Source organism: Ovis canadensis, chromosome 1 (assembly GCF_042477335.2).
Source record: "Ovis canadensis isolate MfBH-ARS-UI-01 breed Bighorn chromosome 1, ARS-UI_OviCan_v2, whole genome shotgun sequence".
Classification (NCBI taxonomy): domain Eukaryota; kingdom Metazoa; phylum Chordata; class Mammalia; order Artiodactyla; family Bovidae; genus Ovis; species Ovis canadensis.
This window is the reverse complement of record NC_091245.1, coordinates 17227303-17299391: the sequence shown is the minus strand read 5'-3', so window position 1 is coordinate 17299391 and position 72089 is coordinate 17227303. Positions and strand designations below refer to the sequence as shown.

The following is a 72089-nucleotide window of genomic DNA, read 5'->3' as shown; positions in this document are numbered from 1 at the left end:
TAATGGACATGATGCCTTGGCTTATGGTTTTGAACATTCTAGGCATACTTACTTTAAAGTCTTTGTAAGACAATTTCATTAAATTAATTTCCTCTCTAGGCATTTCGGGCTTCATTGAGCGATTCTGATGGTTTTGTAGGCTATCTTCTGTAGTATTCTGCTCTTTCATTTGTTTTGGCAGCCACATTTTGAATGTGAGTGTGTTTGTGTGTGTGTTTCTCTCATCTCATTTGTCTAGCAGTTTGGGGGACTTGCAGTTGCTTCCATCTAACCCTCCTCCATGTCCCCAGTACAGCATGAGGCAGCAGGTGGCTGGCTCATTTCCTGCCCAGGAAGTTATATCTACAGTCTGCTTTCCTCAGCCAAGAATTCCCTGTGAAACTGTAGGCTCAAGAAGTGAGTTGATAATTGCTTTTTCTCAGTAGACTTCTTTCTGTAGAGGGAAGAGCCCCATCCCAGCCTCTGGCTTCGAGTGGTGAGCCTGCTTTTGATTCACTATTGTGCATGAAGCACTTTTAGTTCCCATTACATGGTAGCAGCCAAAATTTGAGCTGTCACCATTTGTCTGCAGACTCGGAACAAAACAGACCTGTGCCTTCAAACCCACTCAACACTTGGTAATTCATTGCCAGGTTTGGTCAATGGAGATGTTTATCTTCCCCCACCTCTCTTGCTTTGTATTTGGAGGAAAGGGGGTGGATCAAAGCATTCATCTTGGATGCTTCATCTCAGCTGGAAGGCCAGCCTACACTGCAAACTTCTTTGTTTTGTTTGAAAATCCATTTTAGTTTCTGAAAGATACATTATAGCTGTATAGTGACATGCTTGAAGTAACATTTTATTAAATAATTTTACTTATAAATATTGTAAAAGTTTTCACAAATTTGTGAGCACTTCCATTGCTTTCGTGAGAATAAAGCAACTTAAAATCTGTTGTTTTGATGGGGATTTCTGTGCTCTTCAGATTAACATGGCACCTCCCCCAGCTAAACCGTCTAGAAAATCTATGACTCCTGCAGAACTACATGGAAAAAGTGCATGATCTGCTTGTTGATGGAAGTCAGCCTACTGTAGTGGCTAAGAACCTTGGGAATCTCTGGGAATCCCTTAGTCCTGGCCAGTGATTACTAGATGTATGATTTGGGCAGATTACAGAACATTTTAAGTTTCATTTTCCCCATCCTCAACGTGTTGGTAATAATAGAAACTCATAGAACTGTTTCCTGAGGATCAAATGACATAACACACGTGATGTATTTCCACACAGCACTTGGCACATAGTCAGTGCCCCATAGATGCTAACCATTGCTATCATTATGATAAAATCATATGTGTCGGTTAGTTTTGTGAAATAAAACAACCAAATCGTGAGGTTAAGGCATAACTGGAAAGTTCACCTGAAAAATATAACAGCAAAAGAAGCTCACTCTTTTACAATGGCTTCTGTATAGTCCAAACAGTGAAAAACCTCATCAGTCTCCCCATGAAAAATAAAATTACATCAAACCATAGTAACGAGTTTTAGAAAGAAAATTTGACTAAATTGAGTTTTCCAGACTAGTAATTTTAATCAAATATTTATGTCCTAGCCTCTAATGACCAAAATATCACCTTCAAATTTCCCATGGCTATGAATCAAACCCTTGCCAGGGGAAAATCTAAAAAGCATCTCAACACTTTTGTACTTTTCTGTTTTTATTAGTAGTTTCTATTAATGAAGAGACCTTCTTTATTACATCCTTCCTGAGTTAAAAAAAAAGATCCCAACAAACTGAAGGATGATCTCAGTCTGAGAAGAGCAGTTCAACTATGCAATGACGCAATGTCTATAAATATTGTCCTATTAGACAAAGGCTCAGTGGCTTAAGTGGCCTAGTTAAACAATTAAAGCTAACCTGCTTGGTCTCTCGGGATCACAATACTAAGAACCAAGGGACTCAATACAATCCCAGGAGACTCAACTTTACAGGCACCTTATTTAACTTGCTTTTAAGAATAGCACACCATATTTTCATGTGTTTTACTTGGCAGACGCACTGACTGGGGGTGGGGTTGGTCTGTCTGCCTGGTTTAGCATCAGTGCAACACCTTTCGTTAATGGATGTAAGCGGGAAGTATGCTAAAACGAGGCATTGGTGCATGTGTGAAAGCTTGTCACTTGTTCGCAGAGGAGTGAGACAACTGTAGGGGAAAGGAGAGGTCAAGAGCATGGTTTCTGATGAGGAGAAAAAGAGTTGTGTCTCTAGGGCTGAATTCGTACAATACTTGGAGTGAGTGTCAGTGTTTGAACCCAAAACACCTCTTTCTTTGGGACCTGGATAGGAGTCTTGACATACTGGGATTTTAAGGGCATGTTCAGAGGCTTGTGTAGGTTCACCTTTAAAACTGGCAGCATGGTTACCAGTTAACCGTTTCTTGTGTCTCCAACGTGAACTCCACTGAAGAGTAGGCATACTCTCTTCTCCTTGTGCTTAAAGTCAGAAGGAATGTACAAGCACCACAGTACATGGGAGATTGGGGCTACTGACCCTCTGGTTTTGTTATTGACAAGGAAGAATATCAGGGAAAAAATAGAGATGTTGAATTTTTTTTTTTTTTGTATACTTGTTGACCATTTAGATATCTGCTTTGGTGAAATGCCTGTAAAGTCCTGAGCCCATTTAAAAAATTGGGCTATTAGTTTTTTTGCTGTTTAGTTGTAGGAGTTACTTACATATTTTGGAGATTAAACCCTTATCAAATGTATGGTTTTCAAATATTTTCTCTCATTCCACAAGTAGTGTTTTCACTCTGTCAATTATTTCCTTTATGGAAAAAATGCTTAACATCACTAATCATCAGGGAAATGCAAATCTAAAGCACAATGAGATAGCACCTCACACATGTCAGGATAGCTATTATCACAAACCAAAATACAAGTGTTGGTGAGGGTGTGGATAAATTGGAATACTTATGCACCGTTGGTGGGAAGGCAAAATGGTACAGCTGTTATGGAAAACAGTATGGAGGCTCCTCAAAAGATTAAAAATGAAACCATTAAATGGTCCAGTAATCCCACTTCTGGGTATTTATCCCAAAGAAGTAAAATCAGGATCTTGAAGACCTATTAGGACTCCTGTGCTCATTGTAACTGTACAATAACCAAGGACATTCAGGAAACAACCTAAATGGCCGTTGCCAGATGAATGGATGAGGAAAATGTGGTGCATATGTACACAATGGAGCACCGCCAGCCTTAAAAGAGATGGGCTTCTGCAACACACAACCACATGGGTGAGCCTTGAAGACAGTATTCCAAATCAAACACAGTAGTCACAAAAGGACGGATGCTGCAGGCTTCCCCTCGTAGGGGGTCTCTAAAACAGTCCTATCCATGGAGTCAAGGAGAGGAATGGTGGCTGCCCAGGGTTGGGGAAGGGGAGGGTAGAGAGTTATTAATCAAGGGACACAAAGTTTCAGTTAAGCAAGATGAAAATTTCTAGAGATTTCTACACAGCATTGTACCTAGAGTCAACAATACTGGATTGTAACTGGAAAACGTGTCAAGAGGATTAACAATTTAATTTGTTAAGGTCTCATGTTAAATGTTCTTACCAAAATAAAAATAAAATAAAATAAGAGAAAATAAAGGATCCAAAGAGAGAAACTTGGTGAACTAGAGAACAATCTAAGTTTGTAAATGTGCAAAACAAATCTTCTTATGGTCTGGCATTCCTAACCTTGATGTCTTTGCTTAGACTCTTTCCTCATCTTTGGATTCCTTACCACCATGTTTAAATGTTGGCCTTCCAGTGTCTCAGATAGAAGTAATCCTTCTCAACATGATATCTGCTCCTCTTTATTGGTACTGATTACTGTCTCCTTCATGTTAAGTTATTTGTACTGTTACATATATGTGTCAGGAGAGTGAAAAAGCTGGCTTAAAACTCAGCATTCAAAAAAACCAAGATCATGGCAACGTGTCCCATCACTGTTTGCAAATAGAAGGGGATAAGTGGAGACAGTGACAGATTTTATTTTCTTGGGCTCCAAAATCACTGGAAAAAAATGCTTGCTCCTTAGAAGGAAAGCTATGACAAATCTAGACAGTGTATTAAAAAGAAAAAACATAATTTTGCTGACAAAAGTCTGTATAGTCAAAGCTATGGTTTTTCCAGTAGTCATGTATGAATGTGAGAGGTGGACCATAAAGAAGGCTGAGTGCCAAAGAATTGATGTTTTCAAATTATGGTGTTGGAGAAAGCTCTTGAGAGTCCCTGGGACAGCAAGGAGATCAAACCAGTCAACCCTAAAGGAAATCAACAATTAATATTCATTGGAAGGACTGATACTGCAGCTGAAGCTCCAACACTTTGGCCACCTGATGTGAAGAACTGACTCATTGGAAAAGACCGTGATGCTGGGAAAGATTGAAGGCCAAAGGAGAAGGGGGCGACAGAGGATGAGATGGTTGGATGGCATCACCGCCTCAATGGACATGAATTTAAGCAAGCTCTGGGAGACAGTGAATGACAGGGAAGCCTGGTGTGTTGCAATCCATGGGGTCACAGGAGTCAGACAGGACTTAGCAACTGAACAACAACAACAATAACAACATATGTGTCCGGGTCTGTGATTTCTAGTGGCCAGGAGACTCAAATTCCTGTTCTGTAGTCCAGATCCTGGCAGCTTGCTTCCTCAAGAGGATGGTGCTAGTGAGGAGGAAGATAAAGATCATGCTGATGACGGCGTCACATGAGTAGATGTGCAACTTTGCGAGTAGACCATCCTCGGTTTGAACTTAACCCTGCCATATGCTAATTGTGCAGCACTTGGTAAGTTCCTCAACGTAGCTGAACAGTTATTTTGAGAATTAAACAGATTAACCTACACTTCTATGTGCTCTATTCTAGGGCACACGATAGTCAATTCTGTTTTCTTCTCTATACCTAGTCCACAATGGTCCCTAGTTTATAAAGAAGGTCTATCTGTGATGTGCTTGTTAGGATCCTTTCAGTTGCAAGTGACAGAAACTCAGCCTCAGTAAATTTAAAAAACAGAACATTTTGCTAGCTTGATCCAGGGCTCAAATGATGTGCTCGGAGCCCAGTTCGTCTCTCTTCACTTTCTAGCTGTGCTCCCTCTGTGATTGTTCACTTCTCAGGCAGGCTCTGTGCCTCATGGCAGATGGCCACCAAAGCTTCGGTTTATGTCCCTAGCAACCTCAGAGGCAGAAAAGCATCCTTTTCCCTAGCTGCCCCCGGCAAATTCCCAGAATTTCATCCTAGTGGTTTTCATTGGCCTGGCTTAGATCCCATGCCCATCCTTGAACCAACACTAGGGCCTGAGGGAGGTGATGTTCTGAGTGGCCAAGCTAAAATCTCTATTTCTTCTGAGCTGAGGGTGAGAACAGCCCCACCCAATCACACATATCGAGAGAAGGGATGAGATGGCTCCTCAAGGAAAATCAGGGGACTGTGACCCTAAAAAGGGGGTCAGTGACAGGCAGGCAAAACAACAGATATTGCCTGTTTCTACATGACTTCAGTGAATCTGGACACATCAAGGGAAGAGGCCTCTTCTGCCTGATGGGATTCCTAAAAACTCTGTGAAGTCATATAGATGCCTTCATACCTACCTCAGTGGTTTGGGGCTTCCCTGTGCTATGCGTGTGTGTGTGTATCTGTGTGTGAGTGTGTGTGTGAGTGTGTTCATAGTGAGCTAAGTGACATCTTAAGAATGCGGTGATTTTCTCAGTGTCCTGGAAGCAAGGAGATGGCTCACTCTAAGGGGTTGAGAATAAACGATCATTTAGATGTGGGCAGGGTTAGCCAGCGTAAGGTAGTGAGGTTCCCAGGGCTAGGCTGGAGCAGTGAGAAGAAGGAAGGGGCTTACCAAAGTCCAGTGAGAGTTGGACTGTGGTCTTAAGGGGAGCACAGCCACTGCCCGAGCTCCAGCAAGCAAGGAAAGAAGATGAGGAGTAATTGCCCCAGCCTCTCTCTATTTCCACCCTCCCTTTTCATACTGCTGCCTCCCATTGGCTAAACCCAAACAGAAGCCAGCTTGCAGGAAAACCCAGGTGAGCAGGGCAAAGGGTGGAGAACTACTTGCTGGCTGGAAGGTTTATTATCTGGGAAGAAAGTGTAGTGTGTCAGACATTTAGTGGATGAAAAGTGCAGCTGAGGGGAGGGGGTGTGTAGTCAGCGTCTGGCTAAATTCTGATTTATTCTCTTTGCTTTTGGAAATGTAATAATCTCTCCATCAAAGCTCCATCTATCTGCCAAAATAATGCATGTCCTTTTGTACAAATGAAAGAATTACTGCTATTATGCAAACACTGAAAGGGTACCACATTTGCATGCAAAGGGGAAAAAAAGAAAAATCCTATTTGCAATAAAATTAATTATACCAATGTGGCAAAGAGACACATGAGTATCCATTTAACATTTGGACAGGAGCAGAACTAACTTTCCTTGCCAACTCTGATGAAATAATGGAAGCCAAAAAACAAAAAAAAACAAAAACCCTCTGGAGATAGAGGCCCAGGGAGGATATAGAGGAATTGGGAATTTCTGGCTACTTTAAGACTTCCCCCTCAACAGAAAAAATTCCCCCTCAACAGAAAAAAAAAGATTGAAACAAAGGCTTTTTACAAATACTAACCATGAATATTAATGTTCTATAGTGATGCCTGAACTGAGCTCCTCATTAAAATGGCCTTTGGGTAGAGGAGTGTTAGCATGCAGGGTTTGTGACTGGTGCGAGATGCTTGGTCCTTGTATCTGAAACCAGAAGGAAAGTAGATGCATTAGGGTTAGGGCTCGTCAGATGTTTCTTACCTGATTGTGTTTGATCATCAGCAAATAGGAACTCTGAAAAGAAGACAAAGGAATCACTTATTCTGGAGAATGAAATTTGAGGGGCATTCAATTCATAAAATTTAGTTCCCCTGTGTTCCAGGAGCCTCATGTTATATACATGCTGTTGGTTTGCTTGTCTGTCTGCACCAACCAGACGGAGAGCTTCCTGGGGTTAAGGACGGTATCTACCTAGGTCTTATCTACCCTGTATCTCCAGTGCTTGGCACACAGAAAGCACTCAGTAAATGTTGACTTGAGAAGTATATTAATGAATGAACCACAGAATCTTACTCTGAGCTCAAAGCAGTTTCAGAGATCACGAATTCCAATGGTTCTGAAAGAATAAATGTATTTGGGGTGAGATGTTGGGCAGTAGTGGATGGCAAGGGGGCAGGATAAGGAAGATGAAATAAGTCTGGGAGAGACTTTTTAAAATTTGAATTGTTTTTTTCTTCCAGTTTTGTTGAGATAATATTGACATGTAGCACTGTATAAGTTTAAGATGTATAGTATAATGATTTGACCTGCATATATTATGAAATGATTATCATAATAAGTTTAGTGAACATCCATCCTCTTATAGAGATACAAGATTAAAGAAATAGAGAAAAATTTTTCCTTGGGATGAGAACTCCTACAGTTGACTCTCAATAACTTTCATGAATAACATGCAGCAGTGATAGTTATGTTTATCAAGGTGTACATTACATCCCTGGTACTTATTAGTCTTATAACTGGAAGTTGGTACCTTTCATGCAACAGAGGTTTTGAAGCATGTGTCCCTCAAGTTCACTTACCACCTCAGCCTCTACTCAGATATCAGAATCCAGTGAGAGTGAACACTGTATTTTGAGAAGCTCCATTAGGTGGCTCTTGGCCCAACAAGGCTGAGAACCACTGGCTGCCCACCCACTACCTCCCTGCTCCCGGTGACCCCTCCAACCCTCTCTGCTTCCAGGGTTCATCTTAGCACTGCCACGAACAGGTGCCATCAATAGCTGTTGAGTGAATGAGCGTCACAGCTTCTCAGTGACTACCGAGAAGCCTCGATCATTTGCCCAAAGCTGCACATAGTCAGATTTGGTGATTCAGATATTCTATCAACATGCAGGATCACTGCAGAGAGAGATCATCTTTTTTCAACACCTTCCCCTCTGTCCCCAAGGTCAGGATTAAAGTTGGAAGTTTCCAAATGTGAAAGAGGATGTAGGTCAGGACTTTCTGAAGAAGGGATGTTGTTAAAAGGTGGGACCAGCCCTCAGAGGAAGTGTTCTCTTGCTAGATCCTCCACTGAAACGTTAAAGTGTGAAGGAAGTTCATCTTTTGCGATTTATTAAGATTAGATGCAGCCGGGGTTTCCCTGGTGGCTCAGTGGTAAAGAATCTGTCTGCTAATGCAGGAGACAGGGGTTTGATCCCTGGGAATATCTCACATGCTGCGAAGCAACTGAGCATGTGAGCCACAACTATTGAGCTGGTGCTCTACAGCCTGGAAATCACGACGACTGCACCAGCTACTGAAGCCTGCCTGCCCTAGACTTTGTGCTCAGCAACAAGAGAGGCCACTGCTATTAGACGTCCTCACATAACTGGAGAGTAGCCCCCACTCACTGCAACTAGAAAGAAGGCCACACAGCAACGAGGACCCGGCACAGCCAAAAGATAAATACAATTATCCAAAAAGACTAGATGCTGCCTTTACGGAGGCTAAGAGTGGATTAGAAGTAGAAGCTACCTGATACCACGAACCACACCACAGCTCTGCAACTGTCACTGGGAAATCACACTGCTGCCGTCCAACTTAGGGGAGTGGGTCAAAGAACGGAGTGCGGCATCTCCTAGTCTCTCCGTCTGTAAAACTGAGGAGAAATTGGGTTTATGTATTTGACGACATATATCATTGTTAAAAATTAAAATACAGCTAATTTACAATGTTGTGTTAGTTTCAAATGTATGGCAAAGTGATTCAGTTATATGCACACATATATATCTACCCCTCCTTTTCTACTGTAGGTTATTACTAGACATTGAGTTTGGTTCCCTGAGCTACACAGTAAATCCTTGTTGTTTACCTATTTTGTATATATTAATGTGTACCTGTTAATCCCAAGCTCCTAATGTATGCCTCCCCACTTACCGCTTTGGTAACCATAAGTTTGTTTTCTATGAATGTGAGTCTATTTCTGTTTTATAAATAAGTTCATTTGTATCATTGTTTTAGATTCCATACATAAGTGATATCATACAGTTGTTTTTCTCTGGCTTACTTCACTTAATACGATAATCTTTAGGTCCATCCAAGTTGCTGCAAGTGGCATTATTTTATTCCTTTTTTATGGCTCAGTAATATGACATACATAGTTTTGGCAGCATAGTGTCACACTAAAAGCACGGATTCTATTAGTGTACTAAATGCCACTGAACTGTACACCTTGAAATGGCTAAAATGGTGAATTTTGTGTTATGTGTATTTTAACACACACACACACACACACACACACACACACACGGCAGGTGGATTCTGGAGCCAGAACCTTTGAGTTTGAATCCTGGTTCTGTCACCGACTAGCTGTGTGGACCCTGGGCAAATTCCCTAACCTCTCTGAGCCTCTGTTACTTCATCTGTAAAACAGCACTTCCTCCACGGGGTTATCACAGGGATTAAATGAGAGCTCCACGCAAGAACTCTCACTAGTATGATTACTGCAGATGGTCTGCCCCACAGGGAGATGAGACTTTTGTTAACTTCTATTGCTTGTCTGCAAGACTGTGCCTCATTTAACAGATGAAGTCAAGATTGACAACTGAGGTTGTCTTCACCGTATGACACTGACTCAGACGGAACCTCTTTGTGAGAAAGAATGCTTTGTTTTCCCAGGCACATTGCTAATATAAATGATTTCCTTTGCATTTCCTGAATTACAGAATCTCAAGTACTGAAGAAGGGCTCACAAATCACGTCAGCCCGCATAAAGAAGACGCTGACTTGCCCGAGGATGCGTTACTGGTGTGGCCTGGTCTTCTAATTGCTAGAGCAATGCTCTTTCTGCCCATCACCATAGTTACAGTGCCTGGAAATGCATTTTGTTTTCACATCTGTAATGTTTAAAGTGAAATACACACACTCTTACACACACACACAACAATCAAGGTGCAGAGAGCACTTCGGCTTTGCAAGAAGCCGTCTGCATTTAATTGGGACACACCAAGTTTTCTGTTTGGAAGGGAGGCAGTAAGGCTACATCCATGTTCCACGGTTCTTAGTTACAAGTAACGGAAACAAGTGCTGGCTAACTGCAGCAGTCAAGGATTTACTGGAAGGGTGTCAGGTAGCTTGAGAACTGAAGGGAGGCTGGCAAACAAGTCTGGGAAGATAACCATGGCAAGAGGGCGGGCCGTGGCTACCACAGTCAAGGTCACCCTCAAGGTCAGTGTGGTGGAGATGCTGCTTGGTGCAGACGCCCCTGGACTTCAATGCCAAAGCCCCACACTCAGTCCAGTGCTGCTTCCAGTGAATTCTCATCCTTGAGCTTGGTGTTGTGAGTCTCCTACTTTTGTGTCTTTGCATCATTCTCCATGATTTGAAGTTCCAGAAGGAAGAGCTCATCAGCTGAGCTGGATGAGATGTCAGGTTCAGCATGGTTAGCAGGGGTATGAGGCTTAGAAGAAAAGTCTTGGACCTTCTCAGACTGAGGACTAGGAGGAAGGTCCCTGCCTCTGGCCAAGATTTACAAAGGAGGAGTCCACCCACCCACTTCCTGCTTGCTTGCTTTGAATTCTTCCCAGATAAGGAGGTGACAGAATGCTGAGGAATCAGAAACAAACAAATGAACAAAAACAACAGAAATTCATGACATTAGGAGAGTCCAGGAAAGGTGCCTGGCCCAGATGTCTGCTCTTCTCCCCTTTCTGGAGTCAGCATCCTTTACTCATCCCGCTCTCTCCCTAACTCTCATTCATCCTGATTGGTCCCTATGTTCGAGGGAACAGATGCTCCAAGAAGGACTCCGAGGTCAAATAATTCTCTTACAGCTCTGTTTACTCTGGTCTCCATCAGAGTCACCCTGGAACTCTTGAGTGTGTCTTCTCTGTCCAATTAAAGTCCAACAGCCTATTATTTTTATTGTGATAAAATTCACATAACACGAAATGCACCATTTTAGCCATTTTTAAGTATACAATTCAGTGGCATTTAGTACACTCACAGTGTTGTGCAACTATCACCGCTGTCTAGTTCTGGAACATTTTCACCACCCTCCCACCCATGAAGCAGTCACTCCCCATCCCTGCCTCCCTGGAGCCCCTGGAAACCGTTCGTCGGCATGCATTCTTTCTCTTTCCAAAATTGATCTATTTTGGAAATTGCATATAAATGAAATCATATGCTATGCAAACACCTTCCTATTTATCTTCACCTCCTTCTGCTACCTCCTTCTCCTCCCACCACCTCCTTCTTCATGACCTGTCTCCCCACTACCTCTGAAACCTCATCTCAGCACAGGACAGGGAACCAGCACTGGTTACTCAGCTTTTCCCCGACAAAGCCACAGAAGGAAGGAGGATGATGTATCTGAGAAACCATCAGAAAGATGGTGAGGCTCCCCTAGGGAGACAGAACGTAGTTGGGTGTCTCTGTAAGGATTAACAACCACACAGAACTGGGGAGGGCTAGGTAGGAGGCTGGGATAGGTGAGGAGAAAGCCTTTTAGCTGAGTTGAATTCTTTCTCTCTCTCGGGACAGATCACTGCCACCCCTTCATCTGTTCAAGACAGAGAAAAAGCAGGACCCCAGTAGTGCTGGCTGAAAGTGGAGAGTCAGTGGACTGGATGGGACAGGAGTGAGTCAGAGCAGGTTCAAGCAGTCGTACCACCATCTGAGTATCCCAGTCTTCCCTCTGACACTGAGGGAAAACACTTGAGCAACAGCAGTGCCTGAAACTGAAGCCCACGGGAGGTTTGCTGAGGCATAGCATTGCCCTGTGGGGAATGTACAGCAAACAGGTGATTTGAACATGGGTTACAGTGTCAGAGGCTCTCCTCTTTCTACACTCCCTGCCCCGTACCCACCCCCCATCACCCCAAGCCCTGCAATGCAGTCAGAGAGAGCACAAGCTGGGGCTGTGCTAACAGCCATGATCGCTATCTTAAGTTAGAGCCAAAGTGATGCTCCCTCCCCACTACCCGCCGCAAAGAGAATGGCTTAAAGAACACAGGCCTGCATTTCTTTCATAAATGATAATTCTGAAATCTGCAGGCAACTCTGCTCCATATTGTCATCAGGAAAAAAGACTGACAGCATCTCTGTCATCTTCAATATTAGGCTTCTGAGGTGTCCGTAGCGAGGGACCAGTAAGCCATCTGGGATGTGATCCCATGCAAGGCTTGAGCTTACCTGTAGGATGCAGTATAGGCTTTAAATCAGCTATCAATAGCTGGTGCTGTCACCATGGCAACAAAAAGCACATGGGCTAGGAACCAAAAGGAAAGGGTTAGGAGTGGTCCTTATAACAATTACAATGAACACTCTCCTTAATAGAGCTTCTTTCTCTGTGATCTTGGACTTCACAGGTTTGGGGTGTTGGTTCTAAGAGAAGAGCATTCCCACCACACAATGTAGCATTGGTTCTGATGAATTGGAAGCTGAGCTTGTCCCTGACCATTTGGGGACTCCCCATGCCACTGAATCAACAGGAAAAGAAGTGGATCACTGTCCTGACTGTCAAGAGGAAATCAGGTTTCTGCTATGTGCTAGGGCTGAAAAAACTGCTTGGAACCCAAAGGGTTCATGGGGTCACATTATAGAATGTATTCCAGTAATTAAAGTTCAGTGGAAAACTGGCAACCCATCTCAGAGAGGATTAGTAAGGGTTCAGTTACTTTGAGATGAAGATTGGGTCTCCTTACCAGCTGAGCTGCTGGTAGAGGGTAAGATGAACACAGAACGGATAATTGAAGAAGGAAGTCATGATTTATTATGAGCTCTGGCTTCAAGACAAGTTATAGAAGTGGTGACTCTAATTGTTATATTTATGTTAATTTATTCCTTTTTTCTCTTCCTCCTTCCAAACTACCTTATATGAAGAATACTGGTGGTACCTAACCACAAACTTTAGATCCCAGGTGGGAGTAAACTAGACATCACCAGTGATAATACAGTGGCTGATGACACTTGTGTTTCCTTGTGTTTGGGATGAGATTTTTATCATTCAAATGAAAAGCAAAAAAGGAAGCTGGATGGTAAGTGGGGTAGAGTGAACTGATTATTCTATATTTATGCTGCTATATCCATTCTCCTGTCTTCCCTCGTGGCTCACTGGTAAAGAATCTGCCTGCCAATGCAGGAGACACAGGTTTGATCCTAGGTTAGGAAGATTCCCCTGGAGAAGGAAATGGCAACCCACTCCAGTATCTCCAGTATTCTTGCCTGGGAAATCCCATGGATAGAGGAGCCTGGCGGGCTATAATCCATGGGGTTGCAGAAGAGCAGACAAGACTTAGTGACTAAATAACATCACTATCCACCTTCTCTGTTTATTCTTTTCCCGGGAGGCTGATCCCTATAAACTGTATCCTCTGGACTCCCTTGCTGATGGGTTTTCTGTTCAAATGAGCCCGTGCTGTAACCTGTCTGATCCAGTGGCCATTTCCTGCCCCAGTTCCTGAGCTGCTGGAAGATAGGAACATTGTCTTAGTTGTCTCAGTATACAAAGGTGATCTGGTCATAAAATGTTACAGGAATCAATCAAAATTGTGCTGAAGACCTTTCCCCATGAATCTTGAAAAGCCAGAACAAAGGACAAACTTCATTAGCAGCATGCTTTTAATTTCCATTTCCAGAAAAGCAACCTGGATTCTTTCCACATCGCCTCTTCCTGGGGTTCCCAGTGCCTTTAGCCCCAGTGCCATACCTAACAAGGACCCAGACAATGCTTTTTCAAATTAGGATGTTGACTACAATTGCATGTCCAAATGCATTATTGTAAATGAGCTACATATCCTGTACGTGAAACCTTTCACACATAATTGCTGGTGCAGTGTATCAAACAATTTGCTCAACCCTTTGGGCTTCCAAGGTGCTTAATCTCTTTTATTAAGTGACTCTCCTCCATTAAATAAGCATCCCAGTCTCCTTCCTCTAGGTCCTGTTTCTACAAATAAATGAATCTGTGCTCTGGAATTGTTGGTTAATGTATCACCACTTCCGGCTGACTGAAGGTGGTCAGGGATGGGAATGCAGATGTGAGGGAAGGCTGGCAAGTGAAAAATATGACTCAGAGGTCAGATCTGGGAAGAGAGAGAAGGCACATGGAAGGGCTCAGGTCCAAGAGTTCAAATAGAAAAGGTTAGAATCTGAACAAGGGGTCCAAGGCCGTGGGCATCACCAACAAGAATCCGAGGTATTCTAAAGCAGGGCCACCTAGGCGCTTGCTTTCCAGATCACCCCTTCTTCGACAGGTATTCTCAGAGTATAGGAATACGTGGCTGAAGTATAGTGGGAGAGGGTGGAGATCAGGGTAACCCTCGGCATAGGTTAAAGATTAAGGATTTTTGTTTGTATTTTTAGCCTCAGCTGTCTTTTGTTGGGTTAAATTATAGTCTTAATTTCCTTAGTGCTTACTAGTAAATTATAACGTACTTACATCTTTATAAATATATTAACCCTTTGGAGACTCAGGATGTAAGAGCTGGCAAATTTCTAGAGATTATTCATATTACTTTTATTTTATTTATGAGAATATGGAGACCCACAGAGGTTGTTAAGTGTTATTGTTAGGACAATTTATGTTATAGACAGAAAACCAAACTCCAACAATGTAGGGAATTTATTCATGTAACTGGAAAGTTTGGGCTAACAGTTTTAGGTGTGGCTTGATCTAGTTGCTCTCTACTCAACAATGTAGCTGAGGTTGTGTTTATTTTCCGTTTTCCCATTATGCATTTCTCAATACTCATTCACTGTCTGGCAATCTAGTCTCTATCCTTGTTGTCACGTGTGGTTTCATTAATTCTGCTGCTGCTGCTGCTAAGTCACTTCAGTCGTGTCCGACTCTGTGCGACCCCATAGACGGCAGCCCACCAGGCTCCCCCATCCCTGGGATTCTCTAGGCAAGAACACTGGAGTGGGTTGCCATTTCCTTCTCCAGTGCATGAAATCTAGACCTTATATAATTGATAGTAGCTATAGAGGAGAGGAATCTTCTTTTTTTCAGAAGTCCTTGAAACTATCTTCTCAAATCTCATTGCTTTGACTGAACTTCACGTCTGCCTTTGAACTTATTTCTGTAGCTAAATGATGTATAACGACAGATTTAAGCTCCTGGGGTTTGGGATCAGGTTGTGTGTGCTTAGTCCCTCAGTCATGTTCAACTCTTTGTGACCACATGGACTGTAGCCCACTAGGCTTCTCTGTCCATGGGGATTTTCCAGGCAAGAATACTGGAGTAGGTTGCCATGCTCTCCTCCAGGGAATCTTCCCAACCCAGGGATCAAACCCAGGTCTCCCACATTGCAGGTGGATTCTTTACCGTCTGAGCCACCAGGGAAGCCCGGGGTCAGGTTAGGGGAGACCCTATGGATTTGAATGGAGAAAAAGTGGTTTCCCAAAGAGATTTTGTGGTTCTGGTGGTGGGACAATGGAGGAATAGATATTGGAGAGTCTGACTGCAAGCATCCAAGAGCAATGACTTACCCAAGGTCAAGTAGATGGTCATGGCTAAGTTGAAACTAGAACCCAACTCTTCTCAGTCAACATCGGCATATGGCTGGTTCTATAATTCCTCTTAAGGTAGTACATGTTTCACTGTAGACATCAAGATGGAACTATGGATTTGCATTTCATGTTGTTTATTCTTCAGCTATGATTACAAGAAAAACCACCTTGCTATTTAGCCACAATAATGAATACAATTGTCTAAGTTACTTAATTTTGCATCTCATTAAGCCATGAAGGCTTTCAGGAGAAACCAAGTAGATTTTAGAGATGAGAGCTGTGTTATTTAAATAAATACACTTCAATCATATTGAGATTTTAGCCACCTTCTGGAACATTTTTTGGAGTTGGAATACAGTTTGGGGGCAACTGTATGAAGTGCTTTAGGCCCGAATTTCTGCTTTTCATGTCTCTGGGGAAAATGCTTGTTAATGTCCCTCAGTGAGATCCATTTCACTTATTCAGGAATTACAGCGGTAAAGAAGGAGAAAGGAAAGGTCTGAGCACCTGCCATGCCAGGCATTTAGTGCCAGGCACTAAGGATATGACAGAGAAGGGTATAGCCCTTAGGAATGCCAAGTTTAGTGGTAGAGGAAGGTAATTAAATGGGTAAGTAAAATACTACAGCATTAAGTGTAGTAACAGCTGGAAGAACAGGATGTTTGAGGACATGAAGGAAGCAGAATCTTGAGAGTAGGGAAGGCTTTCTGAAGAACTCCTTAAAGAATGGTTGAAGTTAGCTGGGGGAAAATAGGAAAGGCTATTCTACAGAGGGCACTCAAAAATGTTGAGGCCTGAAGCCTTACAGCAAATTTTCATGAAACCCCAAGTAATTTGGAAGGGTCAGACAGGGAGCAGAGAAAGAAGACGAGGGGCAGGCAGGGACTGGGTCAAGAAGCTTGGAGTCTATCCCATGGGGGTAGGATGCCTCTAGACTGTTTTAGGTAGGGAAAGGCATGGTTTGTGTCTTAAACATATTACTGTATGCCCTGGGTTCTATGGCTGGTTAACCTCCAAAAATGGAATTCATTGGAGAGCTATGGGATTCATTCAGAAAACTGAAGGAAAAGCTACAGCACCCAGGCACTGAAAGGACTTCCCAGGACAGAATTGTCAGGAATTGACTGGCAGTCTCCTTGGTCAGGGAAAATCAGGTGCAAACACTTTCATTTTTTTTTTTTTTTACTATTATTTTATTCAAATTTTAGAAGAAGGATGCTGTATTGCTCGAGGGCACATCCAGCCAGAACCAGATAAAGTAGGCATCTTGATTAGCAGTCTCACCAAGGGAGGGGAAGGGTGAGTTCTTAAAGCAAAGTCAGAGTATTAGTATCATAAGAGGGCTTTCCTGGTGGCTCAGATGGTAAAGAATCTGCCTGTAATGCAGGAGGCCCAGGTTCAATCCCTCGGTCTGGAAGATACTCTGGAGAAGGGAATGGCAGCCCACTCCTGTATTCTTGCCTGGAGAATTCCATGGACAGAGGTGCCTGGCAGGCTACAGTGCATGGGGTTGCAAAGAGCTGGACATGACTGAGTGACTAATCACCATCATAAGAAAGAGGAATGCTCACTATGTCAGCTACAGCAGTGGGCAACTACCTTAACAGCTGTTTGGGAGCTGAATTTGAAGGAGACAAAAGACGAAGAGAATTAAATTATGAGGGAATGTGGGCCGGTGCTATGGTAGTAGCAACAGAGAAGAACGGTGGCATTTAAGGACATCTACTGGATAAAGCAGACCTATATGCAGGTCAGGAAGCAATAGTTAGAACTGGACATGGAACAACAGACTGGTTCCAAATAGGAAAAGGAGTACGTCAAGGCTGTATATTGTCACCCTGCTTAATTAACTTATATGCAGAGTACGTTGTGAGAAACACTGGGCTGGAAAAAACACAAGCTGGAATCAAGATTGCTGGGAGAAATATCAATAACCTCAGATATGCAGATGACACCACCCTTATGACAGAAAGTGAAGAGGAGCTAAAAAGCCTCTTTCACTAAAAGTGAAAGTGGAGAGTGGAGAGTGAAAGTGGAGAGTGAAAAAAGTTGGCTTAAAGCTCAACATTCAGAAAATGAAGATCATGGCATCTGGTCCCATCACTTCATGGGAAACAGATGGGGAAACAGTGGAAACAGTGTCAGACCTTATTTTGGGGGTCTCCAAAATCACTGCAGATGGTGATTGCAGCCATGAAATTAAAAGACACTCCTTGGAGGGAAAGTTATAACCAACTTAGACAGCATATTCAAAAGCAGAGACATTACTTTGCAAACAAAGGTCTGTCTAGTCAAGGCTATGGTTTTTCCAGTAGTCATGTATGGATGTGAGAATTGGACTGTGAAGAAGGCTGAGCACCGAAGAATTGATGCTTTTAAACTGTGGTGTTGGAGAAGGCTCTTGAGAGTCCCTTGGACTGCAAGGAGGTCCAACCAGTCCATTCTGAAGGAGATCAACCCTGGGATTTCTTTGGAAGGAATGATGCTAAAGCTGAAGCTCCAGTACTTTGGCCACCTCATGCGAAGAGTTGACTCATTGGAAAAGACTCTAATGCTGGGAGAGATTAGGGACAGGAGGAGAAGGGGACGACAGAGGATGAGATGGCTGAATGGCATCACCGACTCGATGGACATGAGTTTGGGTGAACTCCAGGAATTGGTGTTGGACAGGAAAGCCTGCTGCAATTCATGGGGTTGCAGAGATTCGGACACGACTGAGCGACTGAACTGAACTGAACTGAACTGGATAAAGACTGGTGGTTGACTCTAGAAGAATGAGGGAAGAATCCAGGATGATTTCCAGGTCCCAGCACGCAGCGATAGGTATCATTATTAGAAAGACAGTAGTGTGGGGGATTGGGGGTTGGGGGTTGTCCTAAATTACTTAGGACACATTGAGTTTGAGAAACCTGTGGGACATCAGACGGACGTACAAATTTGAAGCACAGCAACTGAACTCATGGATGTGGATGGTAGAACCTAGGAAGGATTTTGTGACTAGCCATGGAAAACATCAATACTTAAAATAGGTTTGCCAAGGAAAGAAAAGGTCAGGAGAGAAGGGGGAGAACTGGGAATGTTCAGAGTCATTGAAAGCTGCAGAATTTAGGGAGAGAACAGCTTTGAGCTCTAGTGCAGGCAGAAGGCACATTCTATGGAATTAACATAAATGGGAGATAAGGAAGTAGGAATAAAAACATGCAGACCACGCTTGCAAGAATCTTGGATGAGAAAGGCTGGGAAAGTGCATGGTAACTGGAAGGCGTACAGCCTCAAGGTAGTTAGGTGTGGGTTTTTTAAAGTTGTAGTTCAGTTTTTTTAAAAAATTGAGATAATTCACATATCATAACATTCACTCTTTTAAAATGTATTATTCAGTGGTTTTTAAAAATATATCCACAAAATTGTGCCATCATCACTCTTATCTCCAGAACATTTTCATTACCCCAGAAGAAACCCCATGCCCATTGGGGTTTCTCCATTTTCCCTTCCCCCAGCCTTTGGCAGCCACCAACCTATTTCTTGTCTCTATAGATTTGCCTATTCTGGATACTTCATACAAGTGGATTTATATGCAATCTGATCTTTTGTGCCTGGCTTCTCTCACTTAGTTTTCAGGTTCGTCCAAATTATAGCAGGAATCAGTACTTCAGTTCTTTTCATAGCCCAGAGAAATTTCACTGTATGGATAAATTATAATTTGTTTATCCAGTCATCAAACAATGGGTGTTCGAGTGTTTGACTTTTGGGTTGTTATGAATATGATTTTGGGTCATTATGACATTTGTGTACAAGTTATCAGGTAGACATATTCCCTTGAGTAGCACTTGGGGTGGAATGGCTGGGTCAAAATTGACTCTTGTTGGGAGAGACCTGGTCTTGTTTACAGGCTGAGGGTGACGCAGATGGAGAGGTGACAGATATAGGGAGGGGATGGGGAGAAGGAAATTGGCGCTGGAGAAGGGCTACTTTCTTCAGCATCCCTCACTTTCTCTGTTGGTACAACCTTAATGCCCTAACCTCGCTTCACAACTGCTGGATCCTCCGCACACACATCATACTTGTTGACCAGGGACAGAATCCAGCGCGTGAATAAAGCACCCCCAGACCTGGCGCAGATGCATCCGAGCCAGCGGTACCTTTTTTTTTTTTTTTTTGCAGTAGTTTCTAGTTTGGGGGTCTCCTTTGGTTAGAGCCTGGCCCATTTTGTGTTTTTTTCTCGTAGATTCCTTCACAGGTGAATAAAGACAATTCACCGTGGAGTCTAGAGTTTGACTTCTGGTTCTTCAGGTTACCCACCGCTCCCAGTCGTGCCGGATAAAGTAAGATGCCCAGCACAAGAGGTGGGGGACCAACTACGCCAGCACTCGGCGCTTTGCGTTGCACATCGTAGCCACTGCGCACGCGCCGCTTCGAGGCCAAGGATGGAGCGGGGGAGTGGGCGGGGCGGTTACCTCCCGGACCAATCGGAAGCGAAGGTCCCCGTCCCCCCCCCGGGCCGGTGGACCGAGCTTGACCCCGGCGGTGGGCGGAGAAGGCGGGGCCAGCTTCGCGGCCGCGGAGGGGGCGGGGCCCGGGGACTGGAGGCGGGGCCTGGGGCTGTCAGTCCCGCGCCCGCCGCTGCCGCCGCGGTTACTTACATGCCGTGGCCGGGTGGCTGCCGGCGCTGCCGACCGCCGTCCGCCGCCTCGGCATCCCGAACCGCCTTCCGCCGTGCCGGGCCGGCGCGCAGGTAAGGCCGGCCGGACTGCCGAGCCATCGCGTCCCCAAGCTCGGCAGCGGTCCGCAGCGCGGGCGCCCCCTCCGGGCTGTGTCAGCTCCGCGGCTCCCTTTGCCTCCCGGGGGCGGTCCCGGGGGGCGGGACGACCGTTCTCCCCATCCCCCTCACACTTCCCGGCGCCGCGCCAGCAGACGGGTCCCCGGGCCGCGCCTCCGCATCCCGGCGTGGGGCTGGTCCCGAGAACCCCCTTCTCAGGTCGATTACACAATCGCTGGGGCTGGGAGCGGGGGTCCCTTCCTGAGCCTCGGCCCCACACCTGTCCCCGCGCCGCTCTCGCAGGCAGAGGGCAGACACCCAGCACGACAGTGGGGACCCGGAAAGTTTCACTTTGTGGTCCGGGTTTGTTGACATCTGAGCGATGCGGGGAGATGGAGGCTGAACGGTGAGGATGCGCCTCTCCAGCAGCTTTGGCTTTGCCCCGGGTGGCCCTGGCCCAGGTTTCCTTTCCAGAAGTCCTGCCGAGAGCCCTACTCTGGGCTGGAGGCTGCTGCAGGGCACACGGGTCTCTCCGCCTTCACGTTAGCTGGCCCTTGGCTTGCAGCATTCTGGGGACAGCTGAGCCTCTAGCTCTTCCGCCTTTCCTAATTGAGCGTTGATAGAACATGTAGGTGAATTTACTTAGCATTTTCCTGACACTTTATATTTGTGAGGCGCTTTGCCATCCCTGATTAGTTAATTAACAAGGTGGGAAAGCAAAATAGATCCTGAAACACATGGCTAATGCCTTTAATTGAGCAACTCTTTTAAGAACCACTGAGAGCTTTAGGCTGTTTGCGGTGAGAGATGCTTTTGGCCGAGGTGCTGCCGTGAGAGCTGTTCAGTGTTTTCTGGTTGCCTGAGAAGGCTTTGGTGATCACGGCAAGGCTTTCTCTGCCTCTCCCTGCTTATACTGTTTATTAAGGGTCGCCAATCTATGGTGGATTATTTGGATCTCTTCACTTAAGCAAAGGAGCAATTAGAAGTGTTGCTGACAAAGCAGTTAAAAAAACAAACAAAAATCCTGAGATTCAAAAAAGTTGGATGGTTGTGTGCTTTACCAGGTTACCTCTTCTGTGCAGAAAACCTTGGCTCTTCCTGATCTCTCCCCATCTTCCTGGTAGGACTGTATCCAACTGGGCTGGTGTTACTGGTTCCTCATTTAGTCCTTAGACCTCTTGCTGCCTGTGGTTTGTAGACCTGCCTAGGGACATCCTCTAAGAGTGGGCTTAATTAGCACTTTTATCTGCCCATTAAGCAATATAGCTTGAAATCTCTTGTAATCAGGCACTGTTGTAGTGTTGAATCTTTAATAATACCTAATTCATTTTAATAGTGTTTCTTTAATAATCTTTCTATTAGTATGCCAGTTCTGCAACACCAGTACTTTTAGTATAGAAGCACCAATTTACTCGAAATATTATCATGGCAAAAACAATTCTCCAACAGATTTGCAGCCTACTTTACTTAGATAATTACTGCTAGAGGCTGTTACGGTTTTTTTCCTTTGGCACGGTAGGTATTACAATGCGTTTGATCTATGAGGTCATTATGAGGTCATTTCTCTTTGTAGAAATGATTTCAGTCTCTGTGTCACTTAAATTTTTGTGGACTAATAGCATGTGAGTTTTCCCCCCATGTTGATTTCTTTTTGAACAAGGAACAAAGTTAACAAGATTTAATTTTGACTTTCCAGACTTAATTTTAAGAAGGATAATATTTACTGTGTTTTGGGGGCTATATTAGAACTATGATGCTGATTTTATTAGCATGGGTAGCAGGCATTGTTTTGGGTGCTTTATAGGTATTAACTTATCTAATTCTCGCAACAACCCTGTAAGGGAGGTACTATCATTACCCCAGTTTCAGACAATGAAATTGAGGCCCAGTTGATTGACTCAGGTCACATACTTAAGTAAATTTTGCAACCTCATGGACTGTAGCCCACCAGGCTCCTCTGTCCATGGAACTCTCCAGGTAAGAATACTAGACTGGGTTGCCATTTCCTTCTCCAGAGGATCTTCCTGACCCAGAAATCGAACTCCCATTCTCCTGCATTGCAGGGGGAGTCTTTACTGTCTGAGCCACCAGGGAAGCCCCACATAAATGACAGCTACATCCTAATGACAGAAGCCTGAGTTCAGGGTCCAGGTACTTAACCACTGCGCTATCCTGCCTCTGTAGGTTATTTTTTTCCCAAGCAATATTTCTACTTGCTTCCTGAACGTGCTCTGCACTGTGTGGAGAAGAGCACTTACAGTGTAATAATGAACACTGGGAAAGGAGTTCTTATTCTGGTCTTAACTCTGTTGCCAACTAATCTGTGATTTTGAAGCGGGTACCTGAGCTCCCTGCCTCCCATTTCCTCATTGGTGGGATAATTGCAACGGAAGCAGATGAACTAACCAGGCTTAACCTCTTGGGGAGCTAGAGAGATGAGTCAATGCATGTAAGAATTAAATCTTTTCCTCCCTAAGGCACAGTATAAGATCAAGTATCAAATGAGTGAGGTGTGTACCTGTGTGTGTATGTGTTATGGAGAAGGAGTGGAGGGCACATGTCATATGCTTGGAAGCAGTCACCATGGGAGTGCAGTCGTTGAGACACTTCATCTTAAAATATTTCAGGACTGTTTTAATTCTGTTACCGCCCAAACCATTCCTTTGTAATTGAAAAAAAAAAAAAAAGACAAGCAGAAAAGAAGTTATCTTATGGAAGTGGGGTACCATGTGCTGGACTACTTCAGGAGCATTCATGGATGATCATTTAGTATCACATTGCAGGAGGCTTGGGGTCAGATGGCAGGACCTGAATGGCAGATCTAGGAGTTCCCAGCATCATGGCAAGTCAGGATTAAAAGGAAACTTTACGGTCCTTGCATCTAACACCCTTTTCCCTTCCTCCCTTCACCACCTATCCAGTGGATGAATCCCCCACGGGTGCACACCTGTTTCACTCAATGCTCATCCTGCTCCTGCTTGGACACCTCCTCGGCCATCCATTTGGTGTGCTTGGAAAATGTGCACCAAAGAAGCTGGGATTGTATCCAGTGATAGGGAGCGAGAAACAGCAGAAGGATTCTGGTCTCTTCTGGCTTGTGCCCTTGAAAGATCATCGTCCATGTGAAACCTGGGTTAGAAGGGAAACTCTCAACCAGGGAGATCAGTTAGGAGGCCTTGGCCAGAATCTAGGATTGAGGGGATCCAGGTTGAGACAGGCAGTGAAGTGGGATTGCAGGAGGAATGGAGCCCAAAAGACAGCATCCCCTGCGCCCAGCACCTGCCTGTCCATAGCATCAGAGAGGAGGAACATGTTAACATCTCCCTGGGGTCAGGGGGCCATTGGGAGTGGAGCTGGGAGAGACAGCTTTGTCCGTAAATCCTCCGAAGCTGAATAATAGACTGATGAGTGTAAGGCCTGTGCGGAACAGAGAGCACAGAGCAGATTTTCTTTCTTCTGAGGAGGGGAGTGTACCACGGGAAACTCCCTCTGTGTAATGAAGAAATAGAATAGTATTTCCTCTTGGGTGTTGTCACCTCGCATGCTGCTTGCTTAGCCTTTGCTTCTTGGCCATGATGGCAATCTATTGATATTTGAAGCTCTACCGGGAGGATGTGTTCCGGGTGCTTTCTTCTGATTTCTTGGGGAAGTCTTCTCTTGGGGCTTCTGTTCTCCAGTGACACCTGTCGACTATGTGCTGGAAGGCCAGCACACCTCACCTCATTAGGAGTTTCCCCTCCCAACACGGATGGTGTGGCACTTCAGAGAGGACTTACTGTGAGATGATGTCTGCATTGGCTTGGAAACAGAATAATCTGGAGGAAACAAATAAGATTTACACAGGAAGCCACAAAGACAGAAGAAATAGTTGCAAGCATTATGAGTTCATTTTTCTCTTGTTCCTTTATGTGTTTCTGACTTGGGATGTGATATTTCTTCTATTTATAAATATATACATTGAAATATGTTATCTAATAGTGTATGTAGAAATAAACTGTATATCTCATTTTTTTTTTTTTTTTTTTGCCTGGACGACGATCTTGGTTTTTCACTATCTTTTAGACCAGTGGTTTTCAACCAGGGGCGATTTTGCCCCCTAAGGAACTCTTTCAATGTCTCGAGACATTTTTGGTTGTGGCAACTGGGGACAGTGTATATGCTACGGGCATCCAGTGGGCAGAGACCGGCGAAGCTGCCGAACAGCCCGCAATGCACAGGCTGGCCCGCCAAACAGGAAACGCTGAGATGCTCATAGGGTTGGGTTGAAAAACTCTACTTTAGATGATGAAAACAATTTCTTATTAGGAGCAAATTGAGGTTAGAAGGAAGAGGAAGAAGAAAGTATAAAGTGTTCCTTGGCTCCTTGAAAGTGATAACAGCACCCTTGCTTCTGACTTGCAGGAGGGAGAAGCAGCTTAACAGACGCTCGTCTGCCACCCAGGAGCTATTTCAATAACTGGATTGCTCAACACGGTAGTTTGGAACAGGAAGTAGAGGCCCTTGGAGTGGGTTGAGGTTGTCAGGGTAATTTGTGGAGGCACAAGGGTTTATAGGCCAAGAAGGGAAGCTGGGTCTTGCCAGAATAATTCTGAAAAGTTCTAGGAGTTTTTCAAAGGTGGTTTGTTGAGGACTGAGTGTATGCCTCGAAGATACTATCTCTGTCCTGGGAGTGCAGGAACCCTGGAGGCTGTTGATCTGAGCACTTTCCAGATTCCTCTGTGTCCAGACACAGAATGGAGAGGGTTGAGCACCTGATTTTGTTTTCAGCTGTAGCTGTGTTCTCCTGAAACCTTTGTTTCAAAACTTTTATAGTATGGAAAAATTGAAACATACCCAAAAATGGAAAAAAAGAGTATAATAAGCTTCTATTTGCCCAATGCCCAGCTTCAACGATTGCCAATTCCTGTCTATCTTGATCTATACTCCACCCATGTTAGACTACCCCGCACCCCCATCTTTTAAATCTAGAAAATAGCTTAAATAATTACTGATGGCCTGCCTATCAGGGGAGGCTTGACAGTGAAGGAGATAAGTGATTTTCCGGTGCTTGGTAGCCTCTGGAGGAAAGCTGATAATGGACGTGGATGATTATAGCAGCCTTGAGGGCCTGAGGAATAGGAATAGGCCCAGGAAGATCTGGGATGGGGGAGGTCAGGTTTCCTTGGTGGGGAAGCACAGCCAATCAGAGACAAAACTCTTTTTAAACCTCATGGAGGGCGAAACCTATTTAGAGTTCCCTGCCAGGAGAAAGGTGTTTCTGATTTCTGTAGTCCAGGGTGCTCTCAGTTCCTGCATTGAACTTCATTTACATGTTTCATTTTAGGATGACCCCTTTCCTGTTTCATGACCCTTTAGGTGTGCGTTGTGTGGCCCTCCAGCTTGCACCTGGCTCCTTTCTGGAAAGTGCACGGCAGGGTGGGCGAGAGAGGCATTCCTCCTGATGGCTTTGGGTCCTCTCCCATAGCAGTCGCTCCCCTGAATTTGATGGTGGATGTTGGACAGTCCTGCTCCAGCCCCCTGGCAGCCCACACCAGATGGAGTCAGCACTGCCCTTTACACCTGGCCTGCAGGGATTTTTTTCTCCTGGTTATGTCTCCTTGAGCTACAGGATTAAATTTTTAGGCCATTGGAGAATTGGCATGCATCTACTTGACTCAGTGTTGTGTTGTAATATGCATACAAAACCTGGCTTCAAAAGTTGAGAGAGTTCTTGAATAATCAGATAATTGATGTCTATGGATTTTAATTAGTGCTGGTTTCTACAAATGTATTCATTCTGGACCAAGTTCACCAGTATTTCCATTAGTGTGAAGACCTGGGCCCTTGCATGACTGTATTTCTTATCTGCATTTTATTTATTAAATGCATCTTTTCCCTCTACTTATCCCACAAAAGATTTAGGTGGTATGAGCTTGTGAACATCCTGTATCACAACTGTAGATTTTCAGCTATCATGCCTTTCTATGGGAAGACTGGCTCCTACTCTATTAATAAAAGTTACCTATTCTGTGCCTCTATTATGTACCAGGTACTGTGCTTATAGTAATATCATTCCTTAGAATGCTTCTAGGTGGGAATTAGTATTCTCAGGTTGCAGATGAGGAACCTGAATTTTAGAGAAGTTAAGGAAAGCTAGAAGGTAGCACTGGGTTTTAACCCAATTTATTTGATTCCAAGGCTGTAATTCTTTCCACTAAGCCATGTCTCTCGTGGGTAAAAGTTGGTGGGCATTTGTATCAGGACTGGCAGAGAAGATAGGGCAGGTGCTGTAAAAGGGGAGCGAGAGTTCTGGTTACTTCAGCTAATGAAATCTTCACACTGAACCCCTTGGGAAACATTGCTCTTGAGTGTGATAAATTACCTGTGTCCTATTTTTGAGCTGACTGTATAAAACAGAATTGCTCACGAGTAGCCCTGGGCCAGATTTGATCAGCAGATGTGTTTTATTTGGTCTGCATGATGTTTTGTTTTTCAAAAATTGGATTAGTTGTCATTTTTAAAGTGGGATATTTCACACTACAGTTTCCAAATTTCCAAATTTCTTGGCTTCTCTTGAACCATCAGAAGATCTGGCAACTCTAGACCCACATTCCTCCTTGGCAGGAGTTAGTTCTAGTAGCTGCACTTCTTTGGATGTAGCAGAGACTCCTGAGTTTGCCATCTTTACCACTGTGCCCTCTTCACTCACTTATATTACTTGCAGGACTCTGAGGACACTTGTTGGAGGCACCCTTGTATCAGTGGAATTCACATACATTCTCTCTGCCATTGTCAGGGATGTGTTAGTGGACGCTTGATCTGCATCTGAGTTAAAGATTGCCAGCATGTTCCCCATTTTTAGAGAGTTTGGAGAAGGTGACTCTACTTGGCATGTGAATAGACATGTCTACCCGCCCCCCACCCCTGCCGCGACCCCTCATCTGTTCCTCAACAGTCGTTAATTGGATTCTGGGTGGGTTCTTGGACTAAGGCAGACCAGTCAGATATTTGGGATTTAGACACTGAGCTGAGGAACCTCAGGTGGGAAAGACTTGTAGACTCAGCGACAAGGATGTTGGAGGTGGCTGATGAGCAGAGAAGCTGGACGGCAAGTAGTGAGAGCCAGCGTGACAGCAAAGACGCGCAGTTTCAGCGCGGCGTGACAGCTGCGCGACAGCTGCGCAGTTTCTGCTCGCACTGCACTTCTTGCAGCTGGGTTCCTTTGTAGCCATAGCGTTCATTCAGTGGCATTTATTGGGTGCTTATTATGGCTCCAGGCACCGTTTACATGCTTGTGATACATCAGTGAACAAAAACAGACAGAGGCCCTGTTCTCATAGAGCTTATATTTTGGTTATAGAAAACAACTCCGAACAAAAAAGCAAGTATAAGAAAAATAAGGTGGCGATAAGTGCCAAGAAGAGAAATAAACTGGGTAAGGAGACGTGGAGTGGATCTGTGGGTAGTGATGTGTGAGAGCAGTTGTTCAAGGAAGACCTCCTGACAAAGTTATATTTGAGCAGAGATGTGAAAGAAGTGAGAAGGAGTGATCCATGAGGGAACTAAGGTTGTAGCAATTTAGCAAGTGCAAAGGTCCTGAGGTGGGTATATGCTTGACCTGTTTGGAGAGCAGCAAGGAGGATATTGTGGCTGGAATGCAACAATAATGGGAGAGGAGAGAAGGGAGAGAGGGGATTAGGGCCTCACAGCTATGTTAAATACTTTGAATTTTAGTCTCGTGAGATAGGAAGCCATTGGAAGATTTTGAGGATAGGTGGCATGATTTGGCTTATGTCTTAAAAAATGTAAATGTTGCTATTTATAGTGACCAAGACATGGAAGCAATCTAAATGTCTGGCGGATGAAACGATAAAGAAGATTTGGTATATAGATATACAATGGAATATTAGTCATAAAAAAGAATGAAATAATGCCATTTGCAGCAACATGGATGGACCTAGAGATTATCATCCTACATGAATGAAGTCAGACAGAGAAAGATGAATACCATATGATATCTCTTGTATGTGGAGTTTAAAAATAATATGCATGAATTTATTTATAAAACATAAACAGACTCATAAACATAGAAAATAAACAGGATTACCAAAGGGAAACAGAGTGAGGGGAGGGATGAATTAGGAGCTTGGGATTAGCAGATGCAAACTGCTGTATAGAAAATAGGTAAGCAAGGGCTGCATACACAGGCAACTCAATTCAATATTGTATAATAAGCTACAATGAAAAAGAATCTGAAATAGGGCATGTATGTATTCTCAGTATAACCGAATCACTCTGATGGATACCTGAAACTAACGCAACATTGTGATCAACTCTACTTCAATTAAAAACTTTAGAAATGTAAATACCTTATGGAAAATAGACTACAAAGCACCTAAGGTATCTTTAGGACAGCTAGTTAGGAGGCTATGCAATAAACCAGATAAAATACAAGGGTGACTTGGACTAGGGTAGAGATGGAGGAGGTCAAAGTGAACAAGTTATGAGTATATCTCAAAGACTGAGTTGACAGGACTCAATGATGTATTTTTTTGTACTGCATATGAGATACAGGAATCAAGATGATTCCGACCTTTGAGGATAAACATTATTTCAGTAGTTAGCATTTTCCCCTCTCTCCCTTGAAAACATTCAAAAATAACAAGAAAGGTGAAAAAGTGATAGTGAAAATCTTGCAATCTCCATTTCCAGCTCAACTAGGAGAGAAATTTAATCTATAGACTTCAAAATGTGTGTAAGGACTGTCCCAAATAGATGAGATCGGGGGAAGCCAGGTGGGAAGAAGTGAAGGGAGGCAGTACAGAGAGAGAGAGAGAGAGGAGCAACAAAGATCAGATCTTAATAAGTACCATAAACATCACATTCTTTAAGGTGAAAAGTGTACCATGATGTGTAAAAGCTATATCCCTTGCTTGCAGTAATTTTTGTGGAAACTGGATGTATAGCTGGTAGAAGCAGTCTCCTGACAGTTTGATTCAAAGAGGAAAAAGAATGATTGTTAAATAATCACATAGGAAAGTAGCCATATCTATTCTGTCTCTATGGTAGCAAGGAGGAAGAGAGCCTTTGGGTTGTGAAAACAGGTAATTTGAAAGGGTATCCTAGTTGTCCTCCTCTCTCCTGCCAAGAGGCTGCTGCTGCTGCTAAGTCGTTTCAGTCGTGTCCGACTCTGTGCGACCCCATAGACAGCAGCCCACCAGGCTCCCCGTCCCTGGGATTCTCCAGGCAAGAACACTGGAGTGGGTTGCCATTTCCTTCTCCAATGCATGAAAGTGAAAAGTGAAAGTGAAGTCACTCAGTCGTGTCTGACCCTCAGCGACCCCATGGACTGCAGCCTACCAGGCTCCTCCATCCATGGGATTTTCCAGGCAAGAGTACTGGAGTGGGGTGCCATTGCCTTCTCCGCCTGCCAAGAGGAACCTCATGCAAATACTGTAGCTGTTAAGGAAAATGAATTCAGTGATCATGAAAAAAGGAAATGGTAGACATTTGTTTCTGATAATGATAGGTAAGTTTATTTGGACTGCGGTTCCCTTTGAAAAAATCTTAAAGTGTTGGAGATATTTTTTAAAATTTAAAATTGAGACAAAAACTCTAAAGAGCTGAGAAGAGAAAAAAGAACTGTCAGGCCAAAATCTGTGATCAGGTGAAATCATAGAGAGAGATGTACAAATCACTAGAGCACTTAAGTAGCTTTTAGCCTGAGAAGATTTGTTGATCTTAATAAGTATGGGCTTTGGTTTTGGCAGCCTTGCTCAAAGTTCAGGGGTTGCTCAAGGTGGATAGTCTCATAGAAGACTGTCTCCAAACAAAGCTGGGACTCTTCAGGGTAGAGGTGAACCAGAAGTAAAACCATGTCTCCCTATCCTAAGTGGCAACAGGAAAGGTACTCAGGTACTGAGAAGAGTGAGAAAAAAAAGAAAGGGTAGGTTGCAGCCACTGGCTGGCCTTTGTACAGACTTTGAGGATGGTTTTATATCACCTTGATTCAGAGAACTTCAAACCATGAATTAGCTTTAAGATACTTCCAGGTTGCTAGTGCTCCCTTCCCCTACCCTCCCCTAACCTGGCAGAAGATGAATCTTCTCTAAAGGAAGTAATCTTTCTAGTTTTCCAGGGCCAGTGAGCAGTAACAGTCAGAAACAAAACATGATGAGTGAACAAAAAGACTCCTACATTTTTTATGTATTGAATTATCAGGGACAAATAAATAACTATGCTTATTATTTCCATAATAATTAAAGCAAACTTATGAATGTCTTCAGAGAATGACTAGCAGTTAAAAGTTACTTAATAGGTTAGAAAAAGACCAAATTGAACTTCTTGAAATAGAAATACAAAACTGAAATCTAAAAACCAAATGGATTACCATTAGACAACGTGTTAGATCAAAGCAAAGAGAGATAGTGAATTGGATGCTATATTATAAGAAGTTACCCAAAATGCTGCATAGTGAGACAAAAAGACAGAAAATATGGAAGAGACGTTAAAAGACATCTAGAGGATAGATCAACTATAATGCAATGCAATTAAAAAAGAGACATGGAGGATAAAGCGAGGAGTTCTAATGTACTCTTAATTGAGGTTCCAAAAGGCAATGGTGAATGGATCAGAAGCAACTATTTGAGGAGATAATGACTGCTGTTTTTCCAGAATTAATAAAACATATCAAGCCAAACGTTCACAAGAAGAGCACTAAAGACAAAGAGAAAATTCTAAAAATATCCAGAGAAAAAGACAACTTGCCTTGAAGACAGTGATTTGCACACTTCCCAACAATGACAGAAAGAAAGCAGTGGAATGTTTTCTGTAATGAAGAAGCTGATAACCTAGGATTCTATGCACAGAGAAACTATCTTTCAAGAAGATGACAATATGAAGACATTTCTATGTAAAGAAAATGTAGTTTACTACCACTTTATGAGTTTGCCTGCCACAAATTTCACTGATTGTTTTTCCTTTAGGCAGAATGAAAGTGATTCCAGTGGTAAAAGATGAGAGATAGTAAAGAGGTAAATATGTAGGTAAACATAAGAAAAATGAAATATAAAATAGAATTTAACATCTTATGCATTAAAACATGGAAAATTGAATATAAGACAACAGTGGCATATAAGTTAAGAAAGCATTCTAAGGCCTTGGTATTTCCTTTAAGGAAAGTAAAGATTAATAATTATTCTTAGACTGACAAGTGAACAATGTATGTTGCATTTTATAGAATAACCAGGGAAAGAATAGAAACAGAGTGTATGATATCCCAGCTAGTTGAGAAAGACTTACCTATAGCTTAAAACTACACGAAGAATGAAAGGGAAAGAATGGTAAAATGCATACTGTCAAACAATAAGCTCAATATCAGGTGAACCAGATATTACGGTTAAAACATCACTAGGGATAAAAAGTTTTTTTTACCAGGAAAAATATCAGTTTGAAATATTAAATATATGCTAATAGCAAAGCACAATATAAGAAGAAAAGGATGACAGAACTATAAGAAGCAATAGAAATATCTGCAATCATAACTAAAACATTTTGAAGAAGAACTAGGTCAGAGGACTTGCTCTGTGGATATCAAGTCTTATTATAAAGCTGTAGTAATATCGAAAGAGTGGAACTGATTCAAAGATAGCTTATCAATTAGCACAAAATAGGGTGCCCAGAAACAAAACTGTGCATTTATGGAATTTTTTGTATTGCAAAGTACACATTACAGGTTAGCGTTGAATTTTCTGATAAATGGTATTTGACCCATGGATGTGCACATGGAAAAACACAATCTGACTATCACATGTTTTTACAATATGTAAAAATAAATTTCAAGGAGATTTTTAAAAATTAAACATGAAAGGCAAAACTATAAACATTTTGATAAACAAGAGAATGCTTCCATAATCTCTGCATGGGAAGGACTTCTTAAATAAGATGCAAAGAGTATTAAATTTAAGAAAGGATTAAGAAAATTGATTAGGTTAAAAGGAATAATTTATTTTAATTAAAACTGTTATGAAAAGAATATAATAATTAATTACAGTACTGGAAAAGAAAGTTTTGAGCTTTATGAGGACAGGCACCATGTGTATATTATTCATCACTATACTCCAGCACCTTGCACGGTATCTAAAACCAAGACCTCAGCACCCAGGGTGCTGTGTACTAAGTTCAGTTCAGTTCAGTCGCTCAGCTGTGTCCGACTCTTTGTGACCCCATGAATCGCAGCACACCAGGCCTCCCTGTCCATCACCAACTCCCGGAGTTCACTCAGACTCACGTCCATCGAGTCAGTGATGCCATCCAGCCATCTCATCCTCTGTCGTCCCCTTCTCCTCCTGCCCCCAATCCCTTCCAGCATCAGAGTCTTTTCCAATGAGTCAACTCTTCTCATGAGGTGGCCAAAGTACTGGAGTTTCAGCTTTAGCATCATTCCTTCCAAAGAACACCCAGGGCTGATCTCCTTCAGAATGGACTGGTTGGATCTCCTTGCAGTCCAAGGGACTCTCAAGAGTCTTCTCCAACACCACAGTTCACTAAGTACCTACAACCATTCCCAAATGAAGAGGTTCACCTGCAGAGCAGAATCCACTTCATAAACCACATGCATTGTTTATTACTTTTCTTCTACTGCTCTTCATTCTTTTGAAAGGGAAGAGGAGAAAAAATTGGGGTGATAGCTTAACCAGCCCATGGTTTAAAAATATTCAGTATAGAAACTGTGTTTAGGGTTGGGCAGATTGCTGAGAAGCTTATATAGAAATATGAAAATGAGGATTTCCTCCTGGATGAATTCATAGTCTAGTTGGGAGACTGACAAATAGGAAAAGGTACTTGACAAATCTGGATCATTAAAAAAATGTTTTTTATGCTATTAAGTGCATAGGAAGATAAAGATAACAATTCCAGATGTGGTAATTGAGAAAGATATCATGGAGAGGGGAGATTTGATCTGTGTATTGACAGAGGGTCAACTTAGGGTTAGGAAGAGAGAAAAGGAGAAGGTATTCTAAGGGAGGGATGAGGATGAAGCATGCTTGTAGGCAAGAAAAACTTAAGGTGCTTTGGGGAAGCAGACCCCTATGACAAGATTGGAAGGAGACAGATTAGCAGTATAGATTCTTCCAGAATAAATATGAGGGAATAGCTGGAAAAAATTTTTTTTGAAGAACCATAGTGATGTTAACTTAAAAGCTTTGCTAGTTATTAAAAGTGTATCCATAGGTAAAGTAAGTAAACCCCTTTGGTGTTAGCAGAGGAATTGTAATTGTGGTGGACATCTGTGGACTCTGCGCCCAGCAGAATTCACTCTTTTCCTGCTCATGGGACTCCAGCTCTGTCATTATGACATGAAACTGAGGATGAGGCCCCATGGGGAAGAGCATAGCAGACATTATTGGCGCCACACTTGGTTTTTCTTTCACTGCTGATATAAATTTGAGTTGGGTTGTCTGTTATTTGGAATTAAAAAGAATGAAAACTGTAACAGGAACAGACAAAAAATCAGGAGAACAGCATGGAGAATTCAGAAACAGGCTCAGAATACACATGAGAATTTCCCCCACTGGATGCTCCTCCGTCCTCTTTGTTATAGATCCTCTCTTCCCGGTTTCTGAAGTTGGAGTATCCCAGAGTGGAATGTTAAAAGTTTTCTCCCTGGGATATCTGCTATCACCACTTTTATTTAATTTTGCATCAGAAGTCCTAGCTATTGCAGCATGGGTGGAGAAAGAAATAAGAGGCATTGGAAAGTAAGAAATAAAACTGTGATTATTAGGAGTAACATGACTGTGTATTTAGAAAAACCAAAGGTAAACTCTTAGAATTTATAAGAAAATTTAGCAGGCTTCTGAATATGAGGTCAATGTATAAAAATCAATTGTACTCTATGTTTTAGTAACAAAAATAGAAAATGAAAATTAAAAAATGATACCGCTTATCCCCTCCCACACATCACATTTATAGGAATAAACGTAATAATAATGTATAAGATCTCTACACTGAATACAAGAAGACATACTGAGAGAAATGAGACTTAAAGAAATGTAGAGATATACCATGTTCATAGAATGGGTGACTCAATATTGTAAAGATGTCAGTTTCCTTCAAATCATTCTGTAAATTACATGCACCATTCAAAATTCCAGTAGACTTTTAAAATGGGCATTGGCAAACTGATTATAAAATTTGTGTGGAAAGGAAAGGGGCCAAAACAAACATGAAGGAAAAGAACAAAATTGAGAGAACTGTCAGATATGTAGACTAATTATAAAGCTATCGTAATTAAGACTGTGATGTATATACCAGAATAGACAAATGGCACAGTGGAACATGGTAGAGGGTTCAGGAAGAAATTCTCATGTGCTCACTGATTTACAACAACGGTGATGCCGAAATGTAGTAGAGAAAGGATATGTTTTCAATAAATTGGTGCTGGTTCAAATTTAATAGCCATGTAGGAAAAATGGAATCTTGGTCCCCTTCTTCAAACCATTCATAGAATTCAATTCCAGATGCATTGTGGATCTAAATATGGTAGTGAGATAATAAGGCTTTTAGAAGAAAAAGTAAAAGAATGTCTGTAACCTTAGAATAGGCAAATACCTCCTGAGTAAGACACCAAAGCACTAACTATAAAGGAAAATGTTGATAAACTAGATTAGAGTGAAATTAAGAACTCATCATCAAAAGACATCATTAAGAGAATGACAAAACAAGCCACAGAGTAGCTGCCGCCGCTGCTACTGCTGCTGCCGCTGCTGCTGCTGCTAAGTCGCTTCAGTCGTGTCCGACTCTGTGCAACCCCATAGATGGCAGCCCACCAGGCTCCCCCGTCCCTGGGATTCTCCAGGCAAGAACTCTTGTGGGTTGCCATTTCCTTCTCCAATGCATGAAAGTGAAAAGTGAAAGTGAAGTCGCTCAGTCGTGTCCAACTCTCAGCGACCCCCTGGAGCCTACCAGGCTCCTCTGGCCATGGGATTTTCCAGTCAAGAGTACTGGAGTGGGTTGCCATTGCCTTCTCCAACAGAGTAGAAGATACTGCAAAGAACTACAAATCAATAAGAGAAAGGCAAGTAATCCAGACTAAATAGAAAAGTGGACAAAAAACTTTACATAGCAGATGTTCAAATGGTCAATAAAAAGTACCCAACATCACTAATTCTCAAGGAAATATAAATTAAAGCTACAATAAGTATATCTTGGTATCCATCAACGTGGCTAAAATTAAAAAGTCAGGCAATTCCAAGTGTTGAAAAGAATGTGGAACAATTGGAATCTCATATATTCTTGGTTCCTTTTCATACTGTTCATGGGGTTCTCGTGGCAACAATACTGGAGTGGTTTGCTATTCCTTTCTCCACTCTAATGGCAGAAAGTGAAGAGGAACTAAAGAGCCTCTTGATGAAGGTGAAAGAGGAGAGTGAAAAGCTGGTTTAAAACTCAACATTCCAAAAAGTAAGGTCATGGCAGCCTGTCCCATCATTTCATGGCAAATAGAAGGCGGAAAAGTGGAAGCAGTGACAGACTTTTTCTTGGGCTCCAAAATCACTGCAGATGGTGACTGCAGCCATGAAATTAAAAGATGTTTGCTCCTTGGAAGGAAAACTATGACAAACCTAGACAGAGTATTAAAAAGCAAAGACGTCGCTTTGCTGACCAAGGTCCATATAATCAAAGCTATGGTTTTTCCAGTAGTCATGTACAGATGTGAGAGTTGGACCATGAGGAAGACCGAGTGCCGAAGAATTGATGCTTTCAAACTGTGGTGCTGGAGAAGACTCTTGAGAAAGCCCTGGACAGCTAGGAGATCAAAGCAGTCAATCCTAAAGGAAATCAACCCTGAATATTCATTGGGAGGACTGATGCTGAAGCTCAAATATTTTGGCCACCTGATGCAATGAGCCAACTCACTGGAAAAGACTCTGATGCTGGGGAAGATTGAAGGTGAATAGCAAAGAGTATGGCAGAGAATGAGATAGTTAGATAGCATCACTGACTCAATGGACATGAATTTGAGCAAGCTCCAGGAGATAGCAAAGGACAGGAAGCCTAGCGTGCTGTAGTCCATGGGGTCACAAAGAGTCAGACACAACTTAGTGACCAAACAACAAGAACATTACTGGTAGGAGTGAAAACTGATACAACTACTTTGCAAAACTTTTGGTAGTATATACTAAGGCTGAACACTGTGCTGCTGGTGCTGCTAAGTCGCTTCAGTTGTGTCCAGCTCTGTGTGACCCCATAGACGGCAGCCCACCAGGCTCCTCCGTCCATGGGATTTTCCAGGCAAGAGTAGTGGAGTGGGGTGCCATTGCCTTCTCTGTGAACACTCTATACCCTACCCTAAATTTCATTCCTAGTTATGTACCCAACAAAAATGTATATATATATATATATATATATATATATATATATATATATATATATATATGTGATTACCAAAAACATGTAAGAATGTTCATAGCATTCATATTATTCACAATAGCTTCAAACTAGAAGCAAGTCATACTGTAGAAAGGGTAAATAAATAGTAGTATATTCATACTCTAGCAGTATGTGTATAAATAAGAATAAGTAATCTAAGCTACATGCAGAAACTCGATGCATCTCGGCAAGTATAATGCTGAGAAAAAGAAGCCAGACACCGAAACAGGCGGAACTAATATCTGGGGTATATAAACCAGGATAGTGGTTACCCAGAGGTGATGATGACTGGAAGGAGAAAGGAGGGATCTTCTGAGGTGTGGATTGTGTTTCGTCTCTTGAACTGGATGGTGTGGTACACGGGGGAGTTTACTTGTGAAAATTCATCAACCTGTACGTTTATGCATTGCACATGTCTCTGTATGTATCGCGTATTGCATTAAAATTTTTACTGAAAGCAACCTGCATCTTTGTTTCATTTCTTAAACTGAAGGAAATTGTAGCTAGATGCAGTATTTAAATATAAAACAAAAGTTACACAATTAAAAATAGATGAACATTTTTACAATCTTAGAACCGTAAATTGGGCTGCATACAATTGAAGTTTTCTTTGTGAAGCAAAATTAAAATTGTAATAATACCAAAAGCAAGTGTCAGCCTGATAAAAGCATTTGTAAAATAATAATATGTGTTGCCATATTAAATATTAAAAGATCGATAATAGCGAGTATTGCTGACATTTGGCTAAAAGGTACTCTCCTATTGGAACTGTCTATTTCTGTAGCATTTTTTGAGGAGTTTGACAACATCCTTTAACATTTAAAATGTGCTTCCTATTTGACCTAACAATTCATTTCTAGGAATTTTATCTTAGGAAATATTTTCATAACTGCATGGAATTATATATATGTATATATATATTTATCCATATGTACACACATACATACATATAAAAATATTCACTAAAGCATTTTTTGTAATAGTTAAACCTGGAAATGTTTTAAATGTCTATCAATGGGCACCAGTTAAATAAGATACATCCCATGTAATAAAACCTATTATGTCTGGTAGAAAAACTGAGGTTGATCTCTATCAACTGAAGAAATCAGATGACTGGGGGAAATTGATTGTGAAATGGAAAGAGTAAGTTGGTGACCATTTGTACAGTATATTCCTGTTTCAATAAACATCTATTTCATTGGAAAAGTCTGGGAAAATCTACACCAAACTATTAACTATGATGATGAGATTTGGGGAAATTTCACTTTCTAAGGTATCTGTTTGAGTTTTTTAATAATGATGAGCATAATATTTCTGTAAGCAGTAAACAATGTAAATAAAAATCACAGAAGAGCAAAATAATTATTTATACAGAATGACCCCATAAAAGTAAAAATATTTAAGTACATGTATTCAAATTGGTAGAAAATGTACTAAAATGTTGTCAACAACAAAAAAAATAAATAAAATGTCATCAACATTGGCTATTTCTTGGGAATGAGATTACTAATTATTTTCATATTTCTTTGTATTTTCCAAATCCCCTACAGTAAGTGTGTGTTGATTTAATAATCAAAAGATACTAATTAGGGCCCTCAAATTCTGTCTGTATTTTACCAGCTTTACAATAATGATCAAACTCCTTGTGAAGGCATTTCTTTTCATCTTTCCTGCCTGTCTTTGCATCTTTATCTGCCACTCATCTTCCACATGCATCCCGCGTTTCATTTTTCTACAGAACACAGATTCTTTCTCTTTGGAAATAATGTAAAGAAAATACAGCATACAGAGAAAAAGCATGGAAGTTCCCTTCCCAATTCCGCTGCCCTCCCAAATGTTTTTCTGTAGCTTCACTCACGTATGTATGTCCATGTACAAATACAGTCTTTTTTAAAGCATACAGGAGATACTTGCCCCCTACTTCTTAACCATGTTCTGTTGCTTGCTGTTCCTTGAACTGTTCCTGCTGTTTCACCCCTGCATGACTAGCCGAAAGCCCCCTTTGCCCTTTCCTCTAGTCGCTGTGCAAACAGCAATTACAACACCTAATTATTTTGATGCTTTCACCAAGGACTTTGAATGGGAGGGTTCAAAAGGGACAAAGCATGAAAGGAAAGCAGACAGAGCCCCAGCCTTGTGGACAGCTGAAGGACGATGGGGAAGGTGGCAGGATACCATTCCAAGCTATTCACCGAGGTTTTTGCTCCTCTGGTTCCTCTTAGTCAAGGCGCATCCCCCTGCCTGGGTGGCTAGGGCATTTCACATTCATTGCCTCAGGGGACAAGTGACATAGTGGAATTTAGAAATCAGTGCCTGACTCTTGCTTTTCCAAAGCCTGGTCCTCTTGGGGGCACCAAAGAACTCAGCACATAGACAACAGATTTCGAAGGATGCCTGATGAGTAAGAGAAGTGCTCCTCAGACATCCCCCCTCCTAGTGGGCTCATTATGCCCTTGGTGAGGGGTGGGGATGGTGGAGAGCAAGGAGTAGAGGACGATGTTTATGGCCCTTGAGGAGGCAGGCTGTGCCCTGTGTCTAGGATGAGTCCTAAAGGACAGTGAGTACCAGATGCTCACAAGCCTGGGAAACCAGAGTACAGTGGAAACCTGTGCCCCTGTGTTTAGGCAAAGTCTGGAGAGGAGGTATGACTCCAGTTCCCATCACCAATATGGCCCTGGAGGATTCAAGTAGAAATGGCTTCAAGTCTTAGGGAGGCAGAGAAGCCCCCAGCACTTCCCAGGGCCCTTGCTTAGCACAGGGGAAAGTGCTCCTAAAGGGGCATGGAAGGCTTGGAGGTTGGCTTAATGGCAGAGAAAGCCCTGTGGTTAGGAGAGAAGGTCTCCCTAGTACCCAGAGAGGACCAGTGATCCCACCCTCTGTAGGCAGATGGGAGTGGGGGATAAGTTGCAGGACCAGGTGCCTCTCTGCCTCTGGCACCTTGGCATGCAGTAAGGAAGGCCATGGAATTTGGACGTTACTCTAGGAAGATGGGGTTGGGCAGAGACTCTGAATTACGTACAATTATCAAATGGAGAATTTCAGAGTATATCAGATTATTAGAGAATAGTAAAGTTGCATTCCTTACACACCTGAGTCTGAGAACAGAGAATCATCTCCATTATAAATAGAAGAGGTTCAGTTTTATTTCTTTGCTTTCGTTTTGGTACTGTTGGGTTTTGATATAACTGGCCATGATCCCAGGGATTTCCTTAAGTATGGCCTGTGGAGGCTGTCTCACTTTTTGTCCTGATTTGCTGATTTTAGTTGGGGGAGCTGCCATGGACCTTCGGAGGCCGACACTGATTTGACAGTCACAGATGTCTTTTCTGTCACATCTGTACACGAGCAAAGCAGGGAAAGATGAAATCAGTGGAACGGGACTTTTTAGGGCAAGAGTATAAAGGAACCCAGCTTGGAACATACTCAAAGTGCTTGCTGAATAATCCAAGAGATGCAAATGAAAACCAACAAGGAATCATTTCTTAACTTACAGAATGTGAAGGACAGTGCTTGTCACGGACTTAACATTAATTCAAAGGTTGGTTGAGTAATGTTCAGGCTTACACTCAGCACTAATTCATAGAATTTAATTTTGGAAACCACCTGGCAACTTCAGCATCGTCAGTGCCCAGAATCTTCACTCAAGTAGATGTCACAAGACAACGAGCTAATGGAAAGAAGACAGACTAGCACCACTGGACACACAGTAGAGGAGATTGTCCCTCACCCCACCCTGCAACTTGTGGGATCTTAGTTCCTCAACCAGGGATTGAACCCATGCCCTTAGCAGGCAGTGAAAGCTTAGAGTCCTAACCACTGGACTTCTAGGGAAATCCCAAGGAAGTTGTTTCTTTGTAGCAGTTCTGGGGACTCTCTGAAGCTCAGGCCGAGGATGTTTCTGCTTGGCTCAGCTCTATCTGTGCTTTGCTGTCCCACTACCATTTCAGACTTTGCTGACCTTTGCCACAAAGTCTAATCTACTCAGCTCTTCTTCCCGTGCCCTTTCTGCCTTCTTCCATATGCTTTGCACACTCTGCTGACTTCTTTGCTTTGTGCTGGGCTTTGCTTTTTCTTCTCCTCCCTGAACTCTTACCCCATTTGCCCCTGGCCCCTCTGTCCCCTGGTCGGTCCCATTCTTTCCCTGTGATGTACTCTTCCTTGCTCAAGAGCAGCTCCATTGTTAATTTTGTGGCTGGCCTTTTTCTCTTCACCTCGCAGACTCTTCCCCCAGCTGGGGAGGAACATGTATCTGCTCTTCAGGAAATGCTGTCCTTTGGTGGAAAAGGACTGGCTTCCTGGCAGTACCAGCATGAAGCTCCTTCTCCCCTGGAAACAAACAAAACCCCTTTATCTGTGGAACTTCCTATTTCCTCCACTGAAAGCTGTGCTTTTCAAACATGGGGCATTAAGCCAGGGGCACATGGAATCGTAGGATAAACTGGGCACATCTTCCTGGCTATCACTTGAAACTTTAAGGGAAAATAGTTTTTGCATTTTTCTTCCTCATAAAAACGATTGCCACATATGAGTTGAAGAATATTCTGGAGGGCAACATAAAATTCCAATGGCATTTAAAGATTAAACTGAAGATACAAAAATTTCTTGCTTGAGTAAGCTGCTTTGGGTTATGTCTTCAAGATTCTTGGGGTGTCTTTCTATTCCTCTGCTGTTAGGAAGCACTTCTGTGAAGAATTTTGAGCAGTGCATAAAGCAGTCCCTGGAAGTAGCAGATTGTTATGGGTTTGACCCAGTGAATCTGGCACCTAGGCCTGATTTACTGACGTTGGGGAAAGTGTTGAAATATTAATAGAGATTTCTTTTCTTCCCACCCCTTAAAGTTTTCCTATGTCCTGCTTATTCTGTTATTAATTTATTGTTTGGGGAGCACTTGGATTGTTGTGGGGCTTCCCTGGTAGCTCAGCTGGTAAATAATCCATCTGCAATGCAGAAGACCCCAATTTGATTCCTGGGTTGGAAAGATCCCCTGGAGAAGGGATAGGCTAACCACTCCAGTATTCTTGGGCTTCCCTGGTAGCTCAGCTGGTAAAGAATCTGCCTGCAACATGGGAAACCTTGGTTTGATCCCTGGGTTGGGAAGATCCCCTGGAGGAGGGAATGGCTACCCACTCCAGTATTCTGGCCTGGAGAATTCCATGGACTGTATAGTACATGGAGTCTCAAAGAGTCGGACATGACTGAGTGACTTTAACTTTGGATTGTTATAGCAGGAATGTAAGGATAAAGAGACAATCAGAGATCCAATTGAGATTTATAAATAAATAAATGTAAATTCTGATTTGTAAGAGTTGGCATTTGAGCATCAAAAGCAAATCTTTGAGGGAATCACGGTGTTATGGTTTAAATTATATCCCTCCAAAATTCATATGTCTTAACCCCTAGTACCTGAGAATATGACCTTATCTGGAAATAGAATATTTATAGAAGTATTCAAGTTAAAATGAGATCTTTAGGATTCGCTCTAACCCAGTAAGCCTGGTGTCTTTATAAAAGGGGAAATTTGGATACAGAGATGCTCATAGAAGGAAGGTGATGTGAAGGAACATAGAGATATGGTCATGTATAGGCCAAAGAGAGAGGCTAAAACACATCTCTTCCTAATTCCTCGGAAGGAACCCCCTCACTGATACCTTAATCTTGAACTTTAGCTTCTGGAACTGTACAGTTAAGTCGCTCAGTCATGTCTCATTCTTTGCGACCCCATGGATTGCAGCACACCAGGCTTCCCTGTCCATCACCAACTCTCTGAGCTTGCTCAAACTCATGTCCATCGAGTCGGTGATGCCATCCAACCATCTCATTCCCTGTCATCCCCTTCTCCTCCTGCCCTCAATCTTTCCCAGCATTAGGGTCTTTCCCAATGAGTCAGTTCTTTACATCAGGTGGCCAAAGTATTGGAACTTCAGCTTCAGCATCAGTCCTTCCAATGAATATTCAGGACTGATTTCTGTTAGGATTGACTGGTTTGATCTTGCAGTCCAAGAGACTCTCAAGAGTCTTCTCCAACACCGCAGTTCAAAAGAATTAATTCTTTGGCTCTCAGTTTTCTTTACAGTCCAACTCTCACATCCATACATGACTACTGGAAAAACCATAGCTTTGACTCGACAGACCTTTGTCAGCAAAGTAATGTCTCTGCTTTTTAATATGCTGTCTAGGTTGGTCATAGCTTTTCTTCCAAGGAGGAAGCATCTTTTAATTTCATGGCTGCAGTCACCAACTGCAGTGATTTTGGAGCCCAAGAAAAGTCTCTCACCGTTTCCATTGTTTCCCCATCTATTTGCCATGAAGTGATGGGACCACATGCCATGATCTTCGTTTTCTGAATGTTGAGCTTTAAGCCAATTTTTTCACTCTCCTCTTTCACTTTCATCAAGAGGCTTTTTAGTTCCTCTTCACTTTCTGCCATAAGGGTGGTGTCATCTGTATATCTGAGGTTATTGATAATTCTCCCAGCAATCTTGATTCCAGCTTGTGCTTTATCCAGCCCGGCATTTCGCATGATGTACTCTGCATATAAGTTCAATAAGCAGGGTGACCATATACAGCCTTGACGTACTCCTTTCCCAATCTGGAACCAGTCTGTTCTTCCATGTCTGGTTCTAATTGTTGCTTCTTAACCTGCATACAGATTTCTCAGGAGGTAGGTGAAATGGTCTGGTATTCCCACCTCTTGAAGAATTTTCCACAGTTTGTTGTGATCCACACAGTCAAAGCCTTTGATGTAGTCAATATAGCAGAAGTGTATGTTTTTCTGGAATTCTCTTGCCTTTTCTATGAACTGTAAACTACAGTTTTTCTGGAACTGTTGGCAATAACTTTCTGTTGTTTAAGACAGTTTATGGGAGCCCTAGCAATGTAAGACACACGATGTAATAGTTATACTAGAAGCAACGATTGGAAATTTCATGTTTCATCAAAGTCAAGATGTCATCAGTTGGAGGAGGTGTGATAGAGCTTATCTTGCCATGGGTTCAGGGAAGGAGGTCCAGTGTCCTACCTTGATGCAGTAAGGCTGAGCCTGGAAGGTGGCTTGAGGTGAATCCAAGAGCAAGACTGTTACTACTGTACTTCCCATTCTGGCTGTTTCCTGGGTAAAAGCCCTGTAGAGAAGTTCTTTGTTTCATCATGGTACAGGACCAGCAAGTTACAAAACGTCAGGGTGGGATGTTTAAGTCTGATATGATAGTGTAGCTCACAATAGCATCCAAAACTCCTGGTCTTCAAGGTAGTTTTGAAGTAGCAAACAGAGCTGTGGACTAAGAGATGGAGTATGAGTGAGCCTGTGAGCCTGTGAACCTGAAAATTGTGATTGAGATTAAAAGAGTGCTGATAAGCCCTCTGGACTTGATGCTTAGAGGCTAACATGAGGACCAGACATTAGTGAAGGAGTTGGTGAGGAGAGAGACCAGTACCCAAAGATCAGGTGGAAGAAGGTAAGTGTGATGGAGGCCAGAGCAAGCACCGTGTTCCTAAATGCTTGAGCCATGCTGGGCAGAACCCTGGCAAGAAGGATGATTATGGTGTGATATTTTGAATTGACAGTTGTAGCTTGAAATGCTTACTTTTACCCAGAAGTGACTGGGTTTACCTGGAAATAACCTAGATTAAATCTCTGACTTTGGAGGGAATTAGGAGAGAGGTATCTCAAGATAAATTAATTCTGATTAAAATTTATTTGAGAAAGACATATTTGGTTTCATGCATTTTAATTTAGATTAGAGTTTTTTTACACAGAGCATTAATTTTGCTTCTAACCTGTTACCTCCCACATTATATAAGTTTCACTTGCACCAAAAACACTCAGTTATTTGTCTCATCCATTTCCTCTTGGTTTTCTAATCTGTTTTGGATTATAGGCCACTGAGAATGTGATGAAAACTGAGTGCTTTCCTGAGAAAAATGCACATATGCATGTACATATCAAATTTGGCATACAATTTCAGGGACTTCCCAGATACTCTGAAATCCCTCACGTTGTCAAAAATGGGAATAAAACATTGGTTTGTGTTAATAGAAATATATTAATAATTCTGGTTTAAGATGATAGACTTGAGTGCATTCATTTTTTTTCCCCTGCCTTCCTAGGACCCACTGAAATGACAATTAAAGAAATGTAGAAAAAAATGAATCCATGACAGCTCTGAAAATAGGAATGTGTGCCATGGGTAGATAAGAAATTTCATCAAATTTCTGGAAGACAGAAGTGAGATGGGCTTGCATTCTGTTATTTCACATGTACAATGTATAACAGGAATCCATGGCCTAGGTCGCAAGTGGGAAATTGTGTTGGAGTGGGAGCCTTTCTTCATAGAGTCAATAGAATTGTTACATATGGAGGGTGAGTAAACTTTGAGGCAACATCTGGGTGGTTAACTAGAAGGATGTCCTCAGGACATTTTGGCTAAGTAGCTCTTTCCTTTCTTAGGTGTGCACAGGGCAATCTGAATTCTAAGAATTGTTTTCTGAACTTGCAAAAGATTTGCAAAAGGACAGTCCAAGGAATGAAGTTGGAACAAGGCAGCAAGGCAGGCTGATATTTGAAGGAGATCCATGGGATAAAGTGGAGATTCTGGGTAAGAGCTAGAAGGTTAAACAAGAAAGTCATCTCAGACTAGGACGGAAATGCACTTTTCTTTGACAGTGGTGGGGTTTCCAGATCCATCTGCTTGTTTCCTACCGAGATACACTGGAAGGAAGGGCCTCTGTCTACACCAAGGTTCAGTCTGCCTTCACATTCAGAACAAACAGACCTTAACTACGAAAGGAAGTCAGATGTGTTACTCACAGTAGCCCACAAAGTCCTTCACCAGTAAATGAAAATGGTTAACTGAGGACCACCGAATGTCTGAGGGAAATCAACATCATAAAAGGCAAGGAAGAAAATAAACACGTCACCTGAGAGAATGTGAACTTGTAAAAAACAATTCAGGGATTTCACACAGATAAAGCAATGACAGAGAAGACAGGAAAAAGTTCTCAGAAATTAAAAATATAGTTATTGAAAATTTGAAAGCACAGTAAAAATGTCTAAATATTAGAAAGGACACTGATAATTTCCAAATGAGTGAACAGGAAGATAAAGTTAAGAAAATCTTTCAGAATCTAGAGCAAAAAAAGGTGGCAAGATTAAGAGATATGAGAGAAAGACAAAGATATAGTTTGAGAAAGTCTAACATCCATGAATCAAGGCAAATTGGAACTGGTCAAACAAGAGATGGCAAGAGTGAATGTCGACATTCTAGGAATCAGTGAACTAAAATGGACTGGAATGGGAGAATTTAACTCAGATGACCATTATATCTACTACTGCAGGCAAGAATCCCTCAGAAGAAATGGAGTAGCTATCATGGTCAACAAAAGAGTCCGAAATGCAGTACTTGGATGCAATCTCAAAAACAACAGAATGATCTCTGTTCATTTCCAAGGCAAACCATTCAATATAACGGTAATCCAAGTCTATGCCCCAACCAGTAACGCTGAAGAAGCTGAAGTTGAACGGTTTTAAGAAGACCTACAAGACCTTTTAGAACTAACACCCAAAAAAGATGTCCTTTTCATTATAGGGGACTGGAATGCAAAAGTAGGAAGTCAAGAAACACCTGGAGTAACAGACAAATTTGGCCTTGGAATGCAGAATGAAGCAGGGCAAAGACTAATAGAATTTTGCCAAGAAAATGCACTGGTCAGAGCAAACACCCTCTTCCAACAACACAAGAGAAGACTCTACACATGGATATCACCAGATGTTCAACACCGAAATCAGATTGATTATATTCTTTGCAGCCAAAGATGGAGAAGCTCTATACAGTCAACAAAAACAAGACCAGGAGCTGACTGTGGCTCAGATCATGAACTCCTTATTACCAAATTCAGACTCAAATTGAAGAAAATAGGGAAAACCACTAGACCATTTAGGTATGACCTAAATCAAATCCCGTATGATTATACAGTGGAAGTGAGAAATAGATTAAGAGCCTAGATCTGATAGATAGAGTGCCTGATGAACTATGGCATGAGGTTCGTGACATTGTATAGGAGACAGGGATCAAGACCATCCCCATGGAAAAGAAATGCAAAAAAGCAAAATGGCTGTCTGGGGAGGCCTTACAAATAGCTGTGAAAAGAAGAGAGGCAAAAAGCAAAGGAGAAAAGGAAAGATATAAGCATCTGAATGCAGAGTTCCAAAGAATAGCAAGAAGAGATAAGAAAGCCTTCTTCAGCGATCAATGCAAAGAACTAGAGGAAAAGAACAGAATGGGAAAGACTAGAGATCTCTTCAAGAAAATTAGAGATACCAAGGGAACATTTCATGCAAAGATGGGCTCGATAAAGGACAGAAATGGTATGGACCTAACAGAAGCAGAAGATATTAAGAAGAGGTGGCAAGAATACACAGAAGAACTGTACAAAAAAGATCTTTACGACCTGGATAATCATGATGGTGTGATCACTCATCTAGAGCCAGACATCTGGAATGTGAAGTCAAGTGGGCCTTAGCAAGCATCACTATGAACAAAACTAGTGGAGGTGATGGAATTCCAGTTGCTCTGTTTCAAATCCTGAAAGATGATGCTGTGAAAGGGCTGCACTCAATATGCCAGCAAATTTGGAAAACTCAGCAGTGGCCACAGGACTGGAAAAGGTCAGTTTTCATTCCAATCCCAAAGAAAGGCAATGCCAAAGAATGCTCAAACTACCGCACAATTGCACTCATCTCACATGCTAGTGAAGTAATGCTCAAAGTTCTCCAAGCCAGCCTTCAGCAATACGTGAACTGGGAGCTTCCTGATGTTCAAGCTGGTTTTAGAAAAGGCAGAGAAACCAGAGATCAAATTGCCAACGTCCGCTGGATCATGGAAAAAGCAAGAGAGTTCCAGAAAAACATCTATTTCTGCTTTATTGACTATGCCAAAGCCTTTGACTGTGTGCATCACAATAAACTGGAATATTCTGCAAGAGATAGGAATACCAGACTACCTGACCTGCCTCTTGAGAAATCTGTATTCAGGTCAGGAAGCAATAGTTAGAACCAGACATGGAAGAACAGACTGGTTTCAAATAGGAAAAGGAGTACATCAAGGCTGTATATTGTCACCCTGCTTATTTAACTTCTATGCAGAGTACATCATGAGAAACGCTGGACTGGAAGAAACACAAGCTGGAATCAAGATTGCCGTGAGAAATATCAATAACCTCAGATATGCAGATGATACCACCCTTATTGCAGAAAGCTAAGAGGAACTAAAAAGCCTCTTGATGAAAATGAAAGAGGAGAGTGAAAAAGTTGGCTTAGCAACATTCAGAAAACGAAGATCATGGCATCTGGTCCCATCACTTCATGGGAAATAGATGGAGAAACAGTGGAAACAGTGTCAAACTTAATTTTTGGGGCTCCAAAATCACTGCATTGGCATGAAATTAAAAGACGCTTACTCCTTGGAAGAAAAGCTATGACCAACCTAGACAGCATATTGAAAAGCAGAGACATTACTTTGCCGACTAAGGTCCATCTAGTCAAGGCTATGGTTTTTCCAGTAGTCATGTGTGGATGTGAGAGTTGGATTATAAAGAAAGCTGAGTGCCGAAGAATTGATGCTTTTGAACTGTGGTGTTGGAGAAGACTGTTGAGAGTCCCTTGGACAGCAAGGAGATCCAACCAGTCCATTCTGAAGGAGATCAGCCCTGGGATTTCTTTGGAAGGAATGATGCTAAAGCTGAAGGTCCAGTACTTTGACCAGCTCATGCGAAGAGTTGACTCATTGGAAAAGACTCGGATGCTGGGAGGAATTAGGGACAGGAAGAGAAGGGGATGACAGAGGATGAGATGGCTGGATGGCATCACTGACTCGATGGACGTGAGTCTGAGTGAACTCTGGGAGTTGGTGATGGACAGGGAGGCCTGGCGTGCTGCGATTCATGGGGTCACAAAGAGTTGAACACGACTGAGCGACTGAACTGAACATCTATATAACTGATACAAAAAACAATCAAAGAAAAAGTAAACTTTCTCTGAAGAATCAAGTTCTTCAATTAAAAGAGGCCATTGAGTATCAAGGGAGAAAAGATCCAAACCAAGACACATTCTGATGAAATTTTACTATTCTGAGAATGAAGACAAACACTACAGAAGCACAGAAAGAGGAAAAATCAGATTATTTACAAGGAAATGAGAAACAGATTGCATATCATTTCAGTAATCAATGGTAGATGCTAGTATATAATAGAATAATGCTTTCAAAGTTCTAAAGGAGAGTGAACCAAGAATTCTATACCCAGCTGTATTAATTATGGTGTTTTTGACTGTAAGGAACAGAAATAAAACCTTGAGTGCCTTAAACAAGAAGGAAATGTATTATATTACATTATAGGAAGTTCAGAGATAGGATAACACCAGGGTTGGTAAATTAATCAGCTTAATAATGGCAAATAACAGTCAAGATTCCTGGTTCTTCTCATTCTGCTGTGTCATCCTCAGCTTGTTAGCTTTGTACTCAGGCTGGTTCCTTTCTGTTGACAAGATGTCCAGTCATTCCAAGCTTCACATCCAGAAACAACAATCTCCAGAGGAAGATGAGAATGTTTCTTGTTCAGAAGCTCCAACAGTCTTTCCTTCATGTTTTGACCAAAATTTTATCACACACTTATTCTAAAACTAATCATTAGGTAATAGGATAGCCATAATTGATTTAGACCGGTCAGGAAGTGCCCCTGGTGGATACATGGAGAAGGAGGATACCTTGCATAAGAGAAGAGTCTATTGAGAAAAGTGTGGGAGTGGAAGCTTGTGAATATTGTGAGATGTACTAGTGCACCAGATCTTGGTTTCCAGACTAAAATACATTATGGAAAATTTGTTTATTATGGTTTGATCACTTGAAGCAAATGGGGAATGGAAAGACTATGGAAACATCTAGCAATGACTATGGAAACATCTAGCAATGAGCCAATGATATTTCCTAGTTGGTAAACTTTCACTTTTACCCTGTGGTGACCTTAAAGCTATCTGAGTAAAATAATTTTATAGAAAAATATCTAGATCTGGAAATTCCTAGGAAAATAATAAAAAATAAGTTAGTTATGAAAGACGATACCCTACTTCCAAATCATTCCTGTTGAACCAGCCAAGAAAAGATCATAGGCATTTGACACCGTGTCACATTTCCCACTCTAAGCTAGAAGCAAGAGCGTTGAATTTCAGTTACCTCTGATGATTGTGCAGTTTAGCTAATAGTCTTTTAACTTTTAAACACTGGAGAATGCCTCAAGAGGAAGTTTTCTCAGATGCATGGTGCATTCAATTGATGGCAAAGCTTTCTACACTCAGCACCTCAACTACTGATTCATAGTGTGCTTCTAACAATTCACTCTTTCTTAATATTGGCTGAAAAATCAAAAGGAGCAACTTCAGAAAGATACACTGTGGCACCAATACTGGGACCTCAGGTGAGGTGCTACAGTACCAGTCCTCCAGTCTTCCATGGTAAATAGAAACCTCTTGCATTCATAAAGACAGCCTCTCACTTGAATCTTTACAAAATAAAGGAAGGCTGTGCACCCCCAAGGTTTGTGCTGGGACTTGCTTGATTCATTTATCATTCAACAAATATATGAGGGTCTACTATGTGCCTGACACTATTCCAGGCTCTCCTGATAGGTGAAACAAACTATAGTCATGCAACTTACTTTTTAGACAGTGTATTAAAAAGCAGAGACATTGCTTTGCCTACAAGGTCCATATAGTCAAAGCTATGGTTTTTCTAGTATTCATGTACAGATGTGAGAGCTAGACAATAAAAAAGGCTGAGCACTGAAAAACTGATGCCTTTGAACTGTAGAGAAGACTCTTGAGAGTCCCTTGGGCAGCAAGGAGATCAAACTAGTCAATCGTAAAGGAAATCAAGCCTGAATATTCATTGGAAGGACTGATGCTGAAGCTGATGCTCTGGTACTTTGGCCACCTGATGCAAAGAGCTGACTCATTGGCAAAGACCCTGATGCTGGGAAAGATTGAAGGCGGGAAGAGAAGGGACGACAGAGGATGAGATGGTTGGATGGCATCACTGACTCAATGGACATGAGTTTGAGCAAACTGTGGGAGATGGTGAAGGACAGGGAAGCCTGTTGTGCTGCAGTCCATGGACAGAACTGAGCAACTGAACAACAACATACAGAAAACCCTATATAGTAATAAGGAAATGTTTTGTTCTTTGGAAGGAGATAAGAACTTTGGGACATGTAGAGCAGGGTGAGGGGAATCAGAGGTACAGGGTAGGCCTCATTGAGAAGGTGACATTGGAGTCAAGTGCTGTAGGGGTTTGGGTGGAGAGGGCAGTTCTCCAGCAAAGGGAATGGCCAGGAGAGAGGCCCTAAGTTGGGAGCATCCAGAACAGCAAGGAGGACTGTGGTGGGGAGGTTTCTCTTCCTCCCTAAAACAGGTACTGTTGGAGGTAAAGACTCTAGAACTATATATGACAGACATGCTGGCAGATAAAGCTAATACTTGAAACAAAGGGTTTCTCAGATGGTGCTAGTGGCAAAGAACCTGCCTGCCAATACAAGAGACATAAGAGACACAGGTTTGATCCCTGGGCTGGGAAGATCCCCTGGAGGAGGGCATGACAACCCACTTCAGTATTCTTGCCTGGAGAATCCCATGGACAGAGGAGCCTCACGGGCTACAGTCCATAAGGCTGCAAACAGTCGGACATGACTGAAGCAACTTAGTACATTGCACATGTTTGCTAAGTGAATCACCATATTGGTGCATCAGGAATTGCAGATTACTGGGCTCCATCCCCAAGGTTTCTGAGCCAGTGGGTCTGGGTGGAGGGCTCCAGAATTTGCCTTTCTAGAAAGTTCCCAGGTGTGCTGATGCTGCTTCTTTCGTCACCATGCTTAGAGAACCACTGCTCCATGGACAAAGGGATTTCTCTAATAGTGAAGGCTGCAGTATGTTTTAGGTATAACCTCTTGATGATATGTTTAGGGATATATCTTTCACATGAATAAAGTCAGTACCTCGGTAGTTTGTACAGTGATATGTTGTGAAACTCAGTGGGTCATCTGGCCAAACCATTTGCCTTTTGGGCAATCATTCTTACCATTTTAGGGCATCCCAGGTGGCACATGGTAAAGAACCCATCTGCCAGTGCAGGAGATGCAAGAGCCGTGAGTTCAATCCCTGGGTCAGGAAGATCCCCTGGAGTAGGAAATGGCAACTGGGACTCCAGTATTTGCGCCTGGAAAACTCCATGGACAGAGGAGCCTGGCAGACTACAGTCTATAGGGTCGCAAAGAGCTGGGCACGACTGAGCATGATAACATGACAACCCCATTTTTATTAACGAGGCAGTCAAGATCCAGAGAGGTTATGGCTTGCCCAAGTCACACACTTAAGTTTTAAGATAGAAGTTGCTTATGCAAAAGTAATGAAAATTAAAGTCCTCCCTGCCTTGTTTCTAGAACCAGGAGATGCAAACCTGCTTAAGGTTTGCTTTGTAGTTGGGGAAGGGACACATTTTGGTTTTAACGGAGAAAACCACAGCTCCAAAACCCCTGCTTTCTCTTTGCCACATTTTTAGGCCTGGAATGCACTTCAGGCTCTGCTTGTTTGGATCTCGTGTTCTTCTGGATTTCTCCCTTGGTCCTGGGGTTCATATCCTAGGTTTACTTCTCTGTCCTCCTTGGCTGCGCCCTGGGGCCTGTCTCTTCTCTTGCTTGTCGTCCTCTCTGTGAAGGATGTCCTCTGGCTAGGAGGAGTGGCCAGGCTGTATCCTATGACGGGCCTCATCAGCGCTGATAGTATGGAGAGGAAGCCTGCCGCACAGGATGCCTTGTCACTCTGCCCTGTGTTTGTGCCCAACCTGGGATATTGTCATTGATTTGTCCCTTTTCTGGTGGCAAGATTTGTGAGACAGAAAAATCACATATTTAACAGCAGTTTCAGTTCAGTTCAGTTCAGTTCAGTCACTCAGTCGTGTCCGACTCTTTGTGACCCCATGAACCACAGCACACCAGGCTTCCCTGTCCATCACCAACTCCCAGAGTTTACCCAAACTCATGTACATTGAGTTGGTGATGCCATCCAACCATCTCATCTTCTGTCGTCCCCTTCTCCTGCTGCCCCCAATCCCTCCCAGCAAAAGGGTCTTTTCAAATGAGTCAGCTTTTTGCATCAGGGCCAAAATATTGGAGTTTCAGCTTTAACATCAGCCCTTCCAAAGAACACCCAGGACTGATCTCCTTTAGGATGGACTGGTTGGATCTCCTCGCAGTCCAAGGGACTCTCAAGAGTCTTCTCCAACACCACAGTTCAAAAGCATCAATTCTTTGGCACTCAGCTTTCTTTATAATCCAACTCTCACATCCATACATGACTACTGGAAAAACCATAGCCTTGACTAGAGGGACCTTTGTTGACAAAGTAATGTCTCTGCTTTTTAATATGCTGTCTAGGTTGGTCATAACTTTCCTTTCAAGGGGTAAGTGTCTTTTAATTTCATGGCTGCAGTCACCATCTGCAGTGATTTTGGACCCCCCCCCCCCCAAATAAAGTCAGCCACTGTTCCACTGTTTCTCCATCTATTTGGTGTGAAGTGATGGGACTGGATACCATGATCTTCATTTTCTGAATGTTGAGCTTTAAGCCAACTTTTTCACTCTCAACTTTCACTTTCATCAAGAGGCTTTTTAGTTCCTCTTCACTTTCTGCCATAAGGGTGGTGTCATCTGCATATCTGAGGTTCTTGATATTTCTCCTGGCAATCTTGTTTCCAGCTTGTGTTTCTTCCAGCCCAGCATCTCTCATGTACTCTGCATAGAAGTTAAATAAGCAGGGTGACAATATACAGCCTTGGTGTACTCCTTTTCCTATTTGGAACCAGTCTGTTGTTCCATGTCCAGTTCTAACTGTTGCTTCCTGACCTGCATATAGGTTTCTGAAGGGGCAGGTCAGGTGGTCTGGTATTCCCATCTTTTTCAGAATTTTCCACAGTTTATTGTGATCCACACAATCAAAGGCTTTGGCATAGTCAATGAAGCAGAAATAGATGTTTTTCTGGAACTCTTTTGCTTTTTCAATGATCCAATGAATGTTGGCAATTTGATCTCTGCTTCCTCTGCCTTTTCTAAAACAGCAGTTTAATTTAACTGAAATCTCAAGTTTACGTCTGCCCAATACATGACAGAGGTTTTTTTCTCTCCTGTGCTCTTGAGGTGCTGAAGGTGACACTTTTTACCCTAAAAAGACATTTGCCCATTGAATCAGTCCCTTTACTTCCTTGAACCTTAGGTTCCTTGTCAGCAAAGCAAGAAACATGATCTTTCTTTAGAAAGGAGACGTTTGAAGGTTCTGGGGCACCATGGCTTGGTTCCCTGCCAATCTGGGTAGCCTCAGGGGAGGGGCAAGATTTCAGGATCTGTGCCAGGAAGGAGTGCCTGACAGATTCGCTTCCCAGAGCGGGTTCTCTTCCATCGCCTTCGCCCTCTCTCTGAATCCACTGGCATCAAGGGTATGTCAACAAGGAGCCCTTTGCTGAATTAAGCACAGTGTGCTTGGCAGAGGGGCTCAGAAGACAACGAGGACTCACTTACACTATGTGTTCTTTTCTCCCCTTTTGTATCACATTATCTTTGATAAACCATTTATTTATTTACTTTTATTGATGTATAGTTGATGTACAATATTATGTTTCAGGTGTACAACTGAGTGATTTACAAGTTTTACAGGTTATCCTTCGTCTGTAGTTATTATAAAATATTGGCTATGTTCCCGGTGCTTACAATATATTTTTATAGCTTATTTATTTTATACATACTAGTTGGCACTTCTTTTTGTATTCAGTTCAGTTCAGTTGCTCAGTCTTGTCTGACTCTTTGTGACCTCATGGACTGCAGCATGCCAGGCTTCCCTGTAAATCACCAACTCCCAGAGCTTGCTTAGACTCATGTCCATCGAGTAGGTGATGCCATCCAACCAACTCATCCTCTGTCGTCCCCTTCTCCTTCCGACTTCAATTAAAAAAAATATTTTTAGCTGCACTGGGTCTTTGTTGCTGCATGTAGGCTTTCTCTAGTTGCAGTGGTGAGTGGGGCCTGCTCCTCATTGCTGTGTGCAGGCTTTGTGGTGGCCTCTCTTGTTGCAGAGCATGGGCTCTGGGTTGCATGGGCTTCCGTAGGTGCAGCTTATGGGCTCAGGAGTTTTGGTGCATGGGCATAGTTGCCTTGAGGCATGTGGGATCTTCCTGGACCAGGGATCGAACCTGTGTCCCCTGCACTGGTGGGCAGATTCGCAACCACTGGACTACCAGGGAAGTCCCTAGCTGGTACTTGTCAATCTCCTACCTCTGTCTTGCTCCTCCCCCTTCCCTCTCTACGTTGTTAATGGCTAGTTTATTCTCTATATCTGTAAGCCTGTTTAGACGCCAACTATGATTTCTGTATAGATCACTAACATTAAAAAATTAAAATATTAGTTTGTGGTTAGGAAAAAAACCTCCAAATCTCTGGAAGGCAATAATGAATGATACTGTTAAAATCTGCAATCTCCTCACCCATGATAAGGACTTCTCAGGTGGTGGTGGTGGTAAAGAGTCTGCCTGTCAATACAGGAGACATAAAAGACGTGGGTTTGATCCCTGGGTCGGGAAGATCCCTTGGAGGAGGGCATGGCAACCCACTCGAGTATTCTTGCCTGGAGAGTCCCATGGACAGGGCAGCCTATCAGGCTGCAGTCCATAAGGTCACAAAGAGTTGGACACAAATGATGTGACTTAGCACATACCCCTACCCATGATAAAAATCTCTTAACAAATTAGCAATAAATGGGAATTTCCTGTTGTGGTAAAGAGTATGTACTAAAACCCTCTAGCAAACATTTTCCTTAGTGATGGGATCAGAAATGTTACAAGAAAGCCTGCTGCCCACCAATTCTATTCAACATTTTACTGGAGGGCCTACCCAGTAAAATAAAACCAGGAAAAGAATTAGGGACTCCCCATGTTCCAGTGGTTAAGACTGTGCACTTGCAATGCAGGGGCCATAGGTTAGATCCCTGATTGGGAAATTAAGATCCCATATGCTGCATGGCATCACCAAAAAATAAATAAAAAGAAAAAAGTTAAAAAGAATTAAAAGGCACGAATATTGGAAAGGAAGCATAAAGACCCCCATTATTTCCAGATAATATAATGTATGTTTAGATAATTCAAAAGAATTATAGAACTTTATCAAAGTTACTGATACAAGGATAATATTTTAAAAATCAATTATATTTCTGTATGCAAGCCTTGAATAAATACAAGTTGAATTTAATAAACAGTATCATTTACAATGGTGTCAAAACCATAATGTAGTTGGTCATAAATCTAATAAAAGATATACAAAATCTCTATATGAAATTACTGTAAGCATTATTGAAATAAAGAAAACCTAGATAAATGGAGGGTTAGACCATGTTCACAGATTATAAAGTCAGTATTTTAAAGATGTCAACTCCACATTGATCTACAGGTTTTTGTTGTTTGTTGTTTGGTTGCTGAGTTCTGTCTGACTCTTTTGCGACCCCGTGGATTGTAGCCTGTCAGGCTCCTCTGTCCATGGGATCTCCCAGGCAAGAATACTGGAGTGGGTTGCCGTTTTCTCCTTTAGGGGATCTTCCCAACCAAGAGATGGAACCCACCTCTCTGCATTGGTAGGAGGATTCTTTACCACTGAGTCACCAGGAAAGCCCCATCTATAGGTGTAGTGCAGTTATAATTTTTAAAAAGAGCTGCATTTTGTAATGGAAACTGACAAGCTTATTCTAATATTTATATAAAAGTAGCCAAGGCAGTCTTGAAGAAGAACAAAGTTGGAGTAATTACCCTGCTGGGTATTGTGCATGCCTGCATGCTAAGTCGTTTCAGTTGTGTCCCACTCTGCGACCCTATGGGCCATAGCCTGCCAGGTTCCTCTGTCTGTGGCATTGATTCTCCAAACAAGAATACTGGAGTAGGTTGACATGCCCTCCTCCAGGGGATATTCCCAACCCCTGCATCGAACCTGCATCTCTTAGGTCTTCTGCATTGTCAGATGGGATCTTTACCACTAGCACAACGTGGGAAGTCCTGTGCTAGGTATCTAGATCTATTTTAAAGCTATAGTATGGCACTAGAAAAGACACAGAAACCATTGAAACAGAATGGTTCAGAGCTAGACTGACACACAAAGGATCACCTGGCTTTTTGACAAAACTGACGCTCAAGTGTGGTGGGGAATGGCAGTCTTTTCAGTAAATGGTGCTGGGTCATTCACAATCCACGGTATCTACCTACCTGCCTACCTATCAGTCTATATGGTTGATGTGTACTATGACAATCCAGATTAATTACAGTTTTATATATGAAAGGCAAAGGAAAACATCTTTATGACCTGACAGTAAGCAAAGATAAGTAAACAGGACACAAAATATATTAACCGTGATAGGAAATGTTAACTTCATTACGAGTAAGAACATCTGTTCATTAAAAGACACCATTAAGAGAATGAAAATGTAATCCTCAGAGTAGGAGAAGATAACATATATTTGACAAAGGATTTGCAACAAGGATATATAAAGAACTACACATCAATAAAGAAAGATAGAAAACCATGGAAATATGGCCAAAATTATTGAACAAGAACTTCAAAATAAGGGCTTTCCCCATGGCCGGTAGACATTAAGAAAGGTGCTCAATGGCATCAGTCATCAAGGAAATTCAAATACCCATGTACCCGCTCATGTTTAAAATTTTAAAAAGCCAAATAACAGCTAGTGTTGGCAAAGATGCAGAACATGTAGAACTCTCATATACCATTGGTGAGAGCATATAATAAATTGGCACAACCATTTTGAAAATCCCTTTGGTGATATCTACCAAAACTTAATATATGCATATTATTCTATGACCAAGCAATTACATCCCTAGATACATATCCAACAGAAGTGTGGACATCTGTTCAACAAAATATAAGTACAAGAAGATTTTTAATAACTCCAAACTGGAAGCCACCCAAATTTCCTTAAACATTAGGATGGATAAATAATTTGTGGCACAGAAAATTTGCACTTTCATCTTAGGATCTAAATAAGTATCTTTCTTGTTTTCACTGTCCTGCCACCATGTGTGAGCAAAATGCCAGAATCAGGGAGCCTCCAGACCTTGACCAGGCAGAAGGAGGGCCCCTGTTATGGCCCATGGCTCAATCTGCTGTATGAGTGCATGGGCAGGGTGGGCGGGGAAGACCTGCAGCCGGAATGATATCTGAACACTTTCCATCTGGACTGCAGGCTTGTTTGTAGCAAAGGGGCATTCTTGGGGTATAACTGATCCATGGAGTCAGTTCACAGGTCTGGAGCTTCCTACACCACAGCAGGTCCCAGTGGACTGGTGGTCAACATGGTGGTGCCCAGCTGTGGCCTGGTCTCTATATTTAAAGCACCCCTAGTTGATTTTATGGGCTTCCCTGGTGGCTCAGACAGTAAAGAATCTGCCTGCAGTTCAGGAGACCTTGGTTCAATACCTGGAAGATCCCTTGCAGAAGGGACTGGCTACCCACTCCAGTATTCTTGCCTGGGGAATTCCATGGACACAGGAGCCTGGCAGGCTACAGTCCATGGGGTTGCAAAGAGTCACACACGACTGAGTGACTAACACACGAACACAGGTGCTTTTAAGGGGCAGCCAGAATTGAGAGCATAGTAATAACGGGGAACCTGACTGCCTTTTGCAGACCTCTCTCAGGGCCAGTCTTCATGTTTTCTGGCACTGGGCAGGTAGGGGGATATCCCAGTGAGTGAGGCTGTCACGTGAACAGACAGGTAAAACTCCCTGACAGGTGTGATTTGCATCCCTTTGTGACTGATGTAGCCAGTAGGAGTCTGAGCCGTGAGAGGGCCCTCTGGTTACCTTGACTGCTGGGCCATCTGGGTCTGGCTCACCAAAGTCTCTGTTCAGAAGGTGTCTGTTGAGAGGAGCTGCAGTGGGCGGCAGGGGCGGAGGAGGTAATTTGGTCTCATCTTGGCAAGACGTCCTCTGAATCAACAGGCGGTACTCAGACAGTTGCTGATTGTCACATTGTGTGTCTGATGCTTTTCGTTTTTTTTTTTTTTTTTAAACATAAAGAACTACTGTTTCTAAAGAGAACTGGAAATCAACCAGAAAAGTGTGCATTTAAAGCTTGTCTAGAGGGGGGAGACACTTTTTGCAATTTGGCTGTTTTTAGTGCATATGAACAGAGGCGTGGGTACCCACCTATCACACTGCGTGCAGGTCACATGCTGGAGAGCATCCTGGAGACCCCCTGCCCGGCCCGGGTTAGTCCTCTAGTTAATGGATTGTGAGAACATTCCAGGGGGTCCTGGGAAGGAGGCCAGGTTAGGGTGTGCAATGGTGGGTCAGTTAAGAGATTTAGGTAATGGCTATTTACTAAACAGTGAAAAATATCTGGGCTTCCCTGGTGGTTCAATGGTAAAGAATCCGCCTACAATGCAGGAGATGCAGGTTCGATCCCTGGGTGGGGAAGATCCCCTGAAGAAGGAAATGGCAACGCACACCAGTATTCTTGCCTGGGAAACCCCATGGACAGAGGAACCTGGTGGGCTACAGTCCATGGGGTTGCAAAGAGTTGGATACAACTTAGAGACTAAACAACAGTAACAAATTCAGTATTTTACCAACTGTATGCTTGTCAGGTGCATACTGTCCAGATCCCAGGTCTGCTTGTAAAAGATGCTAGAAACTCTAGTTAGCCTCAGCTAGAATGTGAAGCAGATCGGGGCTAGGTGGAAAGTATTATGAGGGTGTGGCCGTATCTGTCTGGTCATTGTCCTATGTCCTCAGAACCTAGCCCATGGCCGCCACATAATAGGTGCTCAATAAATGCATACTTGATCTTGGAACCTAGTCTCTCTGCCCTTGTGACTCTCCTAATAATAGGGACCACAATATTCAAGGAACACTATTGCACGTGGCAATGAGCTGCCTTGGGTCCTGTGTAAAAAGGCTATCCGTACATGCGAGGCTGCGTTTGTGGGCCCAGCATCTGTGGCAGGGAGAGGATGTCTTCATGCCTTTGGTGTAGGAGGAGCCTTACTCTGGATTAGTTACAGCAGATTGCTTCCAGCCTCTCTTGACAGTGTGTCCTGGTGTCCTAGCCAGCGCTGGGACCATGCCCATAGGTTCATGCTGTGGAGCTGACAGTTCTGTGTCTAGATTATGTTATTACATCTGCTTGCTTGTTCTCTTGTAGATTACTTGTTTCAGTGTAGTATTCATCACTGTTTTTTTTTCTTTCTGTCCCCTGGATCTTCATTTTTACCTTACTTGAGTGGGGTGACTCTAGGGTTGGGATTAACAGCATGGACTCTGGAGCTGGACTGCCTGGGCTCATATCCAGGTGTGTATGAGTGTGGCCTCTCTCTGATTTGGCTTCCCCATCCAGGATGGAAATAATAATAGATCCAGCCTCGTGGATCATTGAAAGTATTACTGTATGTAACACACTTAGGACAGGGCCTGGCACATGTAAAGGGACATATTGAGACAGGCTGGGACCTGAGGCCAGGGACCCTTTCCTGCAGTGGGGCAATGCTTGCATCAGGACGGATGTCTCCTCTAGCAACAAATACAAAGAAACTATAAGAAACTAAAAAGAACCATGTGCCCCTGCAGTTGGGGCAAAGTATGGACAACATGTTAGAAAAAGACCAAAAAAAAACCTTCAGCTCCCGCTTCTGAAAAGCCAGGAGCAAAACCAGGGTGTCAGGAGCAAAAGCAGCAGTCTGTGTATGCCTGCTGCACTCAACACCATATAAGGGTGGGCAAACCACCTAAGCCAGTCCTCTGGCCTGACCCCTGATACACTGCTACTTTTACCCCATTTAAGGAACCAGCTCACTCTGACTCAGAGAGCCAGCAAGCAAGGGAACCTGCTACTTGTTTTCATTCCCCTGTGCTGTGGCAGAAGCCCCAGTAAACCCTTGCCTGAATTTCTTATCTGGCCTCTTATCAATTTCTGCTGATGGGGGAAGGCCAGGAACCCTGGCTGGTAACAGTATGAATGCTTGTTCAATCTCTGATCTGATTTAAATGACCATATTTAAAATATTCTAACCTAAGACACAAGAGCTGGACACAGATATCTCTTATACTTGGGGGTGTGGTTAGGGAGTGATTGGATCCTTTGGTTCTCCATTTTGCAATTTAGTGAAGCTTTCTATTTTGAGTATTTCATGAAAATCTTTGTCAGGGGAGTTGTTTAGGTGCTAGCTTGAGTGTGTCTTTAGTATACCTCTCAGTAGCATGTATTGTAGGAGAGCCACCATCCACCAGCAGTGAGGCACACTCACACTCAAGTCTGGGGGGCTGTGAAGATATTTGAGAAGGAAGAAATCCTCCCAAATATCTGGGAGATAGACTATGATGGTTAAAGCTGCTATGTGCCAGACATACTCTCCCGTCCTTCTCTTCTTCCATTGGGAAGCTGCTCCCTCACTTCATGGGTCCTGGTGGGGCTGACTATGAAGGTGACATACACCGCCTCCGACTCTCACGTGGGGCATGTGACCTACAGTTGGCCCATTCTTCCAGTCATGGTGGGTGGTTTTAGGGCTGGGTCACAAAGATGCCTCCCTGAGACTCTTCTACCAGATACAGGGAGGAAAACTGTTCTCTTCACTTGTGCCAGTAAGTGGTAAGGATGTTGGCCTGGGGCTGCTAGAAATTCTCTGTCCTGTGAAATGGGAAGAGTCCATTTACAGCAGTAAAGAATGGAGCTAGTCTGCAGAGAGAAGCAGGAACAAGCAGAACAGAGAAAGACTGAAACAGGAGCATCATATAAGCACCTAGATCAAGCTTTACCTGAACCAGTCAGCTCACTAAACTTCTCAATATGTGAGTTAATAAATTCCTATTTTTTGCTAGTTTGAACTGAGTTCCTGTTAACTGCCTTTAGAATAACCCCATCTAGCAGAGTTCAGAAATGTTTGAAGACGCTAGATTTTCTAGAGTGCCCTGACACAGACTCATAAGAAAACACTGAAAAAAAAAAAAAAAAGGATGGATCAAATTGCTGTCTGGTCTGACTTTCTTGACAACTGAAGAGTGGGTCACCAGGGCATTTCTTCTGTGACTTGATCACTATCCTTACTGAATGTCACAACTAACTCTGTGCTTTCCATTGCGTTCCCTGTCCTTTGGAGTGAGTTCCTGTTGACTTCTGTTTCTTGATAGCTAAGGTCACCATTCACAGGTCCACTCAAATGCTTCTTTTCTGACACAGTCTCTGATCCTGCTAGTCAGATCCCTTTTCTTTCTTCTCTGAGTTCTAATTTTTCTCTATCTATCTCAACTTGCATTATGTTTTAATGAATTTTCCATATGTCCCATTTGTCCTCTGGAGTTTTCCTGGCTTTGAGATTCTGATGGGACTGCCTTGAATGCCCACTGATGTGGGGAGGGGGGAATGCTGATAAGATCCTTGGGTGGGATTGCTGGGGAGGTACTCATAAAAAATCCACCTGTATCTCCCTCCAGCACTTTTATGAGTTAATTTTTATGTTTACCTTTTTGCTCCAATTCTAATTTCTTTTGAATTCAGGGGCTTTAAAAATTATTATGGAGGATTTTTACTTTTTTGTTTAGTTGGTTTATGTTTTCTAAATTTTCTACCATGAGCATGTGTTGCTTTTATAATTAGACAAGAGTATTAAAAACATGAAAAATGATTCCCAATTATGTAGATGAGATCAAAATAAGAGTGGCAAAATAGCCTGAGGGAAGTGCTAAGGACAGCTTGTTTGATCCTCTAGCAATCTTCTTGTACTGCAGGAGTCATAAGAAAACCATTTATGAGCTAATGCTTGATTATTTCAAATATTTCAGGTGGTTTTGAATGGTCAGACCTCAGACAAGGGTTTATGATCTTATTTTCAACTATTAGCTTTGGCATCTAACACTCTCTAATGTAGATGCTCAACTTTACACTTGACAGAACTAAGCCATATACCAACTACTTAATTCTCAGGATGATTAATATCTGCTGGGCAGTATACATTCACTTAAGGCAGAAGACAGAGGCCTATTTGCAATACTTAGCATTCTCAAAGAATACATAAAATTGAGCAAAAACCATGAAGTCAAGAGGGTATACATTTTGCTTGATCTCCCCTTCTCATTTGTGTGAAATAGCCAGGATCAAAAGTGGAAGGAAACAGTGATACTCCATTTAATGGGGCAAAATTCAGTGTCCTGTCTCCTGAAGGTACAATAGTGAGACAAAAATCATTGAATCCCGTACTTAATTTAGAGAAAATTAAGACAGAATAAAGACTTTTTTGATATGAAATGTGAACTGAATGTATTATGTTCATTATTTTTATGGTATACTGACTTTCCTTTTAAACATTAGTCTTATATTTTACCCCATTGCTAATCCTTATTTTTAATAGACAGGCTTTTGACACCCTTAGGAGCATTTTGTTCACTGAAGTTAAGCCAGAGGACCTTAGGATATTTTACAAACACATCCACTGAAATTGCTGACTTCTCCAGTTTTGACAATTTACTAAACTGATACAACAGGTAGTTCAATTTAGCTGCTGTAAGGAGAGCAATTGTTTAGCACAGTTTGATATTTAACACTGCAGCTTAACCATAAAAAATACAATTTATGCTAATATGTTCTATTCAGGCCTGTTTCCAACAAAGCCTACAATTTAGCCACTTCGAGTTCTCACAACTGCTGTTTACTAATAATGCTTGATTTCAACAGCAAAAAACATTCCTTCAATTCAAACACATGGGAAACTCGTATTTTGAAGGAAGTTAATCATTTGGTGATTCTTTAATCCTTATGTTGAAAGTTGCTTGTAATTGTCACATCTCCTGTTTTCTTTCTTCGTGTGATATTATGTTTTGGACCCTCACAGAATCAAAACAAGTACAGCGTGTTCAGAGTTTATGTAAGGGATGCATTCTGAAAGCACTCCCATAATTCAAAACTCACACAGTTCAAGTCTGATTCTTACAGAGGAATACATTTAAACTAGGATTTGCTTGACTATGCATAAAGAGCAGAGGGATTAACTGTTTTATATGATGCTATTTAAAATTACCCCAAACTGCAACTGCACTGTGTATCTTTCGCCTTCTCTCACATGTCTGTGGAATCGTCAGATTGTCCATCTCTTTGCTGCTGCTGAGTGAAGAAAGTAATGGAGCTCCTCCCTGCCCAGGAAGCATGGAGCCGCCACACAAGGGTGGTGGTGGGATCTTAAAGACATGCCGTAGAGTCTTTGGCACTCTTTCCATTGAGAGGCTGGTCTGTGCCCCTTCCTCTTGAATCGGGACCAGCTGTGGTTGCTTTGATTACTAGGGTAGAGCAGGAGGGACACAGTGTGACGTCCAGTGTGTAGTAGGCAGAATAATGCCCTTCCCCCATCCCGTTGTAGATGTTCATGTCCTAATTAGTCCCTAGAATCTGTGAATATGTTGCCTTATTCACAGAATGGGCTTTGTCAGTGTGAGGAAGGATTTTGAGATTATCCTGGTGGACCCAGTGTAATCACAAGGGTCCTTATGAGAGGGGGGCAAGAGTGTTAGAGGTAAAAAGAGATTTGAAGATGCTATGCTGCTGGCTTTGCAGGTGGTGGAAGGGGCCATGGGCCAAGGGATGCAGGTGGTCTCTAGAAGGTGGAAGAGGCAAGGGGACAAATTCTCCCCTAGAGTCTTCAGAAGAAATTCAGCTCTGCAAGAACCTCAGTTTTAGCTTAGTGAGATCCGTTTGGGACTTCCGACCTCTGAAACTATAACCCAGAAATTATAATCTCTCTCATCTTTCATTAAACCCACCTCCATCTTTCCTTTTGCTTAAGCTAAAGCCTTTGATACTTACATATTTTGAATGATGTATGTGTCTGCTCTTGTGTATGTATCTATATCTATATATTGAGATCAAGTTTCATTTGGTATTTGAATTATATATCTCATATATCTTTTCCAAATTTCTTTATAATTATTTTGCAAATAGCATACATACTGCAGTTTTTTTTACGTTCAATCTGACAGTCTGAATTTTAGCTGGAATATTTAGCTCATGTATATTTAATTTTATCTCAGATCTGTTTAGGTTTACATCTCTTATTTGGGCTTGCTATTTTTTTCTACCTATTTCTATATTTTGTTTCCTTTCCTTTCTTGCCTCATTTTGGTTAGTGGCTCAGGTGATAAAGAATCTGCCTGCAGTGCAGGAGACCCAGGTGTGATCCCTGGGTTGGGACGATCCCCTGGAGAAGGGAATGGCAATCCACTCCAATATTCTTGCCTGGATAACCCCATGGACAGAAGAGCCTGGTGGGCTACAGTCCACGGGGCCACTCAGTCCAGACATGACTGAGTGACTAGCACTTTAACTTTGACTTTCATAACATTCCATTTTTTTCCCCTTTCCTGGTTCTGAATATAGGCACTCCATTTATATTCTTTTAGTGATTCCTCATGAAGTTATAACATACACGTTTCACTCATCAAAGCCTAAAATTGATTAATAAATTTCTTTATTCTCTTGAATGGTACACTGACCTCAGAACCTTTTAATTTCATTTACCTCCCTCTTGATTATAAATCATGTTATCATGCATTTTTCTCCTTAAAAAAACCAAGAATTTTTTTTAGTTTTAGGCAAATCGTGTTAATTTAGATTTATTTATATCTTTGTTACTTTTTCAGCTTTCCTTCTGTTTTGTTGCTCACATCTTTTACCTGGGGTTACCCTTCTTCTCAGAAAAACATCATTTAGAATTTCTTTTAGTGAATAACTCTTCGTAGCAAATTCTCTCAGTTCTTGTTTGAAAAAGCCTTTGCTTTGCTCTCATTTTATTAGTTTACTTACTTAGCAGTTTTTGGTTGTGTGGATCCCTGTTGCTGCATGTGGGCTTTCTCTAGTTCAGTGAGCAGGTGCCACTCTCCAGTTGTGCAAGGGCTTCTCACTGCCCTGGCTTCTCCTGTTGCAGAGCAGACTCTGGAGCATGGGCTCAGTAGTTGGGGCTGCTGCTGCTGCTGCTGCTAAGTCACTTCAGTCGTGTCCGACTCTGTCCGACCCCATAGATGGCAGCCCACCAGGCTCCCCGTCCCTGGGATTCTCCAGGCAAGAACACTGGAGTGGGTTGCCACTTCCTTCTCCAATGCATGAAAGTGAAAAGTGAAAGGGAAGTCGCTCAGCCGTGTCCGACCCTCAGCGACCCCATGGACTGCAGCCCACCAGGCTCCTCTGTCCATGGGATTTTCCAGGCAAGAGTACTAGAGTGGGGTGCTATTGCCTTCTCCACAGTAGGTGGGGCACACAGGCTTATTTGCTCTGTGTGGAATCTTCCCAGAGCCAGGGATGGAACCCGTGTTCCCTGCATTGGCAGGTGGATTCCTATCCACTGTACCACTAGGCAAGTCCACTCCTATTTTAAAAAGGTATTTTCAGTGAGGCTATATTTCTAGATGGGCAATTGTTTCCTCTTACACTGAAAATGTCATTCCATTGTCTTTGACCCCCATGGTTGTTACTGGGAAGACAACTGCCAGTCTTTCAAAGTAATCATATTTAAGATGGCTATATTTAAGATGTTTTCTTTGTCTTAATCTTATGAAGTTACACTATGATGTATCTGGTGGTGGATTTATTTTCAGACTGTGTTTCATTGAACCCTTTGAATCTGTGATTGTTCATTTGTTCTGCAAAATTCCCAGTAATTCTCTTGAAATATTACTTTTACCCCATTCTCTCTTCTCTACCTAGGACTTGAAATGAATTCATGTAGGACTGTATCCTCTCTATATTTTAATATCTTCTCTGTATTTTCTCTCTTTGCAGTATTTTGGGTAGTTTCTTTGGGCTTTTTCACTAATCTCTCTCCAACAATGTCTAATCCAATGTTAAACCCAGACACTGATCTTTTGTGCTTTTTTTTTTCTTTTATTTTAGAGATTCTCTTTAGTTATTTTCCAACTCTTTCGTGTCATTTCCAGATTCTTGTTCCCTGCAGATATTGTCAGACTTGTGCTTTATTTCTTTAAACAAAGTAAGCATGATTGTTGTATACTTTGCTTTTCATAATTGTAATAATGATAATCTTGGCTTATGTGTTTCTGCTGATGTTGTCTGCTTATAATATATTATTTACTAAGGTGCTTTGGTGAATTTTTTTGTGAGTTTCTCATTGTCCTTTAAAAAATTGTTTGTGGGAATCCTTTGAAATGAAGATGCTCTTCTCCAGAGAGATTTTTTTTTTGTTTGTTTCTCTCAGGTGCCTAGGATTATTCCTGCTCCAATATAATTTAAAAATAAATTTACAGCTTGATTTTTTTGGGGATAGGATCCTACACAGGGGAAATACATTTTGGCAGTGAATTCTTGCAAGTACTGCTTTTTCTCTTTCTCTAGTTCTCCTTTCCACTAATTTCTTAACTCTCCACAGAGCTCTGCTCAAATATCACATCAGTGGAGCCTTCCCTAACCACTCAATATAAAATACTATTCTTGGGACGTCCCTGGTGGTCCAGTGGCTAAGACTTCATTCTCCCAATGCAGGGGACCCCAGTTCAATCCCTGGTCAGGGAACTAGATCCCACATGCGTCAACTAAAGATCTCACATGTCACAGTGAAGGCTGAGAATCCCATGAGCTGCCACTAAGACCCCGTGCAGCTAAATAAATAAATAAAAATAATAAAATATTTAAAAATTAGGTTGGTGCAAAAATAATTGCAGTTTTTACATTATTGAAATTTGCCTGTGATATTGGAGTACATTCTAAAATACTTTCTAAAATGTGGTTATTCTAACCACATTCTAGAATGTGGTTATGTTATATATCATTTTAATGCACATTTCTCGCTTTATGTTTTTTTTGCTAATGAGTTATTACTTATATTTGTTTTAGACTATGGAAATGATGTTAGACAAAAAGCAAATTCAAGCGACTTTCTTATTCGAGTTCAAAATGGGTCATAAAGCAGCGGAGACAACTTTGCAACATCAACAACGTGTCTGGCCCAGGAACTGCTAACGAATGAACAGTGCAGTGCTGGTTCAAGAAGTTTTGCAAAGAGATGAGAGCCTTGAAGATGAAGAACAGAGTGGCCGGCCGTTGGAAGTTGACAACAAATTTAGAGGCTCTCGAAGCTGATCCTCTTACAATTACGCAAGAGGTTGCTGAAGAACTCAGTGTTGATGATTCTATGGTTATTTGGCATTTGAAGTAAATTGGAAAGGTGAAAACGTTCAATAAGAGGGTGCCTCATGAGCTGACCACAAATAAAAAATTCATCGTTTTGAAGTGTCATCTTCTCTTATTCTGTACAACAACAATGAACAATTTCTTGATCAGATTGTGACATGTGATGAAAAGTGGATTTTAGGTGACAATCAGTGACAACTGTCTCAACGGTTGGACTGAAAAGAAGCTTTAAAACACTCTCTAAAGCCAAACTTGCACCTAAAAAGGTCATGGTCACTGTTTGGTGGGCTGCTGCCCGTTTGATCCGCGACAGCTTTCTGCATCCCAGCGAAACCATTACACCTGAGAAGTGTGCTCAGCAAATTGATGAGATGCACCGAAAACGGCTACACCTGCAGCAGGCGTCTAATTCTTCTCCATGACAACGCCTGACCATGTTGTACAACCAACTCTTCAAAAATTGAATGAATTGGGCTACGAGGTTTTACCTCATCCGCCACGTTCACCTGACCTCTTGCCAACTGACTACCACTTCTTCAAGCATCTCGACAACTTTTTGCAGGGAAAACACTTCCACAACCAGCAGGAGGCAGAAAATGCTTTCCAAAAGTTCATCGAATCCCGAAGCACGGATGTTTATGTTACAGGAATAAACAAACATATTTCTTATTGGGAAAAATCTGTTGATTGTAATGGTTCCTATTTTGATTAGTAAAGATGCATTTGAGCCTAGTTATAATGATTTACAATTCACAGTCCGAAACTGCGGTTGTGTTTGCACCAACCTAATACTATCCCTGGATTGTGCTACTTTCTGTCCCACCTTATTTTATTCAGGTACTCTTTGCTATAGAGAATGCTTTGGAATTACTCATTTATGTGTTTGTTGAGGCTCTCCTTTCCCTACCACGTATGAGTGAATAAACATTCAGATACTCAGAATCTTTTAGAGTTGATTTAATATAATACAGCATGCCTGTGTGCGTGCAAAGTTGCTTCAGTCATGTCCAACTCTTTGCAACCCCATGGACTGTATCCCGCCAGGCTCCTCTGTCCATGGGATTCTCCAGGCAAGAACACTGGAGTGGGTTGCCATTTCCTTCTCCAGTGCATGAAAGTGAAAAGTGAAAGTGAAGTTGCTCAGTCGTATCCGACTCTTAGCGACCCCATGGACTGCAGCCTACAAGGCTCCTCCATCCATAGGATTTTCCAGGCAAGAGTACTGGACTGGGGTGCCATTGCCTTCTCCACAGATCTGCTAAACTAAAAAATAAAATCTCTTTATCTCCCCACTACTAACTCAGTTTTTAAAACATCACATTTTAAATATACTTGAATAGTTTGCATTGAATACTCTGGCAGAAGTTGAGTGCATATTCTAAAAAATAGTTTCTTAAATGGACAATGCTTAATAAATATATCTGTGCTAAAATTTTCCTGTTCAACATAGGAAAGCTATGTCACTAGTTCAACAAATATAGAACCTCTGTTATACATGGAAGACTTGCTATTATGGAAATTAATATGATAAAGTTTTTGTTAAAATAATATTCGGTATCTTGTGCAAGGAAAAACCTGAGCAGATTACTTCAGTTTGGCATTAAAATTGTCCTCCATTTCTGTCAGCAATAAGCTGTTTATATACAAGTGGGCTCTCCTCTTTCAGAGATTTCCTATGTTTTAAATTCAAAAGGGGGCTTAGAGACCAGGTTGTTCTCTCTCCCCAGGGCTTTACAGATGAGGAAACTGAGGCACAGGTAGTATGACATGAGCAAGGTCATGCTTAAGAGAGGATATTAAGATACAGAAAAGATAACAGTCTGGCAACAGAGACGAGAGAGCAAGAATGGGATAAAGGATCCAGGTCTCAGCTCAGCAGACTTCCCGTCTGCTACGGCTGCCTCCTCTTCTGTAAAGATCTTAACTTCGAACTAGTGAGACTATGTCTGTGACAAGGTTGGCATGAATGGATCGATTAAAAAAATGGTTATTGGAGTATAGTTGCTTTACAATATTGTGTCAGTTTCCGCTGTGCAGCCAAGTGGATCAGCCGTACATATATCCCCTCTTTGTTGGGTTTTCTTCCCCTTTAGGTCACCACAGAGCGCTGAATAAAGTTCCCTGTGTTCTACAGTAGGTTCTCACTAGTTACCAGTTTTATACATGGTTGGTGGTGGGTTAGTCATTAAACTGTGTCCAGATCTTGTGACCCCCATGGTCTGTAGCCCACCAGGCTCCTCTGTCCATGGGATTTCCCAAGCAGGAATAGTGGAGTGGGTTGCCATTTCCTCCTCCAGGGGATCTTCCTGACCCAGGGATGAAACTTGCGTCTCCTTCCTTGGCAGGGGGATTCTTTACCACTGAGCTAACAGGGAAGGCCCGTATATGTCAGTCTCAGTCTCATGGGTCAATCCCAATCTCCCAGTTCAGCCACCCCTCCTCGTCCCCCTCAGTGCTGATACATTTGTTCTCTGCATCTGTTGTCTCTGTCTCTGCTTTGCAGATAGGTGTTTGTTTGTTTTTTGCAGAAAACTTCTGTACCAGTTTTCTAGATTCCACATGTATGTGTTAATATATAATAGTTGTTTTTATCTTTGTGACTTACTCTGTGTGACAGTCTCTAGGTCCAGAAAGGATTGCTTTCTAAATTCACTTTTGCATTCATAGAAGTGATTTGATACCTTAGCCCTGGGCTGAAAGTTTTGCTAGTGTGACAGTGAAAGTCGTTCAGTTATGTCCGACTCTTTGTGACCCCATGAACTGTAGCCTGTCAGGCTTCTCTGTTCATGGAATTCTCCAGGCCAGAATACTGGAGTGGGTAGCTGTTCCCTTCTTCAGAGGATCTTCCCCACCCAGGAATCGAACCTAGGTCTCCCACATTGCAGGTGGATTCTTCACCATTTGAGCCACAAGGGAAGCCCAAGAATACTGGACTGGGTAGCTTATCCCTTCTCCAGGGAATCTTCCCAACCCAGGAACTGACCTGGGGTCTCCTGCATTACAGGTGGATTCTTTACCAACTGAGCAGCCAGGGAAGCTGCTAGTGTATTAGGAGGCAAAGTTATAGCTGACTACATCTAACACAGGGAAAGGGACAAACATCTAAGACAGGTCCCTTTGAGCCACTGTCTTTGGTGGCTAGGTGGGATGGCACAGAATCCCCTCCTACCTATTGGTCATCCTCCTGATCCAACAAGCAGGGGGAACTCAGCATTTCTCAGAACAGATGTTAAGGAGACCATTCAAATTCTTTCAGTGGCCTCCAAGATTCCATGTGACCGGGACGTCTCTGGTGGTCCACTGGTTAAGACTGCTCTTCCAATGCAGTTGGCCCAGGTTGGATCCTTGGTCAGGGAGCTGGATCTCACCTGCCATGGCTGAAGATCCCTCATGGTGCAATGAAGATTGAAGATCCCATGTGCCACAATGAAGACCTGGTGCAGCCAAATAAATAAACGAATGCTAAAAAAAAAAAACCCCAAAGATTCCGTACGACCTGGCCCCTGCCTATTGTTTTTTCATCACTAAGTCACGTCTGACTCTTTGTTGCCCCATGGACTGTAGCCTGCCAGGCTCCTCTGTCCGGTTGATTTCCCAGGCAAGTTTACTGGAGTGGATTCCTTCTCCAGGGGATCTTCCCCACCCAGGGATTGAACCCACTATCCTGCATTGGCAGGCGAGTTCTTTACCGCTGATCCACCAGGGAAGTCTGGCCCCTACCTACATCTTGCATATTATTTTATGCTACTACAATCTAGCTCCTCCTGAAACTCACCATGCTTTTCATAGTTCATAGCCTGGCGTTAGCTTTCCATTCTTCCAAGGCCTGGCTCCTTCTCACCCTTGATTTCCCAACTTAAAGTTGTCTCCTTAGAAGGACTCTCCTTGCTGCTCTGTCAAAAGCAGGCTCTTCTCTTTTGTTTGTTTTCTGTCTCAGCACCTTGTTTGTTTCTTACCTGTGACAGTTGGTAATTGTTTTATTTGTTTCTGTATTATCCATTCATGAATTTATTCATTCTCTGCTCCTTTACTAGGTGATGTGCCCCAGGAGGACTGGAACCTCTTGTGTTTGATTTAGTGAGCCTATGGGCTCCTTGCATATAAAA

At 42.4% G+C, this 72089-nt stretch overlaps 1 long non-coding RNA gene across 1 annotated transcript; it reads left to right on the top strand.

The window, feature by feature from the left end:
• The first annotated feature begins 20078 nt into the window (after positions 1–20078).
• LOC138439408 (uncharacterized) lies at positions 20079–68082 on the top strand. Its single transcript, XR_011256724.1, has 2 exons — positions 20079–20280; positions 67687–68082. It is a non-coding gene; the product is annotated as an uncharacterized lncRNA (long non-coding RNA).
• Positions 68083–72089: the final 4007 nt, after the last annotated feature.